Genomic DNA, 72,089 nt, shown 5'->3' with positions numbered 1-72,089 from the left:
TAACAACAGTAAATCAAACGTGGGCAGGAATAAGTCTCCCTCACTTGCCTATGCATCCAATGTCCACCTTCACTGCAGGAATCTACTGTTCTTGATTTTTATGAAAATTACAGAGTTTCTTTCTATGTATGTTAGGAATATGAACATAGATATTTATTCCAATTTTTCACACACACAAAATATTCTGTTCTAAACCTTGTTTTTTCTCAATGAATAATATTTTTTGGAGAGCCTTCCACATTGGCTCATAAAGAGCTTCCTTCATTCTTTTTCATGGCCTTGCAGTATTCCATTTGTTCCACAATTTATTTAAGTCTCAATTGGTGGACATTTGGGTTATTCACAGTGCTTTGCATTTTTTAAAAAAGGGTCAATGAATAACCTTATACATACATCCTTAGGGTGTTTCTGTAGGATAAAGTCCTAGAAGTAGAACTGGGAGGGATATGCATTTGTAATAGATATTGCCAAATTGTTTTTCATAGGAATTGCCTTATTTCTTTAACATATAACATGGAATTTTAAAAAACAATGTGCCCTTACCTCATACTATACCAAAAAAATTAACTCAAAATGGAACAAAGACCTGAATGTAAGAGCCAAACTATAGAACTCTTAGAAGAACACATGGGTAAATCTTCATGTTCTTATATTTGGCAGTGGATTCCTAGATATGATACCAGAAACACAAGCAAATAAAGAAAAAATAGATAAACTGAACTTCATCAAAATTTAAAACCTCTGCATCAGAGAAAACTACCCAAAAAGTGAAAAGAAAACCCACCGAATGGGAGACAATATTTGCCAACCACTTATCTGATAAAGATCCATTATCCAGACTATATAAAGAATAGTTACACTTCAACAACACAAATAACACAATTAAAAAATGAGTAAAGAACTTGCATAGACATTTCTCTAAAGAAGATATACAAATGGCCAACAAGCACAGGGAAAGATGCTCAATATCATCAGTCATCAGGGAAATGCAAATCAAAGCCACAATAATGCACAGTAATTGAATATACTTTATGCCCATGAACTGTACACTGAAAATGGTTCCAATGGTAAATTTTATGTTATGCATATTTTGCCACAATTAAAAAAAATTAAAACATAGATCCTAAAAACAAAACAAACAAGCAAACAAAAAAAAAAACACACAATGAGATACCAGTTCAACCTACCAGTATGGCTATAATGGAAAATAAAAAGAAAGAAAAACAAGTGGTATTGAGAATGTGGAGAAATTGGAACTCTTGTACATTGCTGGTCAAAATGTAAAATGGTACAGCCACTCTAGAAAACAGTCCTCAAGTTACCATTTGACCCAACCATTCTACTTCCAACTCTATACCCAAGAGAAATGAAAACATATGTCCACACAAAAACTTACACGCAAATATTCATAGTAGTATTATCCATAATAACCAAAAGGCGGAAACAACCCAAATGTCCATCAACTGCTGAATGGATAAACACAATGTAGTGTATCTATACGATGGAATGTCATTTGGCCATAGAAAGGAAAGAAGTACAGATACACACTGGAACATGGATCAATCTTGAAAACATTGTATTAAGTGAAAGAAGACAGTCACAAACTACCACATATTATATGATTCCATTTATATGAAATGTCCTGAATAGGCAAACATGTAGAGATAGAAAGTAGATTAGTGATTGCTTAGGGCTGGGGAGGTTGGGGGAGTGGGAAGTAACAGCAAAGGGGTGGATGAAAAATTCTGAAATTGACTGTGGTGATGGTTGCACAACTCTGTGAATACACTAAAAACCATTGAATTGCGTACTTCAAATGGGTGAATTGGGTGGTATATGAATTATATCTCAAGCTGCTACCAAACAAACGTCATCTAATTACTAAGGAATCTGGTTACCTGACAGTGGTGGGATATCAAAGGTCGGGTTTTCATGATTATCCTCACTTGCACCTATTGATCTTGACAGTCATCACCAGCCCAGCACGTCCAGGACATTCCCTGAAAATGCTCCATTTGAAGCACTGGGATCTGAGAACACCACCTGCCATTTGGTAATTTTCGACCAGTAAAAATGTGCTAACCACCACTTTCACCTGATTCGTCATCATTTAACTCTTGGCTTTTCTCCATATTGAAATGAACTATAAAATGAAATAAATGGGGCACTTTTTAGGAAAACAATTCTACAGACTACCCAAAGGTGCTTTAAAACAGTAGTTTTAGGGAACTCCCTGGCGGTCCAGTGGTTAGTACTCCGTGCTTTCACTGCCGAGGGCCTGGCTACACGGCGCGGCCAAAAATTTAAAAAACCAAAAAAAACCCACAGTAGTTTTAGACACGGGTCAACAAGTTATGTGATTACTGAATCAAGTGAGCAGATAGGGGCGGGGAATGCTTTGAAAGCCATTCATCATTCATCTACAGAATAGCACAATTTATTTATTCTATTGTCAACTAAATCTTTTGATTGACCTCATAAATAGCTTCTACAAATCAATAAGTGGAAGGCCAGTAATATACTGGGGAAAGGACATGAAAACACAGTGCATTAAAAAAATGTAAAAATAAGATTTAGATGTGAAAAAGTGTCTCTCCTCCCACAGGAGAAAAATGCAAGTTAAAACTACCCATAGTTCCTCTGTCAGAGTGGCAAATACTAAAAAGCTTACGCATACAGTGGGTTTTCACAGATATTAATAAGATTCTTGCATTGTTGGTGAAAAAATAAATTGCCACAGTCCCTGGAAGGCAATCAGATAGCATCTAACAAAAAGTACAAAGCCCATATCCTGTGATCCAGAAATTCCCCTTCTAGGAGTGATGCTACGAATGCACTTTCCTTTTTCCTTTGTCTTTTCTCCTCTTCTAATCTCCACTCTATGCCTCAAGTGAAGTCAATAAATGGGTAATAATTCCCTTAAACTCTACAGAATTAATTTCTTTTTGACTATAGGAATTGGCAGCTCAAATAAAAAAACCCCAAAAAACCCCCAAACACTAGATGCCTTAATAATTAAAGAGAAACCTTAAAAGTTCTTTTTATGAAGGTTCACAGCTATAAAAGTAATAAATGAAGCTCCTAAAATACTGCACTGTAGGTCCGGTTAAGAATCCTATTCAGTAAGAGCTGGCATTGCTGGGCCTAGGAAGCTGAGCCCAATTATGAGCATATGTGCTACCATAGCGCCCCCTGCTGGCCCAATGCAAAAACAAATTTACATGGTGGGTTTTAGTCAACAGTTTTCTTCAATAGCTGCTCTAAAAACAGGGCATCTCCTGCGACTTGCTGATTATTACCTCTGCTCTCCTCTAGCTCTCAACTCTTTCTTGCATCAGATAGGCTTGCCTCCTACTTCTCAGTGAAGAGCAAGATCCCTTGAAATCTCACCTCCTAAAGAGATTTGCTCCATTCACTACTCTTTCTTGGCTGTTTCCTCTTGGGTAGTTCTAGTTCTACCTGCTCTCCTCTTTCAGTGTGTCTGTCTGCCTCTGTACTGGCCACATACCATGTGCCCCCAGGGCACGGCGGCCTCGCACCCACCAACAACCTGCCATCCCCTCACTCACTGCCCCACCTTATCTGCACTTGGCCACTCCCCACTCATTCCTCAATCCAGGGTTTCTTACAAGGAGGTCTGTGGACCATCTACATACTATTCCCAGACTGCTTGCTTAAAATGCAGATTCCTGGGTCCCTGAATCCAACCTTCTAGAATCCTGGAGCCTACATTTATAACAAGCAAGTACCCCAGAGAATTCTTATGTGTTCACACACACACACACACACACACACACATACACATGCAGTGTAAAAACCATCTTTTTTTTTTTTTTTTTTACCAAACCATACACTCTTATCCAGAAACTTGCCACACCTCCTAACCATTTAAAGAATTAATTGCAAATGACCCATCCTTGGCTTTCAAGCCTTTTGGTAAATTGTTCAAAATATCTACTTCCTGTCCCTTCCTGTAAGTGGATTATATATCCCTACCCTAGTGATGGCAGGTTTGGCCATATGAGGTGCTTTGGCCAATGAATGTGAGAAGTAACACATGCCTCTTTCAAGCAGGCACTGGGAGAACTACTGCAGAGTTCTGCAATATTCTCTTTTCCCTCAGCGAGAACTGATACCCTCCACGTGGGGGCTGCTTCTTCAGCCGGGGCCCAGAACAAAGATGCAAGGAGCAGAGCTACAGGCAACCCATAATGGAAACCTGATATAAGTGAAAAATAAGCTTATTGCATTGCTGTGATTTGGAGTCCTTTGTTACTACTGCTTTGCCTAAGCTGACTGATACAAATACTTTACAGGCCGCTTTCCTAACTCTATTTCCCATTACTCTCTAATACTTATTCCATCTAAACCAATCCTGCCAAACTGGATGACTTGCTTTTCCTCATTCACAAATTATTCCAATTCTATGCAGCCATTTGTTATCTCCTGCCTACCAACCTAGCTCTCAAAATCTGACTTCAACCTTCAAAGTCCATCTCAAGTGCCACTTTCTGTGTAAAGCCTTTCCTCATCCCTTGATGGGCCTCCTTTCAACCCTATATAATGGCAACTTCTATAACCTGTTTATTTTTGTTGGTTTTTTTTTTTTGATACTTTTCTTATCATGTCCCCTCAAAACATCGTAAGTTCCTTGAGATTAAAGATTATCTTATTCATAATGTGTTCAATGAAGCTTTGCAAATAGTAGGAATCCACACAAGTATTTGTTTAATTAAATTAGCACTTTCAACTAAAGAACTGCTGTTTAGTGTATTTATGATGTTTTTAAAGGTAGACTTTATGAAACACTTAACATACTCATTGAGTAAGCAAAATTAAGATGCAAGTAGAATTATTTCTAATAGCAAACATTACTGCTGAATGAAATGTAGGTCAAAGTTTAATGAACCTGTGTGCATGTGTGTGTGTGTGTGTGTGTCTTATCTGCAAAAATGACCATGTCTTGACCTTCATCCCTTGCTAAATCCAACAGGTTTTTTTTTTTTTTTTTCAAATTGTTTTATTTATTTATTTTATTTATGGCTGTGTTGGGTCTTCGTTTCTGTGCGAGGGCTTTCTCTAGTTGTGGCAAGCGGGGGCCACTCTTCATCGCGGTGCGCGGGCCTCTCACTGTCGCGGCCTCTCTTGTTGCGGAGCACAGGCTCCAGACGTGCAGGCTCAGTAATTGTGGCTCACGGGCCCAGTTGCTCCGTGGCATGTGGGATCTTCCCAGACCAGGACTCGAACCCGTGTCCCCTGCATTGGCAGGCAGATTCTCAACCACTGCGCCACCAGGGAAGCCCAATCCAACAGGTTTTAAACCAAAACTTTATCAAAGAAAAACAATGTATCATAAAGTTAGTATTCCTATGATTACATGCTAAGGGCAATTTTTCCATTTATGGCCCAAATTAGCTAATGTATTTTCTTACATTCAGGAAGATGTATTTCCCTGCTTATGATTAAAATTCAACAAATATAATTCCAATTTCTAAACAAATACCCAATAACAAAGTGCCGCCCCTACAAATCCTCGTAACAAATAGAGTCCTATCCCTGGTGATGAGCATCTATCTTCTTTTCCACTCCTCTCCTAGGAGAGGAGGCATTAACCTAATGCCTTCTGAAACATTTTGGCAGTAATTGCAATGGTTCTTCAGGTTTTTCTGAATCTAATTTCTTTTTTTGAATCTAATTTTAAAAGTACAGGAGACAGGGATGGGAACCACGCTGCCTCCCAGCCACGGTCACACGCGTGAAGCGCGTACCTTTCAACACGAACTTTATTAATTCTCATGTTAGGACCCTGGAAGGCGATGGAGGTGGCCGCTAATTGCTCGCTGCGGGTGAAGAGACCTCTGTTGGATCCCTGCTTCGAGGGCTATAAGCTCTCCCTTGAGCCGCTGCCCTGTTACCAGCTGGAGCTTGACGCAGGCTTGTCTGGAGCAATGCTCAGTCTATGTCTGATTATTCCTCACCTCTGAGACAAGACTTTTCTGTGTACTCTGCCTATGAATTAGGAGTTTTCTGGTCTGCCTAGTGGGAACAGTGGCAGCTCCTAGCCTTGTCTATGGCAGAAGTAAAACTTCGAGATGATCAGTATACACTGGAACACATGCATGCTTTTGGAATGTATAATTACCTACATTGTGATTCATGGTATCAAGACAGTGTCTACTACGTTGGAAGAATTATGAATTTAACAGTGATGCTTGGGCTTCCCTCGTGGCGCAGTGGTTAAGAATCTGCCTGCCCATGCAGGGGACACGGGTTCGAGCCCTGGTCCGGGAAGATCCCACATGCCACAGAGCAACTAAGCTTGTGAGCCACAACTACTGAGCCTGTGCATCTGGAGCCTGTGCTCCGCAACAAGAGAGGCCGCGACAGTGAGAGGCCCACGCACCGCGATGAAGAGTGGCCCCCGCTTGCTGCAACTAGAGAAAGCCCTCGCACAGAAACGAAGACCCAACACAGCCAAAAATAAATAAATAAATAAATAAATAAATAAATAAATAAACAAACAAACAACAACAAAAACCAGTGATGCTGGACACTGCCTTAGGAAAACCACGAGAGGTGTTTCGACTTCCTACAGATTTGACAGCACATGATAATTGCCTTTGCGCATCCATCCATTTCACATCTTCTACTTGGGTTACCTTGTCAGATGGAACTGGAAGACTGTATCTCATTGGAACAGGTGAACGTGGAAATAGTGCTTCTGAAAAATGGGAAATTATGTTTAATGAAGAGCTTGGGAGTCTTTTTATCATAATTCACAGTATCTCGTTGCTGAAAGCTGAAGAACATTCGATAACTGCGCTGCTTCTTCGAACAGAGAAAGAGGAATTGGATATGGAAGGAAGTGGTTTCTATGTTTCCTTGGAGTGGGTCACTATTAATAAGAAAAATAAAGATAATAAAAAATATGAAATTACTAAGCATAATATTCTCCGTGGAAAGTCAGTGCCCCATCATGTCGCTTTTGTGCCCGATGGGAACGGTCTAATGATTGTCTCCTACAAGTCCTTTACATTTGTTCAAGTTGGTCAAGATCTTGAAGAAAGTAAGGATGAAGACATGTCAGAGAAAATCAAAGAACCTCTGTATTACTGGCAACAGACTGAAGATGATTTGACAGTAACAATACCACTTCCAGAAGACTGTACTAAGGAAGACATTCAAATACAGTTTTTGCCTGATCATGTCAACGTTGTGCTGAAGGGTCAGAGGTTTCTGGAAGGAAATCTCTATTCATCTACGGATCATGAAAGCAGTATATGGATAATTAAAGAGAATAATAGCTTGGAGATTTCCTTGATTAAGAAGAATGAAGGACTTGACATGCCAGAACTAGTGGTCAGTGATAAATGGGGAATTTATAAGAGACTCAGCTCAATGTGCTGCAATAGCTGAACGTTTGATGCATTTGATCTCTGATGAACTGAATCCAAATCCAGATAAAGATAAACCTCCTTGTAATGCTCAAGAGTTAGTTAGAAGAATGTGATATTTTCTGTGAAGAGAGCTCCAGTTTATGCAGATTTGATGGCAGTACATTAAATACTACTCATGTGAGATCTGAGGTTACAGGGCAATCAACTAGCTTGAAATCCAAGGAAAAACAGGTACCACCAAGGAGAGATTGGATAGGAGAGCTGGTTCATCTGAACATGGGGAGAAGAAAGGATTGCCATATAAGTGGGTGAATCTTGGAAGCAACCAGTACCTTTTCTCTGTCATAGTGGATCCTAAAGAAAGGCCCTGCTTCTGTTTGCGCCATGATGTTGATGCCCTACTCTGGCAACCACACTCCAGCAACCAAGACGATATGTGGGAGCATATTGCAATTTTCAATGCTTTAGGCTACGTCCAAGCATCAAAGAGAGACAAAAATTTTTTTGCCTGTGCTCCAAATTATTCTTATGCAGCCCTTTGCGAGTGCCTTCAACGAGTTTTCAACTATCGTCAGCCCACTCCCATGTCCACTGTACTTTACAATCAGAAGGAAAGCAGGCAAGTAGGGCAGGTTGCTAAGCAGCAAGTAGCAAGCCTAGAAACCAATGATCCTATTTTAGGCTTTCAAGCAACAAATGAGAGATTATTTGTTCTCACTACCAAAAGCCTCTTTTTAGTAAAGGTAAATACAGAGAATTAATTACTCCAACATGTTGGCTTCTCTGTACTGGAAAAGTATTCAGTGGTAGCTGGAAGGCTAGGCAGTTGTGCTGTAACCTGTTAAGTTTTATTGTGTTAAAATTATCTTGTATGAATTTATTTTTTAAAGGATACTGGAAATATATTCGAGATTATGAGTCTATAAAAGCTATGGAATGAAGCTGCAAATTTAGAGAAAATTAGCTTCTGTAAAAAATGTAAAGATAGTATTAGCAAGTATAATTTTTTAAAAACAGAGGCTAGAATCTCATCTTTTATATGAAAGATGTACAATTCACTGTTTAAAAATAAAAATATTTATCATGTAAAAAAAAAGTATAGGAGACATTAGTTTTGAACTGCTTATCCATTTCATGCTGTATGAGGTTTTACTCTAAGCGGAAGGTAAAAATACTCTGTACTTATTAGGGACACCACGTTGTTTGCCAGAGCACCTCAAATTGGCCACCTGTGCTAGGAAAACACGCCATGTATTCAGCCCCTTCATTGTCACAGGAGGGGAAACATTTCTTCTACCAAAAACTCAAACGACACAAAAATGCATAAAGATTCCTGACCTCTTGTCAGTCATTTGCTATCTTCAACAGCAGCAATTTCTAAACCATATTCCGTGGAACAGAAACATCTCTACAGGCACGGATAAATGTTTAGCCAAAAAAGCAAGGGTTGGGTGGTTAGTGGTTAAGAATCAGCCTGCCAATGCAGGGGACACAGGTTCGAGCCCTGGTCCGGGAAGATCCCACATGTCGCGGAGCAACTAAGCCCATGCGCCACAACTACTGAGCCTGCGCTCTAGGGCCCGTGAGCCACAACTACTGAGCCCACGCACCACAACTACTAAAGCCCGTGCACCAAGAGCCTGTGCTCTGCAACAAGAGAAGCCACCGCAACGAAAAGTCCGTGCACCACAACGAAGAGTAGACTCCGCTCGCCACAATTAGAGAAAGCCCGTGCGCAGCAACAAAGACCCAAAGCAGCCAAAAATAAATAAATAAATTTATTAAAAAAAAAAAAAAAGCAAGAGTTTATGGGGGGGATCAGTGATCAAATAAGTTTGAAGAAGACTGCAAATTGGACCCCAACCTTTCTAGGAAGTCATTATTTACATAGGATATTAAATCTTTCACGTGATCCTGCAGTGAAAGCAGGAACATGTAAGCATGTTTCCCAATTTATTCAACCATGGAATCAGCTTTTGGTTTTATGTTTTGTTTTGTTTTGGAACGCCCACTGAGTTAATCTCATGGGACACTGCTATTCAGCAGGACTTGAATTAAGAAATAGTTTCATGCAGGTATGCTTAAGTAATCCATCTAAAATAAGTGTCAGGAAAGAAAAAGATCTGAGTTGAAAATTCAGGTTTACACAAGTACATCCAAGATTGAGTGGTTTCTCAACACTGTCCAAGAAAATAGGGTTAATAGTCCTGAATTAGCACCCAAAAGAAAAGGTCTCATAGTTATGTCCTTAATTTGATGGTTGAAATACTTCAATGCATTCTTGGTTGAACTTCTGGGATTTTTTTTTCAGATTGGGTTTAGTGCAGCTCAGACTAATGCTGATGGTCAAGGCCAGGCTTCTTTTTCTCTCCATCATATTTATAGAAGTTTCATAATTGATGTTTCTTAAAGCACCTGATCACATTCTCCACACTGCTCACCAAATAAATTACTTGTAAGGTTCTTTGCCTACATAGGCTCATGGAGTTTATCATTCTGTATTAGGCTTAACTATTTGCATTCTTTTGGGGTATATACCAGAAATGTTTCCTGGCCCAGGAAGTGATAACTGCTCTCTCATTAAAGCAATTTTTAAATGCACCCACCAAAGTCATATTTTTTTAAAGGACTCGTCATCTTGATTAGGGTCCAGGTCATTCTGGAATAGTACAGACACTTAGAGATGATGTAGTAGTTGATCATTTAACTAAAGCATGATTACCTGCTATTTTTTGGTTTGAAGGTATAGTTATTTACCTGTTAAGGTTTTTTCTTAATCTTTTATGAAAGCAGTACCTGTTGTATATTTTAGATTCCCTTAGCTCTTGGGGTGATTTGGGTCTATGTGGCTAGATTTGATTCCAGATGTTTCTCCTCAATGCCAATTTAAAACTAAATGTGTGTGGCAAGATTCAAGTGGAGATGCTCAAACAAGAGGAAGGTGTGAGCAGCCCAAAGGCCCCTTAAGAATGTCACATGGAGGACATCACCGAGAAGGCTAGATGAGAGGCTCCTGACTTGCCCTCCACAGAAGTGCACCACAACAAAGAGTAGCAACCGCTCACTGCAGCTAGAGAAAGTCTGCACACAGCAATAAACACCCAATGCAGCAGAAAAAACAAAAAACAAAAAAACAAAACAAAACAAAACGAAAAAAACAACAGGCCGTTCTATATAGGTGCACAAGCACTACCAGTGACTTTCCCCTCTGGCTCGGCACAGACTAAGCAAAAACACCCAGCTCTTGGTTTCTCCCTGATAGGGGCTAGACTGCATAGCTAACGTCCTGACTTCCCCAGCTGCTGCCTGAAGGTCAGGCTTCCAGTTAGCCTGCATCAGGGAGCTGAAGAACCTCCATAAGACTATCATTGGATTTTTCAGCAGAAACCTTGTAGACCAGAAGAGAGTGGGATGACATATTTAAGATGCTGAAAGAAAAAAACTGCCAACCAAGAATATTCTAGCCAACTTATCCTTCAGAATTAAAGAGGAGATAAAGACTTCCCAGACAAACACAAGCTGAAGGAGTCCATTACCACTACTAGATTGGCCTTATAAGAAATGTTTAAGGGAGTTCTTCAAGCTGAAACAAAAGGATGCTAATTAGTAACATGAAAATATACAAAAGCATAAAGCTCACTGGTAGAGGTAAATATATATGTAAATTCAGAATATTCTAATATTGCAATGATGATGTATAAATCACTTATAACTCTAGTATAAAGGATAAGAGAAAAAAGCATTAAAAATAACTACAGCTACAATAATTTGTTAATGGATATATAATTTAAAGAGATGCAATTTGTAACATCAAAAACATAAAATGTGGGAGGAAGAGTAAGCATATGGAGAGCCTTTGTATGCATGTGAAGTTGTTATGATAACCACAAAGTGAAAACCTACAGTAGATATAAAAAAAGATAAGAAGAAAGGAAGCAAAGCATACAATTACAGAAAATCATCAAATCATGAAAGAAGAGAGCAAAAAAGGAACAAAGGAGCTACAAAAAAAGCCAGAAAACAATTAACAAAATAGCAATAGTAAGTCCATACATATCAAAAATTACTTTAAATGTTAAGTAAACTAAATTCTCCAGTCAAAAGACATAGAGTGGCTGAATGGATTTTAAAATTATAATAATGATAAGACCCACATAAATGCTGCTGAAAAGAGACTCACTTCAGTTTTAAAGATTCACATAGACTGAAAGTGAATGGATGGGAAAAAAGCTATTCCATGCAGATGGGAACCAAAAGAGAGCAGGGTAGCTATATTTACATCAGACAAAATAGACTTTAAGTGAAAAACTGTAAAAAGAGGCAAAGAAGATCATTATATAATGATTAGGTGATCAATTCATCAAGAAGGATATAACAATTATAAATATTAATGTGCCCAACATCCAATTGAATAGATATCAACACAATAGCTGCAGGGGACTTCAATATCCCCCTTTTGACAATGGAGAGATCATTCAAACAGAAAGTCAGTAAGCAAACTGGACTTAAACTACATGTCAAAGATGAACATAACAGACATATACAGAACATTTCATCCAAAAGCAGAAGAATACATACTCTTCTCAAGCACACACAGAATATTCTCCAGGATCGGTCATATGTTAGGCCATAAAACAAGTGTTAACAAATTTAAGTACACTGAAATTTTAGCAAGCATCTTTTGTGACCACAGTGGTTTAAAACTAGAAATCAATAACAAGAGGAAAATTGAAAAATTCACAAATATGTGAAGATTAAGAAACATGCTCCTGAATGGAGCAAGGAAGAAATCAAAAGGGCAATCAAAAAATATCTTTAAACAAAAACAAAAACACAACACACCAAAACTTATGTGATGCAAAAGCAGTTCTAAACAAGAATTTTATAGCATTAAATGCCTACATTAAGAAAAAAGAAAGATCTTAAATAAACAAGTTAACTTTACACCTGAAGGAAACTAAATAAAGAACAAACTAAACTCAAAGTTAGTAGAAGGAAGGAAATAACAAAGTTCAGAGCCAAAATAAATAGATTAGAAACATAACAGGAAAGATCAATGAAACTAAGACAAACAAAATTGACAAACCTTTAGCCAGACTAAAAAAAAGAGAGAAGACTCAAATGATTAAAATCAGAAACAAGAGGAGACATTACAACTGATACCACAGAATTACTAAGGATCATAAGAGACTTCTATGAACAATTACATGCCAACAAACTGGACAGTCTAGAAGAAATGGATCCATTCCTACTAAGACTGATTCATGAAGAAACAGAAAATCTGAACAGACCAATCACTAATAAGAAGATTGAATCAGTAATCAAAACCCCCCAATAAAGAAAAGTGCAGGACCAGAAGGCTTTGCTGGTGAATTTTGCCAAACAGTTAAAAAGAAATAATACTTATCCTTCTCAAACTCTTCCAAAAGATGGAAGAGAAGGGAACACTTCTAAACTCATTTTAGGAGGCCAGCATTACCCTGACACCAAAGCCAGAAAAGGCCTCTACAAGAAAATTTCCTTGGCCAATATCTTTGATAAACAAAGATGCAAAAATCCTCAACAAAATATTAGCAAACTAAATTCAACAGCACATTAAAAGAATCAAACACCACGATCAAGTGGGATTTATCTCTGAGATGCAAGGATGGTACAACATATGCCAATCAATAAATATGATAAACCACATTAACAGAATGAAGGATAAAAATTATATGATTGTCTAAATAGATGCAGAAAAAGCACCTGACAAAATCCAACACCTATTCATGATTAAAAACTCTCAACAAATTAAGTATAGAAGGAATGTACCCCACATGACAACCCCACAGCTAACTCCATACTCAACAATGAAAAGCTAAAGGCTTTTCTTCTAAGATCAGGAACAAGACAAGGATGCCTACTCTTAGCACTTCTTTTTAACATAGTACCAGAAGTCCTAGTCAGATAAATCAGGGAAGAAAAAGAAATAAAATGACATCCAAATCAGAAAGGAAGAAGTAAAACTGTCTATGTTTGTAGACGACATGATCTCATATATAAAAAAAAAACCCTAAAGATTCCATCAAAAAACTGTTAGAACTGATAAATGCATTCAGTAAAGTCACTGAGTATAAAAATTAATACATAAAAATCAATATACAAAAATCAGTTGTACTTCTACTCAGTAACAATGAACCATCAGAAAGAGAAATTAAGGGAAAAAATCCCATTTACAATAACATCAAAGATGGTAAAAATACTTAGGAATAAATTTAACCAAGGAGGTGAATGATCTATATGCTAAAAACTATAAAAGACTGATGAAAGAAATTGAAGAAGATACAAATAATTGGAAAGATAGTCCATATTCATGGATTGGAAAAATTAATTGTCCATACTTATCCAAAATGATCTATGGATGCAATGCAATCTCTACCAAAATTCCAATGTCATTTTTCACAGAAACAGAAAAATCAATGCTAAATTCATCTGGAACCACAAAAGACCCTGAATAGCTAAAGCAATCTTGAGCACAAAGATCAAAGCTGGAGGCATCGTATTTCTTGATTTCAAACTATATTACAAAGCAATAGTAATCAAAACAGTATGTCACTGGCATAAAAAGAGACACATAGATCAATGAAACAGAATAGAGTGCCCAGAAGAGAAACAAACCCATACACATCTAGTCAATTAATTTTTGACAAAGGCACCAAGAATACACAATGAGGAAAGGATAGTCTCTTCAATAAATGGTGTTGGGGAAACTGGATATCCATATGCAAAAGAATGAAATTTTTGGATTTGACACCAAAAGCAAAAGCAACAAAAGTGAAAATAAACAACTGGGATCAAATCAAACTGAAAAGCTCTTGCACAGCAAAGGAAAGCATCAACAAAATGTAAAGGTAACCTATAGAATGGGAGAAAATATTTGCAAACCACATATCAATAAGGAGTTAATATCCAAAATATATAAGGAACTCATACAACTCAATAGCAAAAGAAACCAAATAATCTAATTTAAAAATGGGCAAAGGACCTGAATAGACATTTTTCCAAAGAAGACATACAAGTGTCCAATTGGTATATGAAAAGAAACTCAGCATCACTAATCATCAGGGAAATACAGATCAAAACTGCAATATCACCTCATAGCCTGATGACTTTTATCAAGAGATAACAAAAGCTGGTAAATATGTGGAAAAAAGGAAACCCTTGTACACTGTTAGCAGGAATGTAAAATGGTATAGCAGCCACTATGGAAAATAGTAAACAGGTTCCCCAATAAATTAAAAAACAAAACTACCATATAATCCAACAATCCCACTTCCGGGCATATATCCTAAGAAAACAAAATCACTATCTCAAATCGATATCTGTACTGCCATGTTCATTGCAGCATTATTCACAATAGCCAAGGTAAACCTAAATGTCGACATACAAATGGATAAAGAAGAGCATATATATATATATGATATATATAATATAATATAATATATATGTAATATACATTTATAATATATAATATTATTCAGACTTTAAGAAGAAGGAAATCCTGCCCTTTGCAACATGGATGAACCTGGAAGGCATTATGCTAAGTGAAATAAGACGTACTGCGTGGTACCACTTACATGTGGAATCTAAAAAGGAGAAAGTCAAACTTCTAGAAATGGAGAGTAGAATAGTAGTTGCCATGGGCTGGGGGTTGGGGGAGATGAGGAGCGCTTGGTAAAAGGGCACAAACTTTCAGGTATAAAGTGAGCAAAGTTCTAAGGATCTAATGTAGAGTATGGTGACTATAGTTGAGAATACTTTATGGTATAATTGAAATTTGCTGAGAGTAGATCTTAAGCTTTCTGACCAAAAAATAAATAAAGTAAGTATGTGAGGTGATGGATGTGTTAATTAACTTTATAGTGCAAAACATTTCACAATGTACACGTGTATCAAATCATCATATTACATATTACAACTTATTTTGTCAATTATACCTCAATAAACCTGAAAAATAAAAATAAAAATCTGCTTGTTAATTTGTTTCTTAATAATAATAACTGGTTTATGGCCCCAGGAAGGAAAATTTGGGCCAATAGAGCAAACCGGATAATCTGGCTCTTCACTTACCTCTGTGAAGTATCCTAGCATTCTACTCCAGGAGGAAAACTGATTCAAGGTAGGAGTTAACATCCTGATCAAAAGACCCAAGATTGTTGGCTCAAATGGCTTCCTTTATGCAAGCACACAGGTCTAGAGTAAACAATACTAGATTGGGAGTCAAAGAATGTGAAATTTGTCAGCAGCCTAGTTGTCAGGAAACTTGGAGTACATTAGGGTGGCCATATAATTGACTGAATATAAATTACATTCTTTATTGGAGCACTATTAATGATTATACCAGGACAACAAGATGTAAACTGGGACTGTCCTCCACAAACTGGGACACATGGCCATCCTAATTCTGTCACTAGAAACTCTCTAGAGACCCTTCCAACTCTAAAACGATGATCCTACGATTAATGAACCAGTTTAAAATTTTATCTCTAATGGTTAGAATTGACAAATGCTTAATGACTTTTCAAAATAATTAAGATGAAGAGTTTCAAATAATTAGAGCAAAGTTTTGAGAACACTATCTCCTTAAGATTCTATTTTCAGTCTTTCATGAGTCTTCCAAGATACTAAGAAATTATTGTTCTTAGTTCGTCTTTTTCAACACTTCCGTGAATACACTATCCTGAACGCTTTAGCTCTCATCCTCTCAGTCACTAAAAAATACTTTTCATGTTCTATTTTTATGTTTGGCTTTAAAGCAGCCACATTTTTGAGGAGCAGAGGAAAAGGGAAAGGATGGCGGTGGGAAGTAGAGGGGGAGGGCTGGGAATGATAACATAAGCCCAGGGCAGGCATTTTCCCCCAAATCCTCTTTCTGGAGTGGACCTGAGATGCACAAATCCAATCCTGGCTTCAGAGTATTTCTTGTACTGTGACATCTTCACGTACTGTGATTCTGCTGTTTAAAGATACGTGTTTTCCACACAATCTGGCCTCCAAACGCAAGCCAGCTACTTAGTGCCTATGCCAGCCCTGGGCCTGCTTGACCTCTGCTCTCTAGCTCGGAAGAGTTGACATCCGGAGGCTCCAAGTCCCAAGCTCCTGGTCACGTCCTGCAATGGCAGCAACAGCAGGAAGAAAAGGAAAAGCAGGGCCCTTCTTTGTCCTCGTCTCCAGCTGCATCATGTGCGCGGCTCCCGCTCTTTCGTTGCTCTAAAGGAAAATCTGCTTTGTCAAATACCTGAGATACATCTTGGAGACTCCGGAATGAAAGAACGAGTGCAAATGTTTGAATAAAAGGAAGCTTTAGAAATCAAATACTTGTTGGGACTTCCCTGGCGGTCCAGTGGTTAAGACTCAGCACTTCTATCGCAGGGGGCGCGGGTCTGATCCCTGGTCAGGGAACTAAGATCCCGCATGCTGCGCGGTGCGGCCGGAAAAAAAAGAACCACCAAATATTTGTTTGCACAAGGACAGATCTGAATTTTTCATGTATTGTTACTGAAATAGAACTATATACTATAAGTAGAATATGCATATGATTTTACACAAATGCATTAAAATAAATCATACATACTTTACATTAGGTTATTCATAGTCTATAAAATAATCTTTCCCAAATCATATAGTATAAAAATAAGCAATGTTTCAAATTGCCTCCAAAACTGGGATAGTTCTGGACCCAAATTAGAACAGAATTTGAACCATAAGTAGTAATTAGAATTAATTTTATAATTGTGTCTAAAATTTAAATACACCAGGTTCTGAAAATCGGAAAATATTCATTTTATTAAACAGAGGGAAGAATAAAATTATCAAGTTTAAAAACAAATCTGAGGTAAAAATCTGCATTAAATTACACTTAGGAAAATCTATCTCAGATTGTTTCCTTAATTTGTTTATTTATTTAACATTTCATCTTTCTAAAGTATTCTTTCATCACCTCTGGCCTTCTGGGTCTAGTAATTAAGGTGACTTTTATATAAAATGATCTCTACTACAGGGATGGGAGTATTTGCACTTAGCTACTGATTACTCAATACAGACCTATCAGATAAAATTAAAATGTTGCAACTAGATCAGAATGATGCACTCTTGTCTTATGTTAAAATACAAATCACAGTATATTGACACTTGATAATTTCAGCTTTAATTTACTAGCCAGAGGGGATTAAGAATATACTATAAAATTTTAGTACAGTTGACCCTTGAACAACTGTTCAGATTGAACTGCACTAATATGCAGATATTGTTCAACAGTAAATATTACAGGACTATAAAGGTCTGTGGTTGAATATATGGATATGGAGGAACCATGGATATGGAGGGCCGACTATAAATTATACTCAGATTAACGCCCGTGTTGTTCAAGGGTCAACTGTATAGAAAATATCTTGGACGCAAAACAAACCTTCCCAAGAATTTACCAATATGACTATAAAGAAATGCAAAATAAATATACACACCTGGTTCCACAAAAATATTGCTGCCTAACCTCTAACACGAATCTGAATATTAAGACCCACTTCAGATTATACTAGTTGAACTTTACCCTACATTGTATCCTGGCATTGACTTTTTTTTTTTGCCGCTCTCAGATATTTCATGTTATACCAGCAAAGGGAATTAGCATGTTCAATGTCCTGTCTGCATTCTTTCTAGCCTCCTTCTGCTCAGGTTTTTAAAAATAGGTACTTCAAATGCAGTCAGAGCCTCCAGTGTGTGGGGAAAGCTCTCCCACCCATGTTTCCAGTACTCATCCTGCAGGTCCCCGGCAGTCAGTAGTCTAAGGAGATCATCCTGGATGGCTGCAAATGCTTTATTCAAGTTCCACATATGTCGCCAAACCCCAATCACTTAGCTGCACATGCTTTTTGTTGTATGTACTCATCCCCAAATTTACTGTATAGATTTATTTTTTAAATATCTTTATTAGAGTATAATTGCTTTACAATGTTGAGTTAGTTTATGCTGTACAACAAAGTGAATCAGCTATATGTATACATATAGCCCCATATCCCCTCCCTCTTGACCTCCCTCCCACCCTCCCTATCCCATCCCTCTAGGTGGTCACAAAGCACCAAGCTGATCTCCCTGTGCTATGCGGCTGCTTCCCACAAGCGATCTATTTGACATTTGGTAGTGTATATATGTCCATGCCACTCTCTCACTTTGCCCCAGCTTCCCCCCCGCCACCAGCGTCCTCAAGTCTCTGTTCTCTACGTCTGCGTCTTGATTCCTGCCCTGCCACTAGGTTCATCGGTACCATTTTTTTAGATTCCATATATGTGCGTTAGCATACATACTGTATAGATTTAGATGGCCGGGGTAAAGCAAAAGGACCCTGGTGTGATTATTTTCTTTAACAAGATGGAGTTAAACAAAAAAAATCTAATAGTATTTTAGCCCAGTACTTTTAGCATCCCCAATTTTTTAGATTATAAATTCACAACAGTGAATACACTAGTGACTATTTTTAAATAAAACACTGAATAATTTCATGCTATAAAAATTATATGCTCACGGGCTTCTCTGATGGCACAGTGGTTAAGAATCCACCTGCCAGTGCAGGGGACACGGGTTCGAGACCTGGTCCAGGAAGATCCCACATGCCACGGAGCAACTAAGCCCGTGCGCCACAACTACTGAGCCTGCGCTCTAGAGCCTGCGAGCCACAACTACTGAGCCCGTGCACCACAACTACTGAAGCCCATGCACCTAGAGCCCGTGTTCCACAACAAAAGAAGCCACCGCAACGAGAAGCCCGTGCACCACAAGGAAGAGTAGCCCCTGCTCGCCGCAACTAGAGAAAGCCCGCGTGCAGCAACAAAGACCCAATGCAGCCAAAAAATAAATAAATAAATAAATTTTAAAAAATTATACGCTCACAATTTTAGCTTGGATTTGTTTTGCAGCTTATTTAATGCTGTCTGAAAATCAAGCAGGTAATGAAAACTACATAGTTGAGCATGCATTATAGGAGGCAACATAGTGGAGACTCTATCCAACAAGGCCAGTCGTTTAGAAAAGCGTGCCCATTTATCTGATACACTCAGCCTCCAGAAACTGTCATGAATTCAAATATAATTTCTTCAATGCTGCTTTAAAATCTGACTGAAAACTTTTTTACAGAGTCTGGATGCTAAGCTGTAATGAAGCAAAAACGAAACTACGGTCTATGCGATCTCACTGTTACCACCACACCATTCTCTGTAAAGCACCAAACACACATACAGTGTTTGGCAGTCTCTCTTGAACTAGAGAACTTTTAGAATCACAGAATTTGAGAGCTGACAGGAACTTAGAAGGCGCTAAGTTTAGTTTCTCCCTTTCCATTTGAGAATAGGAAGGGGAGGATGGAACAAGGGAATCAGCGTTTATCAAGCCCCCCAGGCACGTAGGACTGGGCACTTCCAACTTTACTACCTCAATTCTCACAGTCCCAGGTAGGTAGCATTAACCTCCATTTTACAGCTAAGGAAATGCAGGCCTACCTGGATTAAATACCACCCTCCTTCTCCTGCCCCCCAGTAAATCCACTAATGGAGAACAGGGGAATTCCAACTTCAAAGTCACTGCTCTTTCCTGAAGGTAATGATTCACAAAGCGTGGTCCTAGGACCAGCAGCAGGGGCATTACCTGGAAACTTGTTAGGAATGCAGATTCACAGGCCTTGCCCAGCCCTTTTTTTTTAACTTTTGGGTTATTTATTTATTTATTTATGGCTGTGTTGGGTCTTCGTTTCTGTGTGAGGGCTTTCTCCAGTTGTGGCAAGTGGGGGCCACTCTTCATCGCGGTGCACGGGCCTCTCATTATCGCAGCCTCTCTTGTTGCGGAGCACAAACTCCAGACGCGCAGGTTCAGCAATTGTGGCTCATGGGCCTAGTTGCTCCGCAGCACGTGGGATCTTCCCAGACCAGGGCTCGAACCCGTGTCCTGTGCATTGGCAGGCAGATTCTCAACCACTGCGCCACCAGGGAAGCCCGCCCAGCCCTTCTGAATGAGAAACTGTGGGGTGGGTCCAGCAAGCTCTCCAAGCGATGCTGGTGGGCCCTCAAGTTTGAGAGCCACTGCTCTTTAGCATGTTGCCTCTTGGAAGCCTTACCTGGAGCATGCATATTAAAATATATATAATTCTACACTGAGCTACTGCAGAGGTCAAAAGAACTTAGTGTATTGCCCCTTATCCCTGAATATTATGACAAGGATGGCCTTCAACAAAATTTTGCTTTGGATGTTACATGGTCTAACTGATTGACATTGAATTTTTTCACAAGAAAAAAAAAAGTGAGAGCTATTTTGAATAAACAAATATTGCCAGTAGGATTCTGAAGAGCTGTTTTCACCTTACGTCCCAAATAAATAAGACTTGAAACAAAAATCTTCTGCCTGCCTTATAAAGATCCACTGAAATTAACAAATACCCTTGCCTGACTGACTTTAGTATTACTTGCCATAATTAAAACTAGGTATAGGAAAACCAAGTAGGGATATACTGAATGTTTAGCATACAAGGATCTAAGTTAAAGTTAATAAAAGTAGCTCTTAAGAAAGAAACCACATGTAAAATTAAATTAAAAACTAAGAATTTAATGAAGTACCTTGTTAAAAATTTCCATTTGGAAGGTTTTCTTTTCCAACTTTAAAATATCATGAAGGAAATGCTGTCTTCATCTGAGTGCTTCTCCACTCCACACCCCCAAATGAAAAATAAAATAATTCATGTTACCAAAAATTCAAAATGTTCTCAGTGGATATTCTGCCATTTCACTTTAGCATTTCGGCAAGTATGCCTAACCAGAGAATACTAATTCCTTTTCATATGTAGTTTTTCCTTAAATATATGTCAATGATTTCATTAGTTGCCATTCTAGTATGTATAGTTATCATATAGGAAATTTTATAGGAAAGCCTTGTTTTTCAAATGCAATGACATTAAAATGATGCTTAGTTCCTAAGATATTAAAAAAAAATTTTTTTAAGAAAACCAAAACATCAGAATGAAAATAAGGTAATCATTATAATAAGAGTTAAAGTTAAAATAAAGATTTCAATTATCATATCATCTTGATGCCTAATGGCAAAACAAAAAAGCTTCATGTTAATATAACAATAAATTCCCAATGGTCATTATTTGCCTTGAATTTATAATGAACTCCTTTTCTGTCCCCAGTTTTTTAAAGGCTCTTAATATTTAAAGGGAAGTTTCCTATGTACATATAGAGCACAGACTATGAAATACTGTACTATTAATTTTTCTACAGATGGATGACGCTGATAGTATAAAAAAGGAAATGTGGGATGTCTAAAAATTGCAAGTCTATGTAAAAAAATGTACCTCAATTTAGTCAAATGGAATTTTTGGTACATGACATAATAAAATAGAACCCTACCTTCAAATTCTGTAGACTGAAAATCTCATATATGCCCTGTCACCATCAAAAAACAAAATCAGCACACAATTATGTTAGCTATATAAGTTAAATCTGCAGATGGCAGAGGTAACAGTCATCTCTTAATTCTTTGAATTCTTCCTATAATATTATTTAGTAATAAAGAATATTTCAAAAGGAAAGTAGGGAGAAATGAGGCAGGATTATAACAACTAGAATTGCTTAAAATAAAAATGACATTTCATTTATTTGCTGATATGATTCTGGGAAATATATTTTTAAATTACTTTCTACTTTATCTTTCTTTAAAGATGTTTTGTTTCTTCAACCAGCACAGAGGATTAGTGCTACAGATCTTACCAAAGTGCCTTATGAAAAGCCTTGGCTTCCAGAGAAGTCACACCTTGCAACCCCAAATTGGTTCTTCATGATTCACTGTGAAGCAGGCATGAGCATTCTTCCTGAAATAAGACTGTATACCTTTGAGAACGTTCATTTAACCTTGTGAACTCACTTCTATAGGAACAATGAATTTTATTCGTTGGCTGCCAGTGGGAAAATCAGTTTAATTTAAGGAATTAATTAAGTCAGGCTGACAGAAGTCAATATATCAACTTTTTAAAAATCAAAATTTAACGGAATGTCTTACGTATATCGAATGGCTTTTCTGAGCTTCAAAAAGCGTTCATCTAAGCACTTTTAAGCCTGCCTCATTTTTCAGTTTTGTTTTAGTAGAGATTCTGATGTTCATCTAACCGAAAGTGTTTCTGACAAAACAGAAGTAATTTAACTCCCTTTCATCAAGGTCATAATTTGAAACATTATACAATAATGGAATTTAAATTATGTATGGGAAGAAAAGTAGAAGACTGAAACAAGGTATTAGAAATCCCTATTTGGGTCTTTAGGTTCAGAAAAATATAATAATCACAGGCCAACACTGTTCCAACAGAGATGAAGGACATTAGCAGTTACTTGAATGTAACCTCTCCCAACACTTCCAAAGGCCTGCAATGTGGTTGCTGTGACCCTAGGGCCCTGATACTTAAGACGTCTGGGTAATCACAGAATGAAAGTAATCTACCATAACTTAATTTTCTGAGAAGGTGAACCCTTAACTACAAAGGTGCAGAAAGGGAGTCTTCAACTGCTCACTTGCCGTGGCTACAGTATTCAAACACCAAAATCATTTAGATAAATATAACCTGGGAGAAAAAACAATACGTAAGTTGGCAAAGCAGCAGTAATCCCTACTTTCAGGTAACCAATGTAATTTTGCTTCCTTCTAAAGAGGTTCTTTGATAAAAAGCATAGTCTAGTGGAAGAAGACCTCCTCAAGATTTATCCAGTATGTTAACAAGGCTTACTACTTCTGGAATCCTGAGTGACAACACATGATCTGTATGACAACACATGATCTGTATGACATGTGAACATAGAGCACGTGGACAACCAAAAAATTCTAAGTTCAACCTCTTTTCCTACCATATTTACAGAAAAATTTAAAGCTTGAATTTCACTGACACTGTTTCAACTATTTCATCCTGTAAACTGCCGAAAGGTACTGGCAAACTGTCAAAACAGCAAAAACATAAAGTAGAGGGGTATACAGATAGTAAACGTCAACCAAACTTAGTCTTTGAGTAATTGAAATGTACTTCATTAGTTCTTTTCAAGAGAAAATTTCTTTGAAGTCCACATTCTTTACATGCCTTTAACCTGTGCCAAGCTCACAAAATCAGGATTATTTTCAGTTTAAGATTTATTGGTGGCACCAAATAGGATAACATCTATTTTTAAAATTTAATGTTATCAACAATCTTTTAAATTAATATAATATAAAAGTTCTCAGGACAAGCAGAAAGATGGTTAAACTTCATTTTAGACTTACGGTAACATCGAAGCAATTTTAAGAATGTGAATAAGATGAACTGAAGCTAAATATTGCAAAGGGAATTTTTAAAAATCAGATGTGTTAAGAAATTTTGAAGAGAAAGGAACTAATCTCACAAAACTTGAGAAGGAAATAGGTTCTGATTAATCAAAAGCCTGGATGAATCCTGAGACATACATTCATCCTCTGAGGGCTACAGTGAGTAGAGTCCAGGAGCTGCTGCACAATAAGGACATATAAGACCTAACTTTAAAAGTTAAAATCAGGAGTATTTATATTTAATTTAAACTTGGTAGAGGAAATCTTCAAATGTAATTTTTAAAGTAGAATTTCTTCTTGCCTTCCTTCTTTGGTTTTTAACCATAAAAATTTATTTAGGAAAACTAAAATTATTTAAAGAGGCATCTAGTTCTAGAATAATTTGGCACATTTATATGTGAAAAAAATCAGAAACCAATTGATAGATCTATAATACACACACATATATATATAAACATTTTATTTTAATAATACTCTTTATCACTTCAATTTACATCATTCCATTATGAAAATGTTTAATTGAAGAGAGGATATTTCTTCAAAACTCTAAATAAGCAGAGCTTTATCAATTAAATTTACAGCAATACAGTCTTTAGAAGTACATAATTCTTCATTTTACAATAATACTTCTCCTTTAAAAATTTGTCATGGTTTGTCACAGATTTAAAGTAGAAGGCACCTAATGCTATGAAAGGATAATACAGTATATGTAGTGTAAGTGAACCAGATCTTTTCTCAAATATCGATTCTTTCTAAAGTCCTATCAAATTTGTGTGAACATATTTGTTGCATAAATTAAACATTTTTTGTGCTGTTAATTTGTAATATTCTACAAAACTCAAAAATATAATCCGTACCTATTATAGGCAGCTTATTTTAGCATTTTACCTGTAAGAAACACCAATCTATATACTTAAAATGATTTCTTGAAAACATTTTCATAATATAGTCCAGCATTTAACAAATAATATGTGAAAATAAAGTCTCCAGAACATTAAAATTTTATCCCTTGATTAGTTCAAATTATTTCATCAGCTGAATTCCTTGAGATGTGTAAGGCATGTTGGTCCTTTAGATGGACTGTAGACTGAAACTTCCTATAACTGTAGTGATATGTACACAGCTACATAGCAAAGTACTTCATTATGAAAATGAAGAAAACAGACAAGAGGAAAATATGTTTTAGAGTTCCAAAGAACTGAAACTGTTATTTTTCAGACTAGGCACTGAAACATTTTTCTACAAAAACTTGCCAGGGATTGTCTCTTCACCGTATATTGTTCCATTATCAAGCTAAAAATAAAAACAAACACAAACACAGGAGCATCATTAGATTACAACTGTCATAGCTTTAATTTCTATAGTTTATATTTTAAAAAGCAAATTATCTTACCATTGAAGTATATATCAAACACAGCCTATATACTTAATAACTGGATACCAGAACTTGAGGTGAGTTCTAAGAACTCATGAAAGTGAGTTCTACAGCAATGTCAAAGGCTGACATCCAATACTACTTTAAGAGCACATAATAACAATTTTATTCACAGTATATTCCACCATTACCCCTGTCAAGACAAAGACTACTGCCCAACCTGCCCTACTTTATTCTACTCTATTGTAGTCCATCTTTTTTAGTCTTCACTATCTCCTCTTTATCCAGCTCTCACTTCCAAAAATATCTGGGTGAGGGTGGGTATGAGTGTGAATATGGGAATAATGCACAGCATACTAGGGAGGGAAAAATGCATAAATTATAGAATTAAAAAGCTTTAAAGAATAATTATTTGCATTTTTTAATTTTAAAAATTAGAACAATTTTAAATAGACCAAAATATACATACTTAGTTCTACTCTGTCCCCAAAACCTCAGTAAAAAGATAATAAAGGGATTTTTTTTAAAAGTATAAACCACGTGGACATAGAAAAGAACAGAGACAAGAAAAGAGCAGCCAACTCTTAGCTAGCAATGAAAAAATACAACCAGATACCTCTGTAAGGAGGGGTGAAGAAACAACTTAAAATAGGCAGATTGGTACAAAGTTTATAGAAAAAGCAAGAAAATAAGCATGGTACTTAGATGGAGAGGAAAATATGAAATGAATCAGTGAAGAGTTTAAAGGGACTCCTCAGGGTGGGGAATGAATGAAAGCAGGATAGGCAGTGCAGGGCAGGGGATAGCTGCATTGTACAATAAGAATTGTAGAACTCTAACTCTTCAAACTATGTGCATATATAACCATCCTAAGAGGAAAAACTAGAATAAAAAAAGACCAATCAAAGAAAAACATAAAACCAAGACAAATAGCCTTGGGTTAGAGGTGAATTTACCATGAAGATAAACTTAAGCTTCATGGCCAATGTGACTGCAAGGAGTTGACAGGAGTTGTTCAATGTTCTAGGTGAAGAGGGGAAGCCCAGGTGTAATCAAGAAACATTTCAATACAAATTGTCTGAAGTTATCTCAGAAGAAAGGGACCGGAATTTCCGGAATTTCAGTAATTTATTGTGATCTCTCGCTCTAAATAAATAACTGCTTTCCTACCTACCAAAGATATACGGTGGATATATTTCAAGGGCTCATTAAGAGAAACATAAACTGTCACGTACTCTTTCTGTCATGTAAGAAATATACAAGATACTATTTCTTAAAATTAAAAAAAAATGTGGAAATGGTCTCGAAACATTGTTAAGTGAAAAGCATAGTCAGAGAATCAGGATATATATTGTGCCAGTTGTGGTAAACACACACACATACATGGAGAAGAGACTGGATATACACTGAAGTATTACATTTTTTCTTAATTTTATACTCAGAAAAAAATATTTTTCTAAAGTATATCATTAAGTAAAATGATGACCATTAGCATGAATATAAGTAATAGTTAAAACTTGGAATCACTTGTGATCATTTTGTAGTGTATAGAAATATCAAATCACAATGTTGTGCACCTGGACCTAACAGTGTTGTAGTTCAAGTATAATTTAATTTTAAAAAATAAATAAAAAAATTTTAATTGCCTTATTTTAGGACCATCTTGCCAATTTCTACAAGAAAGCTTGTTAGAATATTGACTGGGATTGCACTCAATCTATAGATCAGCTTAGGGATAACTGGCTTCTTAATAGTACATCTTAATGGGTTGAGTCATTCAACCCATGAACACATTATTATATCTCTCCATTTACTTATATCTCTAATTTTTCTTTGAATTGTTTTTTAGTTTTCCATCTACAAGTCTTGCACAATGTTTGTTAAATGTACTTGCAAGTATTTTTAAAAGTTCATTGTTTATGGAATTTTTCTTAATTTCATTTAATTATTGTTCATTGCTACATATAGACATAATGGGAAGATATTTTTTATATTGACACTGTATATGTGATCTTGCTAAACTCAATTATTCTAGTAACTTCTTTTGCTAATTCCTTAGAATTTCTAAATATAATCATGCAATCTAGAGCTGAATACAATTTTACTTCTTCCTTTTCAAAAAACAAACAAACAAACAAAACTTGGGAATCACTTAATTTGACTCAGGTACTATATTGTATGTTTTAAACTTACCAAGTATTTAATTCTTCTAACAACTTTGTGAGGGACGTTCTGCTGCAACCCCATTTTACAGATAAGAAAGCTGAGGCACAGTGAGGTTAAGAACCTTGCATAAAGTCACAGAGCTAGTACATAGAGAAGCTGGAATTGGAACCCAGGCAGTCTGACTCCAGAGTTGGACTCCCTCAGCCTCTAAGCTGTATTGCCTCTCAAACAAATAATAATGGAAAATCGATTCTGTATTTGAGCAATACAGGAATAAGAACCTTATTCAATACTACTGTCAGCTAATATACAAACCTGGACTACAGCTAACTAGCTCCATCCTCCTGAGAAACACCGTGCATAGGAATGAGACTCTCACACTGTTCGCTGTCTTCTGGAACCCTTAAAAAAAGACAATAGTTAGGAAAGCTTTAGACCTAAGGAACCCTTAAAAATGATCTATTCCACTGGCTGAGGCTTGAGGTCAGAACTAAGACAAGGTCAAGATTCCCCAACAAACTGTCCCAAATTCTTTTTAGAGTAGAATGTAAAAAGGTTTCTCTCTCTTAAAAAGAAAGAAATTGAAAAAAAACGGAGGCAATGTTATCATATTTTATTATGAATTTTGTTCAAACAAACAAATGTTTTCTACATTTAAATTTGTTTTAGCAAAACAGTAAGCGCTTTGGTTGTACCTGTGAATCAAAACTTTTTTTTTTTAAAAAAAAGCAGTTGGGGGCTTCCCTGGTGGCGCAGTGGTTGAGAGTCTGCCTGCCAATGCAGGGGACACGGGTTCGAGCCCTGGTCTGGGAGGATCCCACATGCCGCGGAGCAACTGGGCCCGTGAGCCACAACTGCTGAGCCTGCGCGTCTGGAGCCTGTGCTCCGCAACAAGAGAGGCCGCGATAGTGAGAGGCCCGCGCACCGCGATGAAGAGTGGCCCCTGCTTGCCGCAACTAGAGAAAACCCTCACACAGAAACGAAGACCCAACAGAACCAAAAATAAATAAATAAATAATTAAAAAAAAAAAAAAAAGCAAAAAAAAAAAAAGCAGTTGGGAAGAAACTATCTTATCACCTGAAGGATCTGAACAAATTCTTTTATCTGGCATTGTACGTATAAAATTATAATCTTTTAAAAATTCTTCACAGGATCTCTAAAAAGCTAGGCCAGCATGATATGATTCCCAATTTACTTAGTAAACATTATTTTTTAAAAATCTATATTAGAACTTAACCTACCTCTGAATTCGATGTTTTCTGCATATAAAGGCAAAAATTCTTCTGATTCCCACCATCACAGGATCCCAATTATTATAATGGCACAGGAGAGTTACAATAAAAAATGAAAAAAATACAGGGATAGCGCCTGCAAAAAATAACCAAGAAAACTGCACCTAAAAATAAGAGATAGAAAAAAAACAAAACACCCACAATTATCATTGAGACAATTTTCCCTTTAACGTAAGTTTTTCACTTATGATAACTTGCAGGAATAAATTAAAACACCAAGAAAATAATACTAATCTTTGACAACATATTAAGTATGTTATTATTAAAAATAAGGATTCAGGACTTCAACATATTAACCACTTGCTTAAATTACCAACAAAAATACTTCTTGCTTGTACAGTGTGTGTGTGTGTGGAAAAAAAAAAAAGTTATTAACATGTACCAGACATTGATCTCAATTTTTAAAATTTTACTTCACTTAGTCCTTACAACTCATTCAACTCTGAGTAGGTATTAGGATCATTTGCCGCAATTTAAAGGTGAGAAATGAGAAATCTGAAGCACTGAGGCATGAAGCATCCAGTTCAAGGTCAAATAACCAGTGCGGAGCTGTCCTGGGTTTAAACCCAGGTAGGTGCTCAGGTTGGCCATTTCACCACACCACTTCTTTGCTGCAGCCTCAGGATGCTGCTTCCCACCTGCCACTCCAGGGCTTTGACCTGCCCTCTAGAGGTGACACAGACACACATAGAACTGTAAAAAAACAAAAAAAAACAAAAAAAACTTCTTGCTTGGAAAATAGCCTAAAGGAAAGCATGCTTTTCACTAATAAGTACAGGCATAGTACATCAGAAACAGAATTACGAAATTTTAAGCATTTGCCTTACACATCGCATTGCCCATTTTTTCTTTACTGATTACTGCCTGTTCTCAAGTTGATTCTTCCCCTTTAGTTCCTGAAGTCATTTTTCAAAACTTCCATTTTTGAAAAACTAGGTTATGCTATTGCCGTGATATGTTATGTTATGGTTCTTAAGACAGTACTAAAAACAGATGAAACTCAAGTAAAACTTTTGCAAACATTTTATTAATGAAATATAGCTTGATTATCTAGTAACAAATGAAATAGAAATTTTCAAAAGGAAATCATGACTAAGTAAAATAACGATGACAAAGAGAAAGACTTTCAGCGGTGAGGAGCCCTCAGATCGCCAAGCCTGACCCTCCAATCCATCATTTTATCAGGGTCGTCAAGAAAATTAAAAATAATGAGATGCCATAAAGTTACCCCCCCCCAAAAAAATCATTCTTTCCTTTACCATCTAGATTCAACTAAGGATCAAAAACAATTGCTAAAAAGAGCCTGCACTGATTAACTACTGAGACTCAGCTGCAACACCCTGGTGGTTTGCTTTCAAAATAATGACAAAAACAGTAACTCCTATCTTTAAAATAGGGAAGAAAAACTGCTTGCCCTCTCTAAGCATTAAAAAAATGAAGTTGAGAATCAAAGGCAAGACTCCCTCTGGTGGAAAACATATACTATTCCATTTCATACCACCCATTAGTCAGAGTAAAGGGGTTTTGTGAGAATAATGGTTTTTTTATGAGGGACTCATAACGCGTAACACAAGAGAAACCACTGATAACTTTTAACATGCATGTTCTGCTTGTATGGTACACACACACAGGCTGAGTCAGGATAAGAACACCCAGCAGTAAGTACTAAAACGCCTTCACACTGTTATCAAAGTATTGGTATAACATATTCTTGGAATATTTGCCAGAATATTTAATAATCTAGAAAAACCATGATGAACTTAAATGACCCAAGAACAGAAAAAGTATAAAAAACTTATGACTAATGAGAGTTAAAAATGTAGATATAGGGGCTTCCCTGGTGGCGCAGTGGTTGAGAATCCGCCTGCCAATGCAGGGGACACGGGTTCGAGCCCTGGTCTGGGAAGATCCCACATGCCGCGGAGCAGCTGGGCCCGTGAGCTACGACTACTGAGCCTGCGCGTCTGGAGCCTGTGCTCCGCAACAAGAGAGGCCGCGATAGTGAGAGGCCCGCGCACCGCGATGAAGAGTGGCCCCACTTGCCGCAACTAGAGAAAGCCCTCGCACAGAAACGAAGACCCAACACAGCCATAAATAAATAAATAAATAAATAAATTAAAAAAAAATGTAGATATAGTTGATAGAATGATTTCATGAATATTCAACTAAAAACCCTATTTTAGAACTGAAAAAAGCAAACTTTATAAAGGTAGGTAAAACTCTAGATGACTTTTAAAGGCAAAGTTCACTTTTAACAATGCAGTTATTTATATGTTGCCGAATAATAAAAAAAACCTTTTAATTTGATTTCCAACAAGCTATGAAGACAATTTTTTTAAAATGAAGACATTTATTAACAACGAAAACTGCCTAAGTAAACAAAAAGAGTCTAATTCCTGAATATATCTGAATATAAACCTGAAAACAATCAGGGATGCTTCCTATTATACCAAATACCAATAGGTTAAAAAAAAATATATTTTAAGCACAATAAATAAAGTTGATAAATGCTAAAATTTCAGAAACTATATATAAATATGCTTGGATAGTAGAATAAAAAAAAACCCAGGAAAGTAGGTTTCTCCTACCATGTTTCTATTACAGGTCTGGGGCATACCCTGCTACTTTTACCAGAAGGTATCTTCCTGCCCTCAATTCCCACCAAAGGCCCAGCCTACTCATTTAACTGATTCCCTAATCTTGATGCAAAGACAATCAAGAAATGACTGTTGCTATGTTTTTCTAATCTATTATATATACATACATTTTTCCCTTGTGTTCTGCCTTCATCTTAAAATATCTGAACTAATGACATAATCATTTAATAAAATTAAATCTGCTGTTACAGTTCTCTTTAAAAAATCCAAAAATAAGATTAACCTTCAATTTTTATCTTTCAAATCTGCAAAAAAGCCGATGTTTTCAAAATATCAGTATGTAAAGTTCATTTACACAGCAATCTACCAAAATCCTCTAATAAGCAGCACTTCCCTAGTTTCACTAGAATAATTTTGGTTGATATTCAAGATTATGACCCTGAGATGTGGAAAGACCTGGATGTTATTTAAATCTATAAAAGGATTTAATGATGTATGACTTTAGTGTTACATATATTTTATAATATTCACATTTTTTGAAAATGCATGGTATATGTAAGATAAGTAATTCTCAATTACAAAGATTTCCATTCTTAACCATGACAAATAAATTAGACTTTATTGAACCATAAAACAAAATTAAATACCACAGAATTGTTTTTTTAAATAAGGAGGATACATATCACCGAGAGTATTTTGCCTTTATCCTAAAAACTGCATGAAGATCTAAAGAAAAATAGAAATCTGATTGTAACTTCTACACATCATAAGCGTTTGGGCTTTCAAGTATTTCTTCTTCAAATTATATTAAACCAAACCACACAGACACACCGTTTTGTTGCTTAACAGTGGCGTTCGGAGCGTACAAATATGGGCCTGAGTGATAAAAGGCCGCACGTCTTTTCGTGTTAGCCAGTGGTACATCTTCTTCCCCCAGGACCCCTAGAACCGCTAAAGAAGCTTCTCCCTTCGGGCTGCTGGGAGGGACCCTCCACCCCAGTTCTCTTTTCTGCAATGTTATCATGGCCAGCATTTACCACAAGAACCCTCACATTCAGACCAGGACTTCACAGACGAGGGAAGGAGCACCCGCCCTGGTGAGTCCAGACAGAAATGAGCGATCACTGAGAAACGACGTTGTTCCTGTGCCGCTCACATCTATGGGAGCATTAACAGAGTGTTAAGAAACCTCTGGAGCCTATCTGAGAGATCAAAACACTACTCTTTATATGATTAAACTATATCCCCTATTCCATACCACTGACTCACCAAAGAACATTTGGAACACAATCAGCTCCAAAACTGGAGAACTATATATAAAGACACTGCCCTTAATTTAGAAATTAAGGAAAAATATTGAAAGGCTAAAAAATGCAACACATTATCCATTTCTTTGGTACTTTTTATATCTCTTTGTAGTAAAACAGCTTGGAAGAGTAGGCATCAAGTATTATTCATGATCATCTTTATAATTTAGTCACATTCCTTACCTTTCATTAGCTCTGTTTTAACAATACACTTAAAATATCTAATAAATAGTTTGCCTTACCTTTTGCATACACATGTCAGCTATTATGGACAGAGGTATTGTAAGGCTTAGTGCAAGTGTGCCTATCAGTGATGAGGTAAGAAAGCAGCCCCTAAAAAGAAAAAAAAGAAAATATACATTTCCATATCGAAAAAGTAAAAGAACCAAAGAAAAACAATGATCAAAAACTATCTATCTTACAATATAGGCAAGAGAGATCAGGAGCAAAAATAAAAGCTCAGGATGGACTAAGACATAATAAAAAATAGAGTTACTAAGATCATTCTTACAGTTTATCTTCAAATATTAAAAATCCAATACATAAGTATACAAATTTCAAGACTTTATGCTATTTTCTAGATCTGCTTACAGACGCTATTCAACTTTTGATGTATAGCTTATATTTTATTAACATTTTTAATAAAACTGTCAAAAGAGTTCTTATAGTTTTGTGATAATGATACTTAGCTAACAAAGGAAACAGCTATATTGAAATTTCAGGACAATACCACATAACACAGACTTTAACCAAGTGATAAGCCAACAGGTGGGTCTGTCATTAAAGCAAAAATATCTCACCCTCATTAAAAACTAAAGTAGTCTTTAGATGTGTGCTGCTCTTTTGACTTGGCTTAATATCAGAAAAAAAGAACTTGAGTATTTTTCAGGGATATTTCCTTGTTGTTTTTCATTTTTCTAGCAATTGTCCTAACCAAAACCTAAGCTCTTCATTTTATTTTCACCTTGAACTATCAATGTTGGTATCAAATTTTGACATACCAATTGCATATAATTTTATACAGCTGAAGGAAAAAAATGAAGGAAAGCATTATATTGAATAGATATTTGGGTATATAAGAAGAAAATGAATTATAGGCCAAGATAAAACCATAATGTATAATAATTAGGACTACAGACCCATGGAAATTATAGGCAAGTAAATTCTAGCTCAGTATATGTTAGGATTAACAATGCTGTCCTACAATAAAAGAGGCTATCTCTTGATAAAGTGTCACTTCAAGTATTCACCAGAGGCTGGACAATTAGTTCTTATTGATGTGATACAGAAAACTCAAGTGCTAGTCCACTATTCATGAGCTGATCTGTGAAAAGAGGGTTCAGGGATCAAATATCGTTTATTTTAAATTTAAAAAATTTTTAATTAATTATTTTATTTATTTATTGGCCACACTACAAGGCTTGCAGGCAGGATCTTAGTTCCAGGACCAGGAATCGAACCAGGGCCCTGGCAGTGAAAGCGCTGAGTCCTAACCACTGGGCCACCAGGGAATTCTCTTGGTTTTTGTTTTTTTTTAATGCAGTATATGTTCTTAGAGATTTATAATGCAAAGTAGAATCACACTGAGTCTGAGATGAAGTATTAAAAACCCTGTTTGACTTATACCAGCTTTTCCCAATTTAGCTGATGGCTAAATACATCTGATTTATTTTTTTAATTAATTAATTAACTTATTTATTTTTTGGCCGAGCCACATGGCACACAGGACCTTAGTTCCCCAGCCAGGGATCGAACCTGTGCCCCCTGCAGTGGAAGCACAGAGTCCTAACCACCAGAACACCAGGGAATTCCCCATTTGATCTATTATTCATTCAACATGCTCCAGGAAATGCTAAGACAGCGGGCCAGGTGGATAATCTCACATCTATACTAGCGGTACAATATATGGAGTTAACAGTGCACTTAAAAAATTTTTTTCAAATAAACAATGAGTGACAAGTACACATCTTTAATTTCCAAAAAATTCACAACTGCACTTTTAAATCTTTAGTATACTACTCAGCACCTTATTATATATGCTGAAGTCTGTTGTCTATTTATAGTTAAACATACAATAATCTTGCCTTCCTAGAAAGAAATCATCATATACGCAAAGATTATGACTTCTGATTTAACTATTTTTAATGATCTAAAAAGGTATAAAATACGTAGATATGCTCCTTGTAATTGTTTTGAGTTACCAACAACACCTAGAATTGAAGGGATATGAAGTTTGTTTCATTACTGACTAACCTACTGCTTTTGAGTTGTAACCATAAGTACTCTTAAATGCTTGAGTGTAGAAGTATATCTGAAAAATAAGCCTTTTTGAGGTCCTGAAAAATCCACCCCAGGTAAGGATAAACATAGCTTTGATCATAATATATGACCTTGAGTGTCCAGTTTAGTCAACAATAAACACTCATATACACAGTTGGGAATATAAATTGTGTTCCTTCTGTAGAGAATAACTTTGCAATTCTCTCAAAATCTAAAGTCTACACATTTGATTCAGTCTTTTCAGTATTTATCCTATAGAATACTTACATGTATATGCAAGAACATATATGAGGATGTTCAATGCCATACTATTTACAAAGCAAAACACTACAAACTAAAATGTCTCTCAAGAAGGAACTGGTAAAACACATTATGTTCTATGCATTATGTTACATAATAGATTGGAGCATAACAGATTAGAGTACTACACAGGCTTTAAAAAATGAATCTAGTGGCTGATATGTAAAGATTTACAAGACAGTAATTTGTGTATAGAATGATATCCATAGTTTTCATGTTAAAAATAAAACAAATTGGAGGGGGGAGGATTAAGAGACTGATAACACACTTCTGTATATACAGACAATTTTGTAGAAGGCTTAGAAGTTAACAGTGGCTGCCTCTGGGGAAAAGAAATGAAAATTTGGGGTAGAAGGGAGATTACCTCTTCACTGTAATCCGTTTCGCACACTTTTGTATGTATTACTCTCTTAATTTAAAAAAAGTTAAATACAAAAAGAATAAAAATATTTCAAAACATGTTATTATTTCTTTAACTGTAAAATTTTCCAAGGGAGCAAACTCAGGAAAGCTCACATAAGAGAGAGATTACATATGTCACAACTCATATTCATTCATCCCCAAAGCCTACATTAAAATCTGCTTACATAATGAAACTCTAGTGTATATATTTATTAAAAATAACTCTCTCGATAAAGAATGAGTATTATAATATTTGTAAGTGGTATAGTCCATGTTTATTATGAGTCTCAATGTAATACAAACCATACTAAACCTTTCTCTCGTCTAATATGCAAAAATTTTTAAAAATTATTTCTTTCAAATATGTAAAAACTCCTTGCTTTGAAACTTTCTAATCTAAGCTAAACTTAGAAAAGTAGGGAATACAAACTTCTATTAAAATACAGTGAGTGCATAATTGTTTAAAGCATATGTTTCACTGGGTTGAACCCTATGAAACTGCCATCAAAAATGGTTTTAAGATCAACAATTCCTTATGGTTCAACTAAGTTCAATCAAAACACTACCAGTAAGCAGTTTCATCTGCCCAGGACCAAGAGTGGAAAGAGGCAAGAGAAATGATAGAACAAAAGAAGTGATAGGGGCTTCCCTGGTGGCGCAGTGGTTGAGAATCTGCCTGCTAATGCAGGGGACACGGGTTCGAGCCCTGGTCTGGGAAGATCCCACATGCCACGGAGCAGCTGGGCCCGTGAGCCACAACTACTGAGCCTGCGCGTCTGGAGCCTGTGCCCCGCAACTGGAGGGGCCGCGATAGTGAAAGGCCCGCGCACCGCGATGAAGAGCGGTCCCCGCACCGCGATGAAGAGTGGCCCCCACTTGCCGCAACTAGAGAAAGCCCTCGCACGAACCGAAGAGCCAACACAGCCAAAAATAAATAAATAAATAAATAAAGTAGCTATAAAATGTTAGATCACATTCTTAAAAAAAAAAAAAAAAAAAAAGAAGTGATAGGACAAAAGAATGAGACATATGGTATATATTAATATATAAAATAAAATATGTAATTTTTGGTTAAAAAAAAATGAGCACCTAAAATAATTTGTACAAAATGAGATTTTGATACCAAAGAGTTTTAGATCAGCAAAGGAATTTAATTACATAAAGTACTACATTACAAAGTAAATCTTTAAGTACTACACGAAAGGGAGTGAGTACAGAGGATATCAAGAAAATAGAGATATGTCCTTAATTGGAGAGGGGAGAGAAATGTAGGCAGAGCATTAAGGAAGACTTGATGGAAAAGCCTATTTTTTTTGCAGTCTTTTGCAAGGGAAAACTAGTCAGTAGTCTTAAATGGTATATAATAAAATACATTTAGGAGTTTAAGTACAATTTGTGTTTCTTTTTAAGTTCATATTAGATGGAAACAGGACTAAGTATTAAGCTCTCTATTTGAAGTTTTCTTGAACTCCATATATGAAACTGTTGTCAAACTATTTTAAGATTATTATCATATATCAACATAGTTGATATTACAACATATCAAACTATGTTAAAATCTCAAGTTAATCAGAGCTTAGGGTTTAATATATCTGCCTCACTCATATGAAAAGTCCTGAGAATAAACAAAACAAAAAAGTCTATGAACAACCAAACAGACATTCCAAAGTCTCCTGAATAAGCAAAGTCCCCAGATTCTCACTTAGAATTCATGTATTCATACCTGGGTTACACATCTCCTAAGTGTGACTGTCCATTAGATATCGATGCCTTGAATTAGCATAACACTCTACTTTCTAAAACATTCTATAAATTCAGATCATTCATATTCATTTATTTGTTCAGCAAAATTCATGAGCTCCTTCTATGTGCCAGCCACTACTCTATGCAATGGGTACACAGAAATTAAAAAACATAACACAGTTCCTGATCTAATGGAGCTACTGTATTAAGTTGTAAGTGTGTGGGGTGGGAAGGTGCGCAGGAGGGGCCATCAGAAGACAGAAGAACTAGAAATGCTTAAACTAGCCAAAAGTCAATAAACTCATAACTAATAAATCACAGGGCAATAAACAGTACCTACCACAACCACAGGAACTCTGAGAGCACTGTTCCAATAAGGCCATTAATGATAATGCACATCAGTACTACTTTATTGGGAAACTCAAAGTCCTCAAATCCAGTATAATGAAGTAAAAAGAAACCTGGCCATAAGAGCAGCAGATTAAAGAGACCTACAAAACCTAAACACGTATAAAAGAGAGAAAAGTTAGTAACTGTGATTTATTTCAATTTTCCAAACTTACAACTCTACAATCAGAACACGTTAGATTTTGCACAAAGGGTTTCAACAGGTTTCCTTAACTGAAATTTCTGTTACTTTTGTTTTTAAGTAAGTCTTATGGAGAGATCAACACAAGAAAAAACTTTATCAAGCAACTGGTGATCACTGAGTCTCAAGGTGCAACTATCCCCACTGTATGGAGCAAGTACTGCAGAACAAACCAATTAAATCAACTCAAAAAGAAGGGTTGTTAACCTTAGATTATAATAATATAGCATCCTACGACTTAAAGGAATAACTGGTGCGTGCATGTGTGTGTGTATTCAGCCTAAATTATTAAGAGGAACTAGACGGTTTACTCTCTGATTCGAATCATATGTATGTTTAAAGCACCCGTGCTATGCTAGGAATAATGGAGGAGGGTCCCCCCAAAAGATAAAATTCTTGCTTCCCGCCTTCCCAAGAGCTCATAAGCTAGTCTGTGAGATTACACACATACACCAATAGCTATTCAAGTATGAACTAAGCAGGGACTATGTGTAAAGGAAGGCTATAATATTTAGTGGTTAAGTGTGTGCTCTGCAGTCTGATTGCCCTGGGTTCCAATCCCAGCTCTACCATTCACTAGTACTGTAATCTTTAGGCAAACTTTAGGCAAGATGCTCAACCTCTTGTAAACCTCAGTTTTCCAATCTATAAGTGTAAAATAATATTTAATTAGGTTACTAGGAAGATTAGACGAACATATAAAATACAGCACAGTACATGGCATGGAGTAAATAGTTAATAAAGGCTAGTTATTATTATTATAGAAACGTAAGCTTATATAAGACTATAACATGTGAATGTAAAGAAAAAAAATTATAATTTTATAGCAGTTTTTATTGGACTTTGCATATAGTTTAACACCACAATTCCACTATGAGATCCAGAGGTAACTATAGAGCTTTCCTAAAAGAAAATTAAATTACAGTAGGTATGTATTTTATATTTGCTGCTAAATAATAAACTAGTATTTAGGATGCCTAGTTAAATCTTTATTTATTTATTTATTTATTTATTTATTTTTGGCTGCGTTGGGTCTTCGTTTCTGTGCGAGGGCGCTCTCCAGTTGCGGCAAGCGGGGGCCACTCCTCATCGCGGTGCGCGGGCCTCTCACTTATCGCGGCCTCTCCTGTTGCGGAGCACAAGCTCCAGACGCGCAGGCTCGGTAATTGTGGCTCCCGGGCTCTAGAGCGCAGGCTCAGTAGTTGTGGCGCACGGGCCTACTCACTCCGCGGCATGTGGGATCCTCCCAGACCAGGGCTCGAACCCGTGTCCCCTGCATTGGCAGGCGGACTCTCAACCACTGCGCCACCAGGGAAGCCCGTAGGATGCCTAGTTAAATCTTAATAGGGCTGGAGCACCTACTCTCATCTGCTGCTTAAGACTCACAGGACCTGCCTTCTCCGAAGGACTGTCTTGGACAGCGACCAAGTCTGCCTTTCCCAGGAAGTTCCCACCCCTCCCCACTCCACACCCTGTGCAGCCAAATCCTAATGGCTCTCGGCCAGGACAACTCTGAGGAGTGCCCGGGCACATTACCTGCTCCCCCTGTGCTCCCTGCCCAGGGACCTGCAATGAGCTGGGCCACACCTCAACTGTACCAGAGATCACGCGGTCCTCTCTCCTTCTCTATTCTGCTCCTCTCACGCCCTTGCCAGTCTTTCCTGCAGAGCACCCCTTCAGTGAATCTCCCGCACCAAAGCCCTGTCTCATACCCTGCTTCTAGGAAACCCAACTTAAGACACCTAGTGATAAAAATAAAAATGAACAAAACAACACACGTACAGAAGGCTTGTATAGTATTAAAAAGTTCTTCTAATTAAAACACCAAAATCTGGCATTATCAAAAACCAAATCTTTTTTCTGTTCCCTGAACTATGAAACCTATGAAATCCCACATTAAGTAACAACTTTTGGATCTAGAGATAAAAGATCCAAATCACTTCACTTGTTCTCTAGACCCTCCAGAATGCAGCCACATGCACTTCTGCTCTTCCCTAAAGTGAACATTCCAGCACAATGGATCTACTCACTGTTCCCTGCTATGCTCTGCTCACATCCCAATGCTGAAAGAACCCTCTACATCCCAACCCTAACTACTACTTCTCCAATCCTATCTATTCTAAAGCCCATGCCAAATTCATATTGCTTTCCATATCATGGCACATATGAAGAAGATCAACCAAGTTATATGGCTGTGTACTACTCTCCTATAAGAGTAAATAAGCAATTTTTCTTGAAAGCTGCCAATGTTAAAAAAGAACATCGTAAAACATTAACATTTTAATTCATTCCAGATGGAATTTTCTATGACTTTAAAATAAGACATCATTAAAATTATCTTCATATTTAAAGTGTACTTATTGAATTCTCTACTTGAAAGGAACTTGAGTGATCACCCAGTCTAGTGCCTTTTCAAAGGTTTTATTTTTGTTAATCTTTAGGTGAAGATATACAAACTATTTTTAGCAGAAAAGTCATTTCTACAAATTAAATTATAATGCTAAAAAACCAACAAAGCAGAATTGCTCCAGCAGAAGCAGCAAAGGAGTCTGAGAACCAGACTCACACGTGCAACTCCACCTCCTTCCAACCTTCCCAGGATCCTCCGTAAATCAGCTACTAACCTAGTCCAATCTTCTCATTTTCAGATGAGTATGAGATAAATGAAGTTATAACAGCTAGGGTCCATGTCTCCTGGTTCCCTGTAAGCTGCACTTTGATTTCTCATCACCATGCTTCTTTATCTATTGATATTCAGATATCTTTTGGAAGATATCTTGTCAACGTGCTCTTCTTTTGCAATCCTAAATATCACAAGTTCTTTACTGAGCTGATTTCAGGCAAAGGAGAATTTATAAAAATCATATTAGGCATTTACCAAAATTAAGAATTGATGCCAGAAACTATAACTGGATAATTTGAAAATCTATGTCATAAAAGAATATGAGGGCTTCCCTGGTGGCGCAGTGGTTGAGAGTCTGCCTGCCAATGCAGGGGACACGGGTTCGAGCCCTGGTCTGGGAGGATCCCACGTGCCGCGGAGCAGCTGGGCCCGTGAGCCACAATTACTGAGCCTGCGCGTCTGGAGCCTGTGCTCCGCAACAAGAGAGGCCGCGATAGTGAGAGGCCTGCGTACTGCGATGAAGAGTGGCCCCCGCTTGCCACAGCTGGAGAAAGCCCTCGCACAGAAACAAAGACCTAACACAGCCATAAATAAATAAATATTAAAAAAAAAAAATCACAACCCTAAGAGGTACAGAAAATATTTTAAAAAAAAGAATATGAGTCTTAAAGATAAAGTGCAAATGGAAAACCTTCAAAAGACTTACAATTTTTAGTAAAAACAAGTACATAGACTGAAACAGTATTATACGTATCATTTTGGGGCAGTTTCCCCAGTCTTACACTTCTAACAATTCAAAAAAGGCAAAATGTATAATACAACAGGTATACACTCACATGCTTATAACAGCATAACCTGTCATATCAGTGAGGAAAATATCTGATTCACAGGCTGAAGACATTAATTCGAAAAAGGTGTTAGAAGGAATTTCTTTACCTCACACTGAGGGAATGAGCGTTTCCTCACAGGTGCACAACTATGCAGAACAAGGTAAGAGAAAAACATTGAAATTGGACTTCATAATCTTTAAAATCTAATGGTTTTAAAGAATCATATGGGGGAGTGGGGAGGAAGACTTCCCTATTCCCTCCAAAAAACAAAAACGAAACCCTAAGGTAATCATTCAGAGTACATAGCCTCACAAGTTAAACATAGTCTTACCAAAGAACATTGGAATATCCAACTTATCTTCTCTGTCTACTTCTCTCTTGATCATAACAATATAGACAGCATAGAGCATGGCTCCAACAAGAGACCAAATGGAACCTGTAAAAATCAAGATAATAATTTAAACATCTGTTCATTAACTCATTTATCACACACTTATTTAAAATCTGACACAGTCAGCTCCTATTTCAAGAAATGAGTATTCAAATATGAAAAGATAAAGTATAACCCACCTTATCCATGGCCTCCAGGAATATAGGAAGGAGTTTAAAGTATAAACAAATAAATGCAAAAACATTCACCTCAATGATCTAACCAATGTTATACATGTTATACTGCCAACATTTTGGTATTTAATTTTGAAATGCATACTTCATATTGTCCCCTACATAAGCAATTATGACACCTGACACAGCCAACTTAACAATGCTTCCTTCCCTCTCTAAGCTGTTGTTTATATTGTTCTCCCCACTGCCATGTATCATTTTTAATATACATTCTACCACCATCTTCAAGACCCTATTAAAGTCCCACCACTGCCACCAAGCATCCTCTTTCTACTCCACTGAATTTCCATCCTTCTTGTCTTCTATTTTAGATAATGTAATACTTACTATAGTTAAATATAGTATTATTTTATTCTCTAGGGGCTTCATTTTGTCAATCATATATTATTGATTAAAATCAAAAACTCCTTGACAACTGCAAACACATAATTTATAGTTTTTAATGTTCTAAAATATCTAACATAATGTAGGGCTCACAGTACCTGCATAATAAATATGGATTCTCTTTAATATATTAACTCACTCGCAAGAACATTTAAGTAAGCCTTTAAAAACAGCTGTATAAGGTGTTGCCAGGTGACCATATTCAATACTTTAATCAATTATCCAAAAGTCCAGTGTTTCATTAAATCTATTTATTATTACTATTACTACTAAACTTTTTTTAAAAAGCAAAGGGAAAGCCTGTCAACAAAATCTCTCACACACACACAAAACAAATATATATATTGTTTTACACATACAGATCGGCTCTGGGTGAGAAAGAGGTAAGGCAGTTCAAGACACAGCTCCCTGGGCAGTAACCAGGAATAGTTTAGAAAGCATTGTTGTATTTAATAAACTTTAAATGTCTAAAGAAAGTATCCAGAAGGAGGGACTTCCCTGGTGGTCCAGCAGTTAAGACTCCGCGCTCCCAATGCAGGGGGCCCAGGTTCAATACCTGGTCAGGAAGCTAGATCCCGCATGCCGCAACTAAAGATCCCACATGCCACAGCTAAAGATTCTGCATGCCACAACTAAGATCCTGCATGCTGCAACTAATACCCAGAGCAGCCAAGTAAACAAATAAATAAATAAATATTTAAATAAATAAATAAATAAATAAAAAACAAAGCAAGTATCCAGAAGGAAACCAATTAAGTTAGATTCTGATTACCCTTCTTTTGTTAAATCTAAACAATGGATCAAAAACAAAGTGTTTACTGTAGTAGTAACTGTTTCAGGCAAGAATCAAAAGTGAATGACAAAATTAGCAGGTACAAGCATGATGGATAGGATATATGTATAGTCTCAGTATCTCTTACAAGATGATTATTACTTACAAAGGGAAAAATCAGTAACTACACTGGAGCAACCTGACACACAACTTTAAAATTAATGTCACCAGTAATGGGACAAATCAACATCATGTGCCTTCTGATATGATGTACTTATCAGGACACAATATCACTTCCATGGTATTCTTGCCAAAAATGCACAACATAAATTTAACCATAAGGAAATATCAGACAAACTCAGATTGAAGGACATTCTACAACACGACTGGACAGTATCCTCCAAAAATATTATAGTTATGAAAGACAAAAAAAGACTGAGGGATAGTTCCAGATTAAAGAAAACTAAGGAAACATGACAACTAAATGCAACAAATGATGTTGGACTAGGAAAAGAACATTAGTGGAAAAAATGGTGAAATTTGAAAAGGATCTACAGACTAAATAAAAATTATTGTAATCACTGTTAGTTCCTGATTTTTAAACCTGTACTGTAGTTATGTACATTGCAAATAGTTAAGAGAATCTGGGGGAGGGCTATATGAGAGTTCTGTGAACTATTTTTAAATTTTTTTACATTATTTCCAAAGGAAAAGTTAAAAAAAAAAAAAAGGCCTTGTTAGGGCCCACCCTGTGTGTGTGTGTATGCACGCAAGTGTGTGGACATGCACATGCATGATGACATGCACAGAACTTTTCTTGTATACTCTAACAGAAAGAATGCAGAGTCATATACTTACCTATTGGGTCTCTTCCAGCAGATTTTTCAGACTCTGACAGGTTTACCAGCACAACACCTCCGATGCTATGAGAATAAGAGTCATTACTGATAAGTAAAATAATAAATTCCTTAAAAAGACTAACCTCAAAGATCAAAATTATTTACAAGTAATAAAGACTAATCTCAACTTTGGGTAAAACTATCAAAGAATTAATGATTTAATTAATAATATCTAACAATATTATCAGTATAGTATAAGTGCTGTACTTATATTAACTCATTTAATCCACATAAAATGCCCAATATTACCTTATAAGGAAGGTATTATTATTATTATCATTCCCATTTTACACATGAGAAAATTAATGCACAAAGAAATGAAGTAACTTGACCAAAATCACACAGCTGGGATTGAAATGCAGGCAGTCTACTTCCAGAGTCCAGTGTTCTTACCTGCTATGTTATCTTCTGCCTTTCAATTAGGAAAAAATTAACCAACTTGTCATCCCTCTTCCAATCTTTTTTGGCAATGTACAAATATCGAAACCCATATAAACCTAGCAATGGCACTAACTCTCACTGGTAAAACCAAAATTAATGGTAAAACTATCCTTAAATATTTAAATAATTAAATTAATCCCATTATTTTAATGTAAAAATAAGACCAAATTAAGGATGTAGAGAAATCAAGAGGTTATTCCTTCATTCAGCTGTTGCTTATTGAGCTAAACTTCGGGTTAAGCAACGAACAAGAGAGACGTGGTTCCTGTCCTCACGGAGCCTTACACTGTCTTTCTATTTCTATGTATCTTTCTACTTTTATTAAGACAATGAAAAGAAAAGGCATGAACTTTGAACAAAGTTGGATAAACCTCATCACTTCCCTCAGACAAATACACTGTATTTCCCTAATGCAAAAATATGTTTGGCTAAAACATGGGCCAATCATGCAAAAAGAATAAATTCCTACTGTCCATAAAGTCTAAATGGTAAATTAGTTGGTTCAACCCGATTGCCCATGGAAACTACCATGGTCAAGTTACCTTTATATCTAAAAGAAAGAAACACCACTTATGTGATTGCCAAGTGCCAGTCTCTACGATAATCACTTTCTATATACATCCCTCCAAACTTTAAAACAAGACTGCAAAGTAGTAGATGATACTATCATCATTTTGTCATCTAGGAAATCCTCTCAGAGAGTTTAGGGCAAGTGTCCAGGGGCAAAAAGCAGAGCTCTGATTCAAACCCACCTCTGAAAGTTCAGAAACACTAATCTTTCTGGTAAATTATTCTGCTACCTTCTCTGATTTCTGATTTTCTCTCACAAAAACAACAGCTTCATCAAACCAACACATCTTTTTTGAGCACTGACTGTGAGCGAAGCTTTATGCTAGGCCTTCGATGACACAAAGAAGTAGAAAACAAGGTTTTGACCTTCAAGGGTTTATAATCTCATAGGGATATAAAGTTAAATAAAGTAAAAGATTTAAATTAGTCATTAATGATACGTATTATATTACAAACAGTAATACAAAATTGCCAGATAATTTATACAGAAATAATTGAAAGATTGAGGCTGAGACAATCAGAGAAGACTGCAGGTTAGATTTCTAGAAGTGGGAGAAGTGAAAACTAAAAACTAAACAAAAAGGGGAACTTGTTTTAGGAAAAGGAAACAAACTTGGGAGCTTACGAGGATTACCAGGCAGTTAAACGTGAACGTCAGTACAACACTTAGTGGTCCACAGTCACGTGAATGGGAACCAAAGCTGCTTTGGGGTCCTCCCTCCAGTTACCCTCCCCAGGAAGGTTTCGAAAACTAGCCAAGGATGTGATGCAGAGCTGAGTAGCTTAATGTCCATTTAAAACCTTTTACCCTCATCTATCTTTGCCTATACAGTATATTATAACATAAACTATCGTCTATCATTACCAGAAATGCTTTAAACATTGCATTTTTAAGCAGAATAAACTAGCTATTACACTATATTCTTACCTTAAAATTACAGCTAATAGTTTAGAAAGAGTAAATCTATCTCCACTGTTACTTGGAAACATTGCAGCAAGGATTAAGGTAAAAAGTCCTATGGAGAGAAAAGGATAAAAAAAAGATACATTAGCTTAAATACTGTCAAAATTATTTATTACCAACTTGATTGTTTAAATAAGTTAATTACACACCTAACTTTTAAACTAATTTTTGTCATTTTTTAAATGACTAAGAATAAGACTGCAGTTACCTAGGCTGAAATGTTCAGAGATCACACATAAAAACAGCCTCCAAATGAAACCATGTTTATTTCAACAATACAGATCAAGTACAGTCCTATTTATTTTAAAACTAATAAGAGAGTTAAACTGAGCATTCAGAGTAACATTCTGACCTCATCATAATCAAGCATGTGTACTAAAGTTATTTTTACATCTTCAAAAATACTTTTTTTATCTTCCAGATTTGGAAGGTGATTCAATTTTAAAAATAAAACACCTTTCACAGGGCAAATTATAGTTATGAAATAAGCAATTACATTTAGCCAAAGGGTTGAAAAAAAGATCTTTAGAAAGAATATGTGAAAGGAAAGACAGCTACAATACAAAGAGTCAGCCTATTAAACTTTAATATATTGTTGTATAAAAAATACTGTAAAGTATTGGAAGGAGGGCTTCCCTGGTGGCGCAGTGGTTGAGAATCTGCCTGCTAATGCAGGGGACACGGGTTCGAGCCCTGGTCTGGGAAGATCCCACATGCCACGGAGCAGCTGGGCCCGTGAGCCACAACTACTGAGCCTGCGCGTCTGGAGCCTGTGCCCCGCAACGGGAGGGGCCGCGATAGTGAAAGGCCCGCGCACCGCGATGAAGAGCGGTCCCCGCACCGCGATGAAGAGTGGCCCCCACTTGCCGCAACTAGAGAAAGCCCTCGCACGAACCGAAGACCCAACACAGCCAAAAATAAATAAATAAAGTAGCTATACAATTAAAAAAAAAAAAAAAAAAAAAATCTTTAAAAAAAAAAAAAAAAAAAAAGTATTGGAAGGAATATAAATAGCACAAGGCTATGGCACAAAATTTAAAGATTAAATAGTAGTTATACCAATACACATTAGAAAGAATGAAATAATTTAAAACAAGATAAAAATATATGTATATGTACACATATATATCAGAAATAGGTCTCGAGTTATAATACAGATTTTGAAGACAAATTTCTTACCAGAAGTTGAGGACAAAATATTAACTATAGCAACTTTTGTGTCTGAAAGTGCTTCTTGATATGACAAATTTGCCAAAAACCACTAAAGAAATAGAAAATAAAGTGAAACCTAATAAATGACTTTTTATATTTGTCATTATAATTTATAGTCCCCTCCTTTTTTTCTCCCTCTAAATACTGCTATCATAAGTTTTAAAATCTGCTTTGTATTGAAAAGTCACAGGCCCAAAACAGACAAACATTTATATCAGACCTAATATCTTTGCTATCCAATTTCCCTTAAGAAATTAACAACAGTTGGTTAAAAATTAGCACTGTTCAGGCTTTTTTAAAAATTAGGGTAAATTTAATATCAAATCAACATTGAAATTTGCTTTATCCAAGCACTGATAGTACTCTATTAAGTTTATCTAAATCAAATTTAAGTTGGGGGGAATTCTCAAACATTAAAATACGTACAGATGAATATAACATGATGAGAAATCGATTGAACAAGGTGATGCCTAAGGGGATGGATGGAACTAGCCAGATCGATAGACAAAAGTTTACATTCACTTTGGAAATTTTAAAATGTCCAAGAAATTGTGAATTTACTGGCTAACTGTGATTGTTTCTCTGATTCTCAGTTCTGAGACATAATATAAAGAGTTCTCATAACTTTGAATATAATGAAGGAAGTTTTCCAGCTATGAGGATTTTTTTTCTTCTTTTTTCCCTTTTGCTTGTCTAGGCTAGGTTATTCTTATATTCCCAACCCTGTGCCTACTTTGATTTAGAGAATAAGAAATAGGACCTCTTTTGATGAAGCCTGGTGTGTGTGTGTGCGTGTGTGTGTGTGCGCGCGCATCCAAAGTTCATTTATTTTTACTGCTATCAGATAAGCTAATACAGTTTACCACAACTCATCCATTTTTCTGTTGATGAACACTTTCTGACTATTTCAAACAATGCTACCAAGAATATTCTAGCATATGCCTCCTGGGGCATATGTACATGAGTGCCCCTAATGTAGTATATACTAAGAAGCAGATTGCTGGGTCAAAGTAAATTAACTACTTGTCTAACTGTTTTCTGTTACTTAAACAGACTGACTCGATAATCATATTCTACTGGAGAATGACTTGTCTCTATTAAGGGAGGGACATCTCTTGATATCTCTCAGAACTTGTAGTTAAGTGCGAAGTACAGTTATTAGCATTTATATTTCAAAGAAGCAGTATAGACACATGATCTTAGAGCTAGATCTTACTGCTAGAAGGCAGCAGATGGTTGAGAGTCTAGAAGTCTTCATTCAGTATACACTGTACTCAAAGCTAAAGCCAGACTCTGATTCCATCTGTAGTCCTCTGACTTCCTAATTTCACTTGACTATCTAAATAAGAAAATGAGGCTAGCAACTGGTAAGACGGACAATATCAAATATATATGACAGTAGGAGCCACAATCTGCTTGCAGTTGAAGTGCTAAAAAAGAAGCAGAAGATTCTGCCCTTAATTATCTTTTGGAGATTTTCTACAAGAATAGGCCATGCTTGTGGGGTGATAATTAGCTTTCTTGACCCACTTTCCTTACCACTTTAATACTTAAATACTGTGCTCATTTTCCAAACAATCTTACTGGTCTCCGCTAACGTGAGATAAAGAAATAAAAACAGACCACTCAGACTGCAGGAATTCAAAGAGTATAACTACTCATCATTAGCTATGAACTCTTTCCAGAAAGATCTTCCCATTCTCCAGCTCTCCCCAAACTCCATTCTCTGGCTTTCAAACCCAAGGCAGCCTCATCACAAAAGAAGACCATCTCAATTGCCCTCCAGTAAAAGTTATCTTTACAATGTTTCATTATTCCAGAGTTGAGGACAACCACTTACTAAGAATTAAGCTGTCACAAATAATTTATATAGTATTCCATTATTTCATGAGTGATAATTCATTTTAAAATTAGCATAAAAGCCTGTATGACCTAAATTACATCTTACAGAAAAAATTTAAAACACCGTAAGTCCTAATGAGACAAAACAATTAAAGAAGGACTGGCAAATACAGTAATCATTAACTCCTTTTGACCTACAATGTACAATACATTAGCCACTAGCCACATGTGACTACTAAGCAAATGAAATGTGGCTACTTTGAATTGAAATGTTTAGAAAGTGAAATGAAAACTGAAATTGAAATGAAACAGAAGAAGAAATGGAAATGAAATAGAAATTGAAATGTTTAAAAATTGAAATGTTTAGAAGATTTTAGTACAAAAAAAGAATGTAAACTATCTCATCAATAATTTTTATACTGATAATATTTTGAAGTGTTTTACATAGAGTGGGTTAAATAAAAATATAGTATTAAGGGACTTGCCTTGTGGCGGAGTAGTTAAGAATCTGCCTGCTAATGCAGGGGACATGGGTTCGAGCCCTGGTCTGGGAAGATCCCACATGCTGCGGAGCAACTAACCCATGTGCCACAACTACTGAGTCTGCGCTCTAGAGCCCCCGAGCCACAACTACTGAGCCTGCATGCCACAACCACTGAAGCCCACGTGCCTAGAGCCCGTGCTCCACAACAGGAGAAGCCACCGCAATGAGAAGCTCCACACTGCAACGAAGAGTAGCCCCCGCTCGCTGCAACTAGAGAAAGCCCGCACGTAGCAACAAAGACCCAACACAACCAAATAAATTAATCAAAAAAATATATATATATAGTATTAAAAGTAACTTGTTTCTCTCTTTTTTTTTTAATGTGGCTACTAGAAAATTTAAAAATACCTATGTGGGGGGCTTCCCTGGTGGCTCAGTGGTTGAGAATCTGCCTGCCAATGCAGGGGACACGGGTTCGAGCCCTGGTCTGGGAAGATCCCACATGCCACGGAGCAACTAGGCCAGTGAGCCACAACTACTGAGCCTGCGCATCTGGAGCCTGTGCTCCGCAACAAGAGAGACCACGATAGTGAGAGGCCCGCGCACCGCGATGAAGAGCGGCCCCCGCTTGCCACAACTAGAGAAAGCCCTCGCACAGAAACGAAGACCCAACACAGCCAAAACAAAACAAAACAAAACAAAAACATACCTATGTGACCTGCATTTGCACATTATATTTCTATTGAACAGCATTGCTCTAGAGCTCATCCAAGCTTATTACTCTATTAAGTCAGGTTTCTAAAAAGATATATACCTGGACTATATTACTCTGACTTTCTACAGAAATGCCTTTACTTAAGATTAACACAGCTCCTTGCTCTTATAACTTACTTAAGGTTGATATTTCAAAAAAGACTATTAATGGTGGAAGCAACGTAAGTGTACATCAATGGATGAATGGATAAACAAAATGTGGTATACACATACAGTGGATTACATAGCCTTAAAAAGGAAAAATATTCTGACACATCCTACAAAGATGAACCTTGAAGACACTATGCTAAGTGAAATAAGCCAGTCACCAGAGGAAAAATACTGTATAATTCCATTCATATGAGGTGTGCAGAGCAGTCAAATTCATAGAGACAGAAAGGAGAACGGTGGCTGTCAAGGGCTGAGGGAGGTGGGAAAGAGAAGTTGTCATTTAATGGGTATAGTTTTAGTTTTGCAAGATGAAAAAAGTTCTGCTGATAGACAGTGGTGATGGTTGCAAAACAGTGTGAATGTATTTAATGACAGTGAACTGTACACTTAAAAATAGTCAAAACAGTAAGTTTTATAGTATGTATATTTTACCACAATTTTTCTAAAAGGCTGTTATCTGTACATATCTACCTGTAAATCTGATATACAGAATAGTGCCTTTCTACATAAGAACCTATGAAATATATTCTCTCAGTTTTGAGTTAGGAAAAGTTTATTTTATCAATAGATGACAAACTCTGTAACTCAGGAAGTTTTCCTTTTTTCCTTTCTGCCCATTTGTCTAGAGATGAATTGTGTGCTTTCTTTCTTTCTTTAAATGGAAGTTCCTGATATAATCAACCCATTACACAGCCAGTTTGCACCCTACACAGACATTATCTGTTTAGTCTGGCTCTTATCCACCCCTCCTTTTTAAACTTTTACTTTATAGATCCTTTTATCGTGTTTCACCTCAAGTCTCCTCTAAAAATTAGGAGATTTAATTAATAAATCTTAGTCTTGCCTTATACTCATTTAAAACAAGCAAACTGAAATCACAATAGCATAATCCAAATATATGAGCCTTTAAATTAACTTTATTACATATGTAATTATCATATTACAACTCCCAAAGATTCTTTGATTTGTACTCCTGAATATATTAATCAAGGTATCACTAAAACAGAGGTTATTCAGTTAGAGGATGGTGAAAAATTGGCTATGCAGTAAATATGAGAGGCAAAACTGTAAAGTAAAAAAATCTCATAATCAGGCTAATAATATTGACATTAACCTTGTATTACCTAGTGGTTTAAAATGCTCAGCATAAATTTAAACCTTAAAGGCCCATACTAAACCATCTTGGAATAGTCTACTTCCAATGATACATATAGAAAAGAGCACTGAAATTCATTTTTTAAATTGTAAATCAGAGTTTACTAACTCAGGCAAGTTATCTAATCCCAGATTAGCCCAAAATAATATTTTATTTGCTATATGAATGTTTTATGTGAAACATTAAGCATATTTTTGTTTCTATATTAAAATAATTAAGAAGGCATAAACAATACTATAAGAAACAATGAAAAAATGTTTACTATGAGTACTTATAAAATATTTGACCACATTTATATGAATTTAAAATAAAACCTCAAAAGCACTTATTTGAAGAAATCAATGCAATCAATGCAAGCTCTTATCTGGACATTTACTAGTGATTGTATATATCACAGTGTGAAATAACTTTAATCATTATTCTGACCATGAGGCAATGTCAAATTCTAAATATACATGAGTGGTTGTAGTGTATAGTATTTATTGAATTCTTTTACGTATGCCTAGTATTTATTAATTTTAATACTCTAATTTCCCTATGATAGCAGATAACAGAGTTTAAAGTCATGACTAAGGCAACCTAATAGTCTTAAAATTTAATACTATATTGTTGATATGTCTACTGTCTTCAAATTCAAATTCCAAACATATAATAAAGAGAAGACTTACCACAAAGCAAAAAAAAAAGCTAATTTTTGCTACTTGAGTTGCAGTAAGTTTCCCCACAGTTTTGAGTAAGGATTCTTGTTCTTTCACGGTAGGATATGACATGCGAGACAACTTAGCTTCCAATGCGTGGCTTGATGGAAGCTGTCGAATCTCCATGATATTACTAAACCTTACACGAGACTTTTTGGGAGCTTGAAAGGAAAAGTAAAGTATAAAATCATTAAACATTTCCCCTCGCATCCAAAAAATGTCACAAGTTTTAATTTACTTGTAAATGCATATTATTTAATCCATCTATAATCATATTTGAACAGTCAAAAAAAAACCAGTTAAATTATTACATGGAACAGCTCTGCTCATTCAAAAGAGTTGGTGGGAAAAATGTTTCCATCTATAAAAAATTCTGAAGGTTTTAAAATGAGACCAATATTCAACAAAGTTTCAAACAACTGCCTGGTTCAGGATTATAGTATGATTATTATTTTAGCATTTATAGTAAAAGTTTATTTGGATTTTTCCTCATAGATATCCAATTTATGAGAATTATTTTCCTGGTCAAGCACGCAGAATATTCTTCTATAGTTCCATTCCTTGAAAGAGAATATCACGGATGAATACTGTGCGTTACGTTGAAGCTGGCATTCTTTACCATGTTCAAAGAACCAGTAAAACTCCTGTAATCTGCTATCAAGGTCTTTGATGGCCTGGTTGAAGAGGATGCTGTTCATTAATAAATATATCTATATATACATAATAACACCACAGAGATTTCTGGTATTTGGAAGTTATTTCCATTGAATTAATAAAAACGTCCAGTCAACTGGACAACCACAGGCTGAGCCAACACCACACGGAACAGAAGAACTGCCTGGTGATCCCAGGCAACCCACAGAACCACTAAGTTTTGGGATGGCTTGAATGAAGCTAAAATTTCCACCAATTTCTAAGTTATGAAATTCTAAGTTTTGCTTACATTTTTCAGTATCAATGTTTGTGTTCTCAGGTTTTTCACTCGGAAGATCATGAAATTTCACAGGAACATACAAAGGTTCACTCTGGAATGCAGCAAAAACAGAAACAAATATAAACAAGTATAATAGCTGATATACTGGCTAAATTTAAGTGGATGGTATATAGACACAGATACCACCCAAAACAGGGCTGTTCACCACCATGTTTATACAGCATAATTTTCCCAAAATGCATTTTCAAGACTTATATAGGAAACTCAAATGATCCACCCAGGTACAATGACAGAAAGAATCAATTTAAAGCTTAGAAATGTAATCACACAGCACTGGCATATTATGATATTTAATTTTTAAATGTCATAAAAACAGACCTCTCTCAGCTAACAGATTATCTCCCATTCCTTTTCATTCATTCTTTTAACATATACATATTGAGCTCCTATTATGTCAGGTGCTGTTCTAGGTCCTAGGGCTATAAGAGCAGTAGAGACAAAGTCTCTGTCCTCAGTGATGTAAAATAATCTAGTGATAGACCACAGAATTAAAGCCAGGTTTGTTTAACCATGCTCTAAAAGTCTAAATTTTTAAGTGGTTCTAAATCCCCCAACTGTTTGTGAAAATGTTCTTCAGATGATCTGTATTTAAGGCACAATTCTGTTAATTTAAGAAACAAGGCTGTTTCTTAAATTAACATAAAATATTTTTTATTTCTTTAATTTATCTTTAACTCCTGATACAGACTCTGCCAATGAAAAATATTCAGTAAATGAAGAGACAATAGGATTTGGAAATAGATGGAGTCTCATTGTTGCATTGAACTTTTCATTATAGCATTTGGCCTAGAACAATTTGACATGTCCATCTTACAGATAATAGAAAAAAATAGTAGAAGAGTAGGCTGCCATCTCAACTCTGTCTTCTACACTGATAGAGACAACTGATATTAGTCTTGTTTTTGTTTTTTTCTGTTTTTTGTTTGTTTGTTTTTTGTTTTTTTGGCCGCACGGCGAGGCTTGCAGGATCTTAGTCCCCCAACCAGGGATCGAACCCGTGCTCTTGGCAGTGAAAGTGCAGAGTCCTAACCACTGAACCACCAGGGAATTAGCTTTGTTGATGCTTAGGATCCCAGAGAAAAGAAATGACATTTTCTCTAAGCTTCACAAACCATTCACAGCACCCGGTAAGCTACCTTGCAAGCAACTGTAGTTCTAAAAGTCAGAGGAACAAAAAACTGTACTGTCAGTAAGGTCACCGAGCTAGTGCTTCATAAATTGGTATTAAATTTTAGAGTTAACTTTAAAATTTTTCTCAGATAGAATGCCACATTTCGAATAATATATTTTAAAGAGATGCCTTAGTAATGGTCTAAAAAGAATAGATTTTTACATACTCTCTCTCCAACAAGATTATAAATGCTTAAACAGAGTGACTGATAATTCCTTCATATGCTTCCTTATTATCTGTCTCCCTCCCTTCCCCGAACACACACTCTCACATACTAGAACATAAGCTGTATTTTGAGAGTCTAGAACAAGTGTTTAACATATATTAAGTGCTCTTAAAAATTTGCGAAATGAATAAACAATCTGCTTATAGAGTCTCAGTGTCAAGTAAATGTATTTGTTTCTAAGTGGTAATAATATAATAACAAACATGAAGTGACAAAGTTGGTAAGAAACAAAGGACAAAGGACTTCCTTTACTATTTTCAGTCCTTAACTAATTTCCTCTTCCCTTCTCTCCCCAGAGGTGGCTGAATTGCTTACTTTTAGGTCTCAGGTGTCTCTAAGAAAGTAACAAATTACAACTCTCATGGAGAGCAGCCAACATTGAGATATATTTTTATTTTAATATAGCTGTGGTGCTATCAACGCTATTTCAGTCCTTCCCGCCATGGTCAACTCCACCCGCTCTCTTCCTGAGGAGAAAAGAAACACTTACCAAACAACTATTCATAGTTGTATCTGTTGTGCAAGCAGCAAAGTAACCTTCAGCATCTGCAAACTACAAATAATGAGACATAAAATTCAATTAAGCTCATGAAATAAAGTAGAACTAGTGTGAGTCACAGCTCAAAGGAACAGAACCAAAAATCCAGAGCAGACCTATAAGGGTATAATCATTATTAATAATAACAGCAGCTAATGCCAAGTACTCAACCATGTAAGGTAAGTATTATCTTTATTTTATTGATGAAGAAACTGAGGATAAGAAATTTCATCTAAGTAACAGAACTAGGATTAAAGCCCAATTTAGTCTAACTCTGAACTTAAGCCCTTTTCACAATATTATAATAACATTTCAGATCACTAGGGAGAGGATGGGTGGGTTAGTGAAGAAGACAAATAACATCTTAGCATTATCATGATAACAGTGTTAACCTCAAGAATCCCCTAAATGGATTCAGACACTGGACCACTTTGAGAACCACTGTGCTAGTGCTGTATAAGCATGCTTTTATTCACACCCACAACTACCCTATCATTTATCCCTGCTTAAAGTTTGAAGAGGTTAAATAACTTGCTAAAGATCACACAATCAGCAAGTGACAGAACAAGATTCAAACACCAGAAGCCCATGCCCTTAAAAAGCCTTATAAATCAGTAAGAAAGAGTCAATGTAGAAAAATGGACAACTCACAAAAGAATTCTACTGTGCAACAAATATATGAAAAAGTAACCAAAAACACACAGATTAAACAAGATACCACTGTCTACCTATCATATTGGCAAAGCATTAGGGTTTTGCTAACAGTTCAGTCTCATGCACTGCTAACAGACATGAAACAGGTGCAATTACTGTAGATGATAATTTAGCAAAAGGAATCAAGCTATATAATGATATTACTGTTTTATCCAGCAATTATACTTTTAGGAATTTATCCTAAGTAAATAACTACAGATGTGTACAAAGACATTCCTATTTAATTACAACAAAAGAGAAAGTGAAGGGACTTCCCTGGTGGCGCAGTGGTTAAGAATCTGCCTTCCAATGCAGGGGACACGGGTTCGAGCCCTGGTCCAGGAAGATCCCACATGTTGTGGAGCAACTAAGTCTGTGCGCCACAACTACTGAGCGTGTGCTCTAGAGCCCGTGAGCCACAACTACTGAGCCTGCATGCCACAACTACTGAAGCCCACGTACCTAGAGCCTGTGCTCCACAACAAGAGAAGCCACCGCAATGAGAAGCCCATGCACTGCAACAAAGAGTAGCCCCCGCTCACTGCAACTAGAGAAAGCCCACGCGCAGCAACGAAGACCCAACGCAGCCAAAAATAAATAAATAAATAAATGTGTAAAAAAAAAAAAGAGAGTTTTATATTCTTCATTATCAAAAATTCAGTTTCTACTACATGGAAGATACATCACTACATAAACTGCCATTTCTTTCAACACTTAAAAACAAGCATGTTATGTGACATTAATGATGGAACATAATTTGATTAGCCAAACATCTGAAATATGCCCTGAAATATGTTATTTTCATTTTAACATATAAACTTTGAATTAGTTTGCTTCTACAATCAACTTTACAGCTAATTAGATGATATTTATTTGATCTGCAAATGACCATAGACTCTAGATATTCTTCTTATCCTTTATCTTCCATCACCTTCTCCACATTAATTGATTTGGACTAGTTAAGTAAGTCTTAACAACTCAGAGGATGCCATGAGGTAAGGGAAAGAAAGTGATTATGTATCTTTGACTTCTCACAAAACATTCTGATGCCAAGCTGATTAGAAGAGTAAACTCAAAAGTATGGACAAAAGCAAGTTTTTCTTATATCATGCTATCTTCACTCATTTAACGAACAAGTTAAACTGCTTTTCAAGAAACTAATAGTTTGAAAAAATTTACCCCTGCACCAACAAACACTTAAAATTTAAAACTTACAAAAGCAGCATGCTTTCCTCGAAATCCTCTTGTACACTGTTGTCTCCATGGCTTCCAAATTATAAAGCCCAAAAGGTACAGAACAAACATAGATGTTTTTGCAAAGGTGCTGAAGAATGGTTTGTTGTACTGAGTAAAAACATACTGTGGAGGAAAAAGTTACAGAAACTATGAGACAAACCTTATTACTCATTTCCAATAAAATACAGTTATTACATGATTTTTAACTCTAGAAGTTCATTTGGAAGGGAAAGATCAAAAGGGATTATAAAAATATTTTGAATTCATTTCTGAATATTGTATTTGCCTTGCATACAAAGGATAATATTTCCAAAACAAAGCAGCAACAACTTGCAAAAAAACTTCTGTTCAATATTCACTGAAAACCTACTATGCAACAGTATCTATACTAGCAGCTAAGGAAAAATAAGACAGGATTTCCTGAGAGGAGACCTACAGATACAGATACAGATATATAGACATAGATATAGATATGAAGAATACACAGTATAATGCGCTAATACCATGATAGGGGGATACAGGGTACCATGGGAGTACCAAAGAAAGATGGACCATTTTGAACATTACAGAAGTTTCCCAAAAGAAGCTATTCTTGATCTGTATCTGAAGGTCTGAATAATAGCCCAAACAGAGGAAATAGCATAAAGAGAGGCAATGAAACAGTATGGGGTATAAGGAAAACAGCATGAAGTTTAATGTCATTAGGAAGTTATACAACAGCCTGTAATCACTGTTTTTTTCTGTTTGATTTTTTTAAATTGAACTATAGTTGATTTACAATGTTGTGTTAGTTTCAGGTGTATAGCCAAGTGATTCAGTTTTTTATGTATATCTGCACATTCTTTTTCAGATTCTTTTCCATTATAAGTTATTACAAGATATTGAATACAGTTCCCTGTGCTATACAGTAGATCCTTGTAATCTGCATTTAAATTGAAAATATCAGAATGAACTCATAATTTTTGTTTCCAAAAAAACCCCCCAAAAACCTAGTTATGTGCATTCAAAAGGCCTAGAAAAAAATGATAACCCAGAGAGGGCAGACAGCAGAAGGAAGAAGAACTACAATTCTGTAGCCTGTGGAAGGAAAACTATATTCACAGAAAGATAGACAAAATGGAAAGGCAGAGAACTTTGTACCAGACAAAGGAGCAAGAAAAAACCCCACAAAAACACCTAAATGTTAGTGGAGATAGGCAATCTTCCAGAAAAAAGAATTCAGAATGATGATAGTGAAGATGATCCAGGACCTCGGAAAAAGAATGGAGGTAAAGATCAAGAAGATGCAAGAAATGTTTAAGACCTAGGAGAATTAAAGAACAAACAGAGATGAACAATTCAATAACTGAAATGAAAACTGCACTAGAAGGAATCAATAGGAGAATAACTGAGGCAGAAGAACAGATAAGTGACCTGGAAGACAGAATGGTGGAATTCACTGCTGCAGAACAGAATAAAGAAAAAAGAATGAAAAGAAATGAAGACAGCCTAAGAGACCTCTGGGACAACATTAAATGCAACAACATTCGCATTATAGGGGTCCCAGAAGGAGAAGAGAGAGAGAAAGGACCAGAGAAAATATTTGAAGAGATTATAGTCGAAAACTTCCCTAACATGGGAAAGGAAATAGCCACCCAAGTCCAGGAAGCGCAGAGAGTCCTATACAGGATAAACCCAAGGAGAAACACACCGAGACACATAGTAATCAAACTGGCAAAAATTAAACACAAAGAAGACAATTATTGAAAGCAGCAAGGGAAAAATGACAAAAAACATACAAGGGAACTCCCATAAGGTTAACAGCTGATTTCTCAGCAGAAACTCTACAAGACAGAAGGGAGTGGCATATACACTTAAAGTGATGAAAGGGAAAAACCTACAACCAAGATTACTCTACCCAGCAAGGATCTCATTAGGATTCTATGGAGAAAGTAAAACCTTTACCGACAAGCAACAACTAAGAGAATTCAACACCAGCAAACCAACTTTACAACGAATGCTAAAGGAATTTCTCTAGGCAGGAAGCATAAGAGAAGTAAAAGACCTACAATAACAAACCCAAAACAATGAAGAAAATGGTAACAGGAACATACATATCGATAATTAACTTAAATGTAAATGGATTAAATGCTCCAACCAAAAGACATAGACTGGCTGAATGGATACAAAAACAAGACCTGTATACATGCTGTCTACAAGAGTCCCACTTCAGACCTAGGGACACATTCAGACTGAAAGAGAGGGGATGGAAAAAGATATTCCATGCAAATGGAAATCAAAAGAAAGCTGGAGTAGCAATTCTCATATAAGACAAAATAGACTTTAAAATAAAGACTATTAAAGAGACAAAGAAGGACACTACGTAATGATCAAGGGATCAATCCAAGAAGAAGATATGACAATTATAGATACATATGCACCCAACACAGGAGCAACTCAATACATAAGGCAACTGCTAACAGCTATAAAAGAGAAAACTGACAGTAACACAATAATAGTCGGGGACTTTAACACCTCACTTACGACACTGGACAGATCATCCAGACAGAAAAATAATAAGGAAACACGAGCTTTAAATGACACAACAGACCAGATAGATTTAATTGATATTTATAGGACATTCCATTCAAATACAGCAGATTACACTTTCTTCTCAAGTGCACATGGAACATTCTCCAGGACAGATCACATCTTGGGTCACAAATCAAGCCTTGGTAAATTTAAGAAAACTGAAATCGTATCAAGCATCTTTTCCGACCACAACACTATGAGATTAGAAATAAATTACAGGGAAAAAAACATAAAAGACACAAACACATGGAGGCTAAACGATACATTACTAAATAACCAAGAGATCACTGAAGAAAGTCAGAGGAAATCAAAAAATACCTCAGACAAATGACAACGAAAACACGATGATCCAAAACCTATGGGATACAGCAAAAGCAGTTCTAAGAGGGAAGTTTATAGTAATACAAGCCTACCTCAGGAAACAAGAATAATCTCAAATAGACAATATAAACTTACACCTAAAAGAACTAGAGAAAGAAGAATAAACAAAACCCAGTTAGTAGAAGGAAAGAAATAATAAAGATCAGAGCAGAAATAAATGAAATAGAAACAAAGAAAACAATAGCAAAGATTAATAAAACTAAAAGTTGCTTCTTTGAGAAGATAAACAAAATTGATAAACCTTTAGCCAGACTCATCAAGAAAAAGAGGGAGAGGACTCAAATCAATAAAATTAGAAATGAGGGCTTCCCTGGTGGCGCAGTGGTTGAGAATCTGCCTGCTAATGCAGGGGACACGGGTTCGAGCCCTGGTCTGGGAAGATCCCACATGCCACGGAGCAGCTGGGCCCGTGAGCCACAATTGCTGAGCCTGCGCGTCTGGAGCCTGTGCCCCGCAACAGGAGGGGCCGCAATGGAGAAAGGCCCGCGCACCGCGATGAAGAGCGGTCCCCGCACCGCGATGAAGAGTGGCCCCCGCTTGCCGCAACTGGAGAAAGCCCTCGCACGAACCGAAGACCCAATACAGACAAAAATAAATAAATTAATTAATTAAAAAAAAAAAAAAAAAAGAAAATCCTTAAAAAAAAAAAAAAAAAGAAATGAAAAAGGAGAAGTTACAACAGACACCGCAGAAAGACAAAGCATCATAAGAGACTACTACAAGCAACTCTATGCCAGTAAAATGGACAACCTGGAAGAATGGACAAATTCTTAGAAAGGTATAACCTTCCAAGACTGAACCAGGAAGAAATAGAAAATATGAACAGACCAATCACAAGTAACAAAATTGAAACTGTGATTAAAAATCTTCTAACAGGGCTTCCCTGGTGGCGCAGTGGTTGAGAATCTGCCTGCTAATGCAGGGGACACGGGTTCGAGCCCTGGTCTGGGAAGATCCCACATGCCACGGAGCAGCTGGGCCCATGAGCCACAATTGCTGAGCCTGCGTGTCTGGAGCCTGTGCTCCGCAACAAGAGAGGCCGCGACAGTGAGAGGCCCGCGCACCGCGATTAAGAGTGGCCCCCGCTCGCCGCAACTAGAGAAAGCCCTCGCACAGAAACGAAGACCCAACACAGCTAAAAATAAATAAATAAATAAATAAATAAATTTATTAAAAAAAAAAAAATCTTCTAACAAACAAAAGCCCAGGACCAGATGGCTTCACAGGTGAATTCTATCAAACATTTAGAGAAGAGCTAACACCCATCCTTCTCAAACTCTTCCAAAAAATTGCAGAGGAAGGAACACTCCCAAACTCATTCTACGAGGCCACCATCACCCTAATACCAAAACCAGACAAAGATACTACAAAAAAAGAAAATTACAGACCAATATCACTGATGAATATAGATGCAAAAATCCTGAACAAAATACTAGCAAACAGAATCCAGACAGCAATCAGAGAAGAAAAAGAAATAAAAGGAATCCAAATCAGAAAAGAAGAAGTAAAGCTGTCACTGTTCGCAGATGACATGATACTGTACATAGAGAATACTAAAGACTCTACCAGAAAACTACTAGAGCTAATCAATGAATTTGGTAAAGTAGCAGGATACAAAATTAATGCACAGAAATCTCTTGCATTACTATACAATAATGATGAAAAATCTGAAAGAGAAATTAAGGAAACACTCCCATTTACCACTGCAACAAAAAGAATAAAATACCTTGGAATAAACTGACCTAAGGAGACAAAAGACCTGTATGCAGAACAGAATAAGACACTGATGAAAGAAATTAAAGATGATACAAACAGGTGGAGAGATATACCATGTTCCTGGATTGGAAGAACCAACATTGTGAAAATGACTCTACTATCCAAAGCAATCTACAGATTCAATGCAATCCTTATCAAACTACCAACGGCATTTTTCACAGAACTAGAACAAAAAATTTCACAATTTGTAAGGAAACACAAAAGACCCTGGATAGCCAAAGCAATCTTGAGAAAGAAAAACCGAGCTGGAGGAATCAGACTCCCTGGCTTCAGACTATACTACAAAGCTACAGTAATCAAGACAGTATGGTACTGGCACAAAAACGGAAATATAGATCAATGGAACAGGATAGAAAGCCCAGAGATAAACCCATGCACATATGGTCACCTTATTTTTGATAAGGAGGGAAGAATATACAATGAAGAAAAGACAGCCTCTTCAATAAGTAGTGCTGGGAAAACTGGACAGCTACATGTAAAAGAATGAAATTAGAACACTCCCTAACACCATACACAAAAATAAACTCAAAATGGATTAAAGACCTAAATGTAAGTCCAGACACTATAAAACTCTTAGAGGAAAACATAGGCAGGACACTCCATGACATAAATCACAGCAAGATCCTTTTTGACCCACCTCCTAGAGTAATGGAAATAAAAACAAAAATAAACAAATGGGACCTAATGAAACTTAAAAGCTTTTGCACAGCAAAGGAAACCATAAACAAGACCAAAGACAACCCTCAGAATGGGAGAAAATATTTGCAAATGAAGCAACTGACAAAGGATTAACCTCCAAAATACACAAGCAGCTCATGCAGCTCAATATCAAAAAACAAACAACCCAATCCAAAAATGAGCAGAAGACCTAAATAGACATTTCTCCAAAGAAGTTATACAGACTGCCAACAAACACATGAACGAATGCTCAACATCACTAATCATTAGAGAAATGCAAATCAAAACTACAATGAGGTACCACCTCACACCAGTCAGAATGGCCATCATCAAAAAAATCTACAAACAATAAATGCTGGAGAAGGTGTGGAGAAAAGGGAACCCTCTTGCATTGTTGGTGGGAATGTAAATTGATACAGTCACTATGGAGAACAGTATGGAGGTTCCTTAAAAAACTAAAAATAGAACTACCATACGACCCAGCAATCCCACTACTGGGCATATACCCAGAGAAAACCATAATTCAATAAGAGTCATGTACCACAATGTTCACTGCAGCACTATTTACAATAATCAGGTCATGGAAGCAACCTAAATGCCCATCGACAGACGAATGGATAAAGAAGATGTGGTACATATATACAATGGAATATTACTCAGCCATAAAAAGAAATGAAATTGGGTCATTTGTAGAGACGTGGATGGATCTAGAGAATGTCATACAGAGTGAAGTAAGTCAGAAAGAGAAAAACAAATACCCTATGTTAACACATGTATGTGGAACCTAGAAAAATGGTACAGATGAACTGGTTTGCAGGGCAGAAATTGAGACACAGATGTAGAGAACAAACGTATGGACACCAAGCGGGGAAAGCGGCAGGGGGTGGGGGTGGTGGTGGGATGAATTGGGAGATTGGGATTGACATGTATACAGTGATGTGTATAAAATGGATGACTAATAAGAAACTGCTGTATAAAAAAATAAATTAAATTAAATTAAAAAAAAAAAGGTAACCCATAAGGAATGAGCACCTCTAGAATCCAGATGATGATCTGTACCATTTGGCACACAAAAAAACCATAGGCCCTTGAAGAAAGGGTCAAATCCAAGTATGGGGCAGTAATGTATGAGATGAGTCTGGGGCATCTTGTGCCAGAAGGCAAACAGGATGTTAAAGATTAACGGGGTAGGGACTTCCCTGGCGGTCCAGTGGTTAAGACTTCGCCTTCCAATGCAGGGGGTGAGGGTTTGATCCCTGGTTGGGGAGCTAAGATCCCACATGCCTCGTGGCCAAAAAACCAAAACATAAAAAAAGAAGCAATATTGTAACAAATTCAATAAAGATGTTAAAAATGGTCCACATCAAAAAAATCTTAAAAAAAAAAAAAAAAAGATTAACGGGGTAATATTGAAAGGACACTGGAGAGAATTTAAAGGGGGTCCCACCGGCCAAAGATAGGGCAGTTTAAGCATCAAAAGGGATAATAAGCACAATTGTTTAAAACACATCAAATATACAAAAATCTATAAATGTATAATGGTATGCAAAAAATCCTCAATGGTTACTTCTGGAAGTTGCTAGGCAACATTAGTTTAAAATGAATAAAGGGGAAAAAATGAATAAGGAAAAGAATCAAGATTTATCCAACCTTTCCTATATGACCCGTGTATCAGGATAACCAAACAGTAGTTGTGGAAAAGTTCTCCTTAAAGAATTCTAGCTAATAAACGCAGAAGGAACGACCCTTAGAAAAATCACCATTTTACAACCCTAGTGAAATACTCTATCTGGGCAATAATCATATGGATATTCAACCACTACCTAAAGATTGATGAGGAACTTACAGTGCTCAAATTGGCATCATCCAAAGTAAGACTTGCAGCCATTATGGGCCTCATGTTGTGATGTCAAAGGAAGTACCCGATACCACCAAGGCATTTTTTCCTAAAAACTGAACCTAAATCAAATCAAGACTTTACATCTAACTACCATTTTACAGGAAAAAGAGAGACAAAGAATCAAGCTAAATGACATCTCAAGGAAGTAAGTAGCCAAATCCAGAACGTGTGTGCTGTGGACTGAATGTTTCTATCCCCTTAGGTGAAAATCTTAACCCTCAATGTGATGGTATGAGGAAGCAGGAGCCTGTGGGATGTGATTAGGTCATGAGGGTAAGTCATGAACGAGATTAGTTCCATACAAAAGAGACTCCCAAAAAAAAAAAAAAAGAGACTCCCGAGAGCTCTCCTGCCCCTTCTGCTTTGTGAGGACACAGTGAGAAGACTGCCATCTAAGAACCAGGAAGCGGTTCACAACAGACATCAAAACTGCTGGAGCCTTGATCTTGGGTTTTTCAGTCTCCAGAACTGTAATAACTGTTGTTTGAACCACCCAGTCTACAGTGGCCTGTTACGGCAGCAGCCCAAATGGACTATGACAGAGTGATATATTCTACAGGAAGAATGATCCATTTCTCCAACAAATCAAAAAAAAAAAAAAAAAAAAAAGGGAGGAAATACGGTTAAGGACTAAAAGTGACTTAAAAGTTCCAACAAATGTAATGTGTGATCTTTGACTAGATCCTAACCTAAAAAGACGTCCTCGACAACCAGGGAAATTTGAATATCAGATGATTTTAAGGAATTATAATTGATTTTGTGAGATATATTAATGGCATGGTAATTATATTTAAAAAATTAGAAGTCCTTTTGAGATGAATATGAAAGAATTTATAGGTGAAATGACAGGTGGCTAGAGCTTGCTTTAAACACTGGAAGAAAAAAATGTTTGGGAATGGGTTGATAAGATTGCCAAAATTTGGGGCTTCGCTGGTGGCGCAGTGGTTAAGAATCCACCTGCCAAGGCAGGGGACACGAGTTCGAGCCCTGGTCTGGGAAGATCCCACATGCCGCGGAGCAACTAAGCCCGTGCACCACAACTACTGAGCCTGCGCTCTTAGAGCCCGCGAGCCACAACTACTGAAGCCTGTGCACCTAGAGCCTGTGCTCCGCAACAAGAGAAGCCACCGCAATGAGAAGCCCGCGCACCGCAACGAAGAGTAGCCCCAGCTCGCAGCAACTAGAGAAAAGCCCGCGTGCAGCAACAAAGACTCAACACAGCCAAAAATAAATAAATAAAATAGAATAAATAAATTTATTTTTAAAAAAAAGATTGGCATGGGGCTTCCCTGGTGGCGCAGTGGTTGAGAATCTGCCTGCCAATGCAGGGGACACGGGTTCGAGCCCTGGTCTGGGAAGATCCCACATGCCGCGGAGCAACTAGGCCCGTGAGCCACAACTACTGAGCCTGCGCGTCTGGAGCCTGTGCTCCGCAACAAGAGAGGCCACGATAGTGAGAGGCCCGCGCACCGCGATGAAGAGTGGCCCCCGCTTGCCTCAGCTAGAGGAAGCCCTCGCACAGAAACAAAGACCCAACACAGCCAAATAAATAAATAAATAATAATTAAAAAAAAAAAAAAAGATTGGCAAAATTTGATAACTGTTACAGGTAAGTGATGGGTACGTGAAGATCCATTATACCATTCTCTCTACTTTGTATATGTCAGAAAATTCCCACAATAAAAAGACTGATTTTCAATTTTGAAATACACAGCGTATCTTAAGTTTGAAGAGCATATTTGGCTGAGGAATTAGACACATTACATATGCTCCTGGATAACCAAATTATAAAATATCTTCTTATCAACAGGTTTTACTTTTTTCAAAAACAGGGACAAGTTTGTTGTTGGGTTTTTGTTTTGTTTTTTTTTTTTACTTTGCTTAGATATGGATTGTTAAATTATAATTTAATCAGGTGCTCTTTTGTCCTAAACTTTATTACGTGATAAATAAAAACCAAACTATTTATTTAAAACTAAAATAAAAATTTAAAGATAGGCTTATTTCCCTGTCAACATTAAAGAGGTTTCTTTGTAGTTAAACTACAGAATGTTAATCTAAAAAAAAAAAAGGTTGTAGAAGAGTGAAAAATAAATGGCCTATTGTATTCCAGAGCCTAAGTGCAAAAAGGCTAAACATTTATTCATTCATCAGATACAATGTCAATGTCAACTATTTACTTAGCTACCATGTGAGACGACCAGCAGTATCACACTGCTTCTTTTGACATTTAAGTTCATTTTATAAATGCTAGTCTTCCTTTTGCCTTAAGATAGCAACATGTAAGTTGAAATGCAGTAACTTCTGAAAATAAGTTTTTACAGGGATAATTAGCCAAACAGAATAAAGTACCTGTACAAGTTGAAAGAAAAACTAGCTTGCGAACTCAAAATACCACATTACTACCGACAGGTCATCAAAAAAAAACAACATAAAATTTAACTAAAGGCAATCACTGTATACATATACTTCATAATAATGTTTGAATCAGCAAACATATAAATGTCCATGCACTCATGCATGTGTACGATAGTGCCCTGTACAGGAAAACTCAGATCACTTTCACTCATCTGACCTAAAGCATTCTCACTTTCTACTAAATGGTGACAAATGGATTCGCATCCTAGATGGCTGTTCCACTAGAAGACAGTATTTCTAAAGAAAGAAATTACTTTAGGAAAAGAACAACAAAAACACCCACAAATATTAAGAAAATATGCGTGTATCTCATTTTCTAAATAATCTCCCTAAAAGATATAAGAAAACTGTAGGAAGCAACAAAAAGAGTATCCTTTCAGTTTCAACTTGAATTGATACTAATTCATTATCAAAGATAAATAATTCAACAATATTCAAAATACTGCTTTAAGTAAGCATGAGAGATAGTAATGACGAGAGATACTATAACAATAGTAATATTTCTATAACGCAACATCATTCCTAGACAAGAATTACATACCGAAGTAAGTTCTGAGGATGCGACCCATATCACATCAACAAGTAGGAGAATAACAATCCCAAGAGCCATTCGCCTGCGCTGAGTGAAACCACTGCTCTGGGAATTCATTCGGTTCATGATAAATACACACACCATTTGCAGTCTGTTTCGTGAAAATACAGATCACGTTAGAGGAGATATTTTAAAAGTAACCGTATAAAAACGAGAAAATTAGTAAAACAGAAATATCTTACATTTGTTAAGCTAATATTCAGGTTGAAAGTCATCCAGGTTAAAAAAAAAAAAGTGTGTAATTTACCTTATTTTAAAGGCCTTTCTGAGGTCTTCAAGAGCAGTGCCTGAAAACTGGGCAGATCTGAGTCTAAACGGAGGTGAAGAACTCAGCGCACCTAAAAACCACCACAAAACAATGCTTATGAAAACATCGATCACTCAACGTTAAGATTCATAAGCTCTTTTTCACTCTTCACCTTCCAAATGAAAGAATATCAAAGTGTGTAAAATATAACTGACACTTTCCTCTAGACTTTCATGTGATCCGTTGTGCATTTCAAATTATACTCAGAAAAGAACACGGTACAGGAAAAAAAAAAAAAAAAAGCCGTATTCAACAAACGGCATATTTAAGAATAGTTAGCTACTGAAAAATAGCTTCTCCGAGTTTCATAAATACAGAACTGCATTCGTCTCCCGTGCCTCTCTCCGGAGGTACCCACTCCCGGGACAGCGTCTAGACACGCGCCGGTTTCTAAGTGTCTTTTCCGTCCCCGATCTCGAGCGGAGTTGGGTGATGTGAGAGGAAGGGATTTGTTGTGCGTCTCGACGGCACGTTTCCAAGCACCTCACGTGGTAAAGGGAAAGGATCCTCCAGGCTTCCCCACCCACCCCTGTCACTTATTTTAGATCTAAATAGTCATTCACGAGATGGGTGGGGAAACAGCTGTTAAAGGGAATCTTCCTTTTTCGGAGAAAAAAAAAAAAAAAAGTTAAGCCGGGGACGCCTCCCCAGGGAAGGCGAGTAAAGCCCTGAAGCGGCGGCGCCCAGGAAGCTTCCTCAACGGCCAGAGTGTGGACCGGGTTCGCTCGCCCCCGTCAGCCTCCCCCCTCACTCGGCCCTCAGACACCGTTGCCGTTTCGGTCAAAGCACGTCGGCTGCTACCAAAGGCTGGAGGTGGGGCTGTTGGTGGACCCTCGATCCCGGCTTCGGCTCCGGGTGATTCCGCGGGCCTCCCGTGCCTACCTACCTGGCCTTCCTGCCCCGCGATGGTGTCGTGGCGGCACCATGAGCGGACCCGGCCCGGACCCGCCGCCGCCCAGGGCCACGGCCGCGGCCTCGGACTCACAGGGCTGTCGCGGCGCCTGACATTGCGCTGCGCTGGAGGCCCAGCCCCTGAAGCCGCGGTGCCCCTCCGGGCGACTCTGCCGACGCCACCCGGCTCCACTCGGCCCGGGAGGGCGGGGAGCGGGCGAGAGTGAGGAACCGCGCAGGCAGCGATGGCCGCGGAGGCCTGCAGCTGGATCCCGGCCCCGCCCCCGGCTCCGGTCCCGCTCCCGCCCCCGGCCAGCCAGCCCGGCCTGCGGCCCTGCCCCCCGGCCTGAGGGCGGTGGCGCGCGGATTACGTCACGGAGGCGCAACGGCGGCCGCGGGAGGGTCCGCCTTTAGGGTGGTTTGGCGGCGCTGGGCACCGAGCGCGGAGATGCGGCTGGGGCGGCAGGGAGGCGCGGAGGTGGGAAGAGGGGAAGTGCGGCGCGGTGGAAGGAGAAGAGGGAAGCGGGCGTGGGTGGCTGGGGCGGAGCGAAGGTCAAGGGAGGTGGCCGAGCCTCCAGATGGCCCCGCACTAAAAGAAGAGATAGCAACTCCATTTCTTACAAAGTTCGGTCAGGCAACTCTCGATATTCCTTTCTCGAGAAGAGGCCGGAAAAGCAAAATGGCTTGGGAGAACTTTTGCTTTCTGGAAACTTTTCGTATGTAAAGTAGATCCCAGCTCTGGGAATTAGAAGCTGTGTCCCTAGGGCAAGCTGCTTCACCTCCCTGACCCTCAGTTTCCTCATCTGAAAAGTGGGCATAATAATAGTAGTACCTGCCTCGTCTGTTAGTTTGTACATATGCCAGGATTACATGAGCGTACAAATGTGAAGGGCTTAGATAATTCATGGCAGGTAGAACACAAATGTTAATAATTATTACATTGTACAGATTTTTTCTTAATCATCTTTTCAGTATCCCATAAGAAAAATGGCTTGCCAGCGAGCTGGTTTGCATTTAGAAAACGAAAACAATGCTAAGAGGCTCTGTATGGAGTTGTCTACCACCAGCGCATTTGTAACATCTTTATGAGATGGTGCGAAGAAATGAAATTTTCTTACTTCTATAGTTAAATGTAGTGCATTTCTTACCTTTTTAATCTCTCATTTTATTGAAATTGAATGTATTGAATTTTTTCAGTTGACTAGTAAAACAATACCAATGGACATTTTTTGTGTTAATCTAGTCAATTTCTAATAAACTATCAGCATCAAGCTCCTCTAATAAATTATTCAGAAACGTATCATGCAGAATAGAAAAATCTTAACCATTTACTTAAAATTACTACTTAGGGGAAATTTGTTTGCAGACATTAATCAAATTAGTTCAGTACCCGCTTTATCCTTCTTTCTTTAGGGTGTCAGGCTCATAATATGCTTCAGAATTTTTATGCTACATTTACATAGACTGAAAAAAATAGTAGCATTATGAATACCTCCCAGGATCTAAGAGTCAGGAAAATTAGGTTCTAATTCTTAATCTCACCACAATTTATTGTGTAATCTTGAGGACTATTATTCTCTCTACCTCAGTTCTCCATCTATAAATATGCTGATACTCTTATCTGTTTCTTAAATAAATAATGCAAATGTAAGTACTTTGTAAATGTATATAAATTACCATTATTACCACTTATTTCCAGAGCATCTGCTAAAGGACGGTACCTCTAATCCTAGGTTAATCTTCCCTTAACATTTTTTTCCCAGCATACTCTGAGGGAAATTCCACTGGACTACTCTGAGTCAACAGGCCCTGGTGTGGTTTCTGTGCTGTGGCATCCTGACCTCAGGCATTTCTTCCTTTTGTCCCCATATGTCCTGTCCAAGGCCAAGTCCTCAGAAACTTCAAAGTCGTAGAAAGTTGCTTTCTGATATAAGTTTAACTCATCTCTGTGTGATTAAGTCTTAAAAGCAGGTATCTTTACATTTCCCTTCCTACCAAATCCCAGCTGTCTACATTTTCAAATATAAATTACACCAGAGCAAAGATTTTTGCCTATATGGTCCTCCATTATCTCCTCAGCACCTAGAATAGTGCCTGACACAGAACTGCAGTCAACATTTGTTGAATGAGCTTGAACATCCTGCTGTCTCTTGACCTTTTGAAGCCAATTTTCTTCCTCATATCTTCATTTCTGTTGGTAGTACTATTTTCGTAGTCTCACAGGCTTAAAAAGATTGATCTTTCATTTTTATTAATTTCCTTTTTACTCTTCAAAGTCGATCACTCTTCAAGTCCTTTTGAAATCTGTCAATAGTAGACCCTTAAGATTCATCAGTTAAGTCTTAAAAAAAAAAATCCCCCGAAATATAGAGAACATAATTTCTTCAGTAAGTACCTATGTTACAATATGAATATGAAAGCAAAGTTGTATGTGAGTGTACATGGCCGTCACTAGTTAACTAACTCCTGTACACCAGTATCAAAGATTACATTTTAAATTCAAGCCTCAGTAAAATTACAAATGGCTATGTCATGAGCCTTTGGAGCCCCCAGTTAATAGTTGAAACCACTTATAATAGTTCTGTGAATTCCAAGTGTGGAAATAAATAAAGAACACTCAAACGAGAACAAGCAAAAGATATTTATTCAGAGCTTGTGATAGCAAGGCAGTCAGCTCCCATCACTTGCATTTGGCAGAGACTCAAAGGAGGGCCGGGAAGTGTAAAAGCTTTACAGTAGAAAAGGGGAACTGCTTCAGGATGCCTTGATTGTTGGCATGGGGAAACGAGAAAGAGTAACCAGAAGCAGGGCATCCTATGTGGTTGGTTAGGGGTGCATATTTGCCTTTCTCTGGTTGGTCCTAAGTTGGAAACAGGGCAAAAACTTAGGAAGCTGGCAGTTATTGATCAAGTCCTGGCCAACAGTCTAGTCTTGTAGCTTGTATGTTATCATCATAGTCTCTTTAGTACCTACCAGAATGCTGGGTACACAAGCTCAATAAATAATTGATTTGATTTGTATCTAACACATGGTCTAATGGACTGAGGTTCTCAATTTTTTTTTTTTTAATTGTACACAAGAGACTGCTTTTGAATTTGAATTATTGCATTTTACGGGGTAAATAATATGCTGTAATGGAAGTCATAACCTTGGGAGATTCTGGGATATCTAAGGTCCTAAGGGTTTATTGTGTACAATCAAGTCCTAGACTTTAAAGGGTTTACAGGCAGTTTGGAGGAGCAAAATAGCAAGAGATCTGAATAAAAGTTCCAAACATATATAGAATAGGCATCCCAGGACAGTGCTTGATTGATGGCCACTCATTGCCATGCCCTTGAGGGTACGGGCCCGAGTTCTGCAGGCATGATCTCTTTCGGTAAATATAAAGAAGGCTTTAGAAAACAGGTGGATCTGAGCTTCATTTTAATGATGGGTAGAATTTTGCTGGGGGCAGGGTAGAGGAATGATTATTTCTTCTAAGAG

General features: G+C 37.0%; 2 protein-coding genes across 3 annotated transcripts; one reads left to right on the top strand and one right to left on the bottom strand.

The window, feature by feature from the left end:
* Positions 1–5,816: 5,816 nt before the first annotated feature.
* Positions 5,817–8,158, top strand: LOC103013688 (nudC domain-containing protein 1-like). Its single transcript, XM_028168986.2, is given in 6 exon segments — positions 5,817–5,934; positions 6,063–6,233; positions 6,542–7,370; positions 7,372–7,495; positions 7,497–7,574; positions 7,703–8,158. Coding segments are annotated over 6 exon segments (1,776 nt in total).
* A 16,048-nt stretch (positions 8,159–24,206) lies between these two features.
* SLC35F5 (solute carrier family 35 member F5) lies at positions 24,207–68,957 on the bottom strand. 2 transcript variants are annotated; one of them, XM_007192026.3, is made up of 16 exons: positions 68,602–68,927; positions 67,656–67,746; positions 67,358–67,499; positions 57,072–57,215; positions 55,116–55,178; positions 53,178–53,259; positions 52,205–52,395; positions 47,098–47,179; positions 45,883–45,970; positions 43,903–43,967; positions 41,596–41,700; positions 37,563–37,722; positions 32,740–32,830; positions 28,543–28,697; positions 27,616–27,702; positions 24,207–25,052 (listed from the first exon to the last, which is right to left on the bottom strand). In XM_007192026.3, exons 1-15 carry the CDS (start codon positions 68,639–68,641, stop codon positions 27,627–27,629), a joined length of 1,575 nt encoding a protein of 524 aa, XP_007192088.2. In that variant the 5' UTR covers positions 68,642–68,927; the 3' UTR covers positions 24,207–25,052; positions 27,616–27,626. The 2 variants fall into 2 exon arrangements, 1 of the variants encoding a protein (XP_007192088.2); XR_003624301.2 differs by lacking the exons at positions 24,207–25,052; positions 27,616–27,702; positions 28,543–28,697; ... (2 more) ...; positions 41,596–41,700; positions 47,098–47,179 and having other exon boundaries at positions 43,900–43,967; positions 68,602–68,957.
* Between the last annotated feature and the right edge of the window lie 3,132 nt (positions 68,958–72,089).

Source organism: Balaenoptera acutorostrata, chromosome 8, assembly GCF_949987535.1.
Source record: "Balaenoptera acutorostrata chromosome 8, mBalAcu1.1, whole genome shotgun sequence".
Classification (NCBI taxonomy): Eukaryota; Metazoa; Chordata; class Mammalia; order Artiodactyla; family Balaenopteridae; genus Balaenoptera; species Balaenoptera acutorostrata.
The sequence above is the reverse complement of the archived record's forward strand: the minus strand, read 5'-3'. Positions and strand labels throughout refer to the sequence as shown.

What these genes read in the sequence shown, in the direction of transcription:
- SLC35F5 (XM_007192026.3), bottom strand. Translation starts at nt 68,641, where the DNA reads ATGGTGCCGCCACGACACCATCGCGGGGCAGGAAGGCCAG. An exon ending in CATCCTCAGAACTTACTTCG is followed by an intron (nt 57,216 to 67,357) that starts GTATGTAATTCT and finishes TTTCCTCCACAG; the next exon opens with TATGTTTTTACTCAGTACAA. An exon ending in GGATATTCCAATGTTCTTTG is followed by an intron (nt 37,723 to 41,595) that starts GTAAGACTATGT and finishes ATACGTGTTTAG; the next exon opens with GTTTTGTAGGTCTCTTTAAT.